This window comes from Jaculus jaculus, chromosome 7 (genome assembly GCF_020740685.1).
Source record: "Jaculus jaculus isolate mJacJac1 chromosome 7, mJacJac1.mat.Y.cur, whole genome shotgun sequence".
Taxonomy (NCBI): domain Eukaryota; kingdom Metazoa; phylum Chordata; class Mammalia; order Rodentia; family Dipodidae; genus Jaculus; species Jaculus jaculus.
The window spans coordinates 114,981,905-115,053,993 of NC_059108.1; the positions used below are offsets into that span (position 1 = coordinate 114,981,905).

General features: G+C 40.1%; 1 protein-coding gene and 1 non-coding gene across 2 annotated transcripts; one reads left to right on the forward strand and one right to left on the reverse strand.

Moving 5' to 3' along the window:
- Positions 1-8,676: 8,676 nt before the first annotated feature.
- On the reverse strand, positions 8,677-8,766 carry LOC123462657. The gene has a single exon (XR_006638440.1).
- A 7,256-nt stretch (positions 8,767-16,022) lies between these two features.
- Ppm1a (protein phosphatase, Mg2+/Mn2+ dependent 1A) lies at positions 16,023-57,341 on the forward strand. The gene is made up of 6 exons (XM_004649237.3): positions 16,023-16,039; positions 44,405-45,258; positions 49,199-49,316; positions 53,600-53,708; positions 55,266-55,323; positions 56,445-57,341. Exons 2-6 carry the CDS (start codon positions 44,425-44,427, stop codon positions 56,472-56,474), a joined length of 1,149 nt encoding a protein of 382 aa, XP_004649294.1. The 5' UTR covers positions 16,023-16,039; positions 44,405-44,424; the 3' UTR covers positions 56,475-57,341.
- Positions 57,342-72,089: the final 14,748 nt, after the last annotated feature.

A 72,089-nucleotide genomic window follows, 5' to 3' on the forward strand; every position in this document is an offset into this window, starting at 1 on the left:
CTGCGAAGCCAAAGAACCCAGGTTCAATTCCCCAGGACCCACGTAAACCAGATGTAAAAGGTGGTGCATGCATCTGGAGTTCGAGTATGTTTACAGTGGCTGAAGGCCCTGGCGCACCCATTCTCTCGCTCTTTCTCTCTCTCTCTCTGAAATAAATAAAATATTAAAAATAAATACATAAAATATTTTTTAAAAGCTGAACCAGACTGCAGTAGTTTCTAGCCTGAAATTGTCATTTATTTCTGTGCCATACCCTTCTGCTCACAGCAGTCCATTTCTTTCTTTTTTAATTTTATCTATTTATTTGCAAGAAGAGAGACAGACAGACAGACAGACACACACACACACACACACAGACAGAACAAATCAGGATTTCTTGCCACTGCAAAGAAACTCCAGATGCATGCATCACTTTGTGCATCTGGCTTTACTTGGGTACTGAGAAATCAAACTCAGGTCGTTAGGCTTTGCAAGTAAGTGCCCTTAACCACTGAGCAATCTTTTCAGCCTGTAGTCCAGTTCTTCTTAACTCAACCTTTCTGAACCAAGAACCAAGTTTTCAGGACACAGGCAGAATGCAGCGAGCCTGTCACACAAACTGCCTCTAGCCCAGGGTTCACTAAAGGAACAGAACTATTAGAATGAATTAGTATTAAAAGTACATTCAATGGATTAATTTACAGCAGTCCAACAATAGCTATCTGCAGGCTTGAGGACCAAGGAACCCAGTAGCTGTTTAGCAGTCCCAATCTGGCACCGAAAGCTTGGAGGACTCCTGGAGAACCACTGGTTTTCAGTCCACAGTGGGAGGCTGATGACTTGATTTCAATGCCAACAAAGGATCGTCAAACAAGGAAGATGCACATACACATGACTAGCAGGGGAGACCAGGTAAAAAAGCACACACCAGTGAGCAGTGCAGGCAGTCAGGCAAAAAGGACCATATTCTTTCAGAGCTTCCTTATGTACAGCCCACCCACCAGGAGGGCCGCCCACTCTAGAGGAAGGACTCACTCTGGAAGAAGGACTTCCCTTCAGTTAATCCTTGCTGGAAGCAACCTCAGAGACCCATTCAAGAGGAGTATCTATGGATTCCTGATCTGATCAAGTTGACAACAGAATTTAACCATTACCCGAGGGATCAACTCAATGAATTATTTTGTATTTGTATCCCCCTTAGCTTGAGATGGTTTGCTAATTGATTAACTATCCCAAAGATCATGGAATCAGTTGCTAAACCTAACTACTATGCAATATTGGCCATGGGTTTGCTGGGCTTCTCACTGGGCTATTACATAGCTCTTTACTACCAAGCTCTTTTGAATGTCTGACATCTTGGCCCGGCTGATCTTTCTCCCTGGGAAGGTTTCCCTTTGCTCTTCACAAAACTAACTTCTTACCCTTCCACTTCAATGCCTCTTAGAGAAATCTGCCCTGAACTCTGGTTTCAAATCATCTCCCCTACTGCGCTATCTATCACTTTTGTGGCACTTTCCTATTTATTTACGTCTCTTTCAGTGTCCCTCATTATTAGGCTGGTTCCTTGGGGCAGGGAACCTGGACCATTGATGTCATTATCCTCTGCATCTAACGAAGTGCCTGGTGTACAATATCTACTGAAAGCATATATCTGTTAAGACCCAATGGCGTAAGGCCATGGCTTTATGCGGTTATCATGATGTGCAAGTCTATCCTAAAGGCTACCCAAGCTTGTGATGCTCACACATTTCTCTCAGGGACCAGAAGGAGACACAGAGGCACCACAAGACAAATGGCTCCCTTCTGCCCCGCCCTTGGAGAGCTGCCCAGTGATGTCACACAGGACAGGATTCTCTAATACTGTCCATTCTAAAGCCAACCTGTAGACAGCTTTTTTTTTCTATCATGGTATATAGTAAGGGGGGAGTGGGAGGGAGGGGATGGGGTAGGATTAGTTTAGGGATGTTATCTGCTCCTTTGTTTAACTTTAGGAGGAAATGGGTAAGAGAAACAACATTTTGGCTAAAGCTAATGAATAGAAAGAAGAGAAACATGAAGGTAAGGAAGATAAAGGAGAAAAAAAAAGAACATAAGGAAAGGAGAACAGCGAAAAGAAGAGCACAGATGAGAGGAAGAGACAAGATATGGCTGTGGGAGAGAACACACCAACCAGGTAGTAAATGGTGCAGAGGAAGGAAGAGTTGGATCTAAGGCTCGCTTGGCTTTGTCACTTTTGGGGAGTGATGGCTCAGGCCTTCTCAGGTGTCCTCTAGAAGGGCCACCTAAATTCCCCAGAAAGACTCTGAGAGGCCCAGATAAGGTCATCTCAAGAGTGACTCTCCAGAATGCATTCACAATAATAATTTGGCCATGAGAAATATAAGCCTTTAAGTCAGGGTCTTGGAAGAAAGAGAGAGCAAGTATTCAGTAACTGAGCTTTAGATGCTGCCCCCCTCCCTCACCCTGGTCCTCACCCAGATCTTCCAATTACTAGGTTACCAGAGCATAGGAAATCCAAGACTTTAGCTGACATACAGATTTCGAAAGCAGAATATGATAGTTTTGTAATAGATCTGTAAAGTACACATGGACAATTTTATTTCTGGTGATGTTTCACAAAAACTTGCTGTGAATATTCCAAATACATATTGGAACTCAAGCAAAGTCTTATAGCTCAAAGAAGAAGAAAATATTTAACCCTCTTTAAAAAATATTTTAATATTCATTTATTTATTTAAGAGAGAAGTGGGGGGAGAGAGAGAGAGAGAAATGGGCACACCAGGGCTTCCAACTGCTACAAACAAACTCCAGATGCATGCACCACCTGTACATCTGGCTTATGTAGGCCCTGGGGAATTGAACCTGATCTTTGGGCTTTGTAGGCAAGTGCCTTAACTGCTAAGCCATCTTTCCAGCCACTCTTTTTATAATGTCCCCTCCCCCTAAGTAGAAAATGAGAAGTGAATTCTATAAGCATACTTAACCAGACAATATTAAGATATTGTTGCAGTCAAGTTCACATTGCTGGTGGAAATCACCTGACCAAGAGCAGCTTGTAGGGAAAAAAAAGAGGTTTATTTTGGCTTATAGGTTCAAGGGGGAAGCTCCATGATTTCAAGAAAACAACGACATGTGCAGAGGGTGGACATCACGCCCTGGCCAACATAAGGTAGACCATAGCAACAGGAGAGTGTGCCAAACACTGGCAAGGGGAAACTGGCTATAACATCCATAAGCCCACCCCAACAATACACTCCTCCAGGAGGCATTAATTTCCAATTGCCATCAGCTGGGGAACCTAACCTCCAGAACACCTAAGTTTATGGGGGACACCTGAATCAAGCCACCACAGACATTTTTATCCATTTTTGGCTGGTATATATGTATGTGGTGTGCATGTGAGTATATATTCATGTTCGTATGTGCGGTGGTGCATGTGTGTGTGGAGGCCAGAGGTCAATGTCAGGTGTCTTCCTCGGTCATGCTCCACCTTATGGTTTGAGAAAGGGCTTAGCACTGAACCTAGTGCTGATAGACTCACCTAGATGAGGTAGCCAACAAACCCTAGGGATCTGCCTGTTTCTGCCTCCTGAGAAGTGGGATTATAGGTGTGCATTTTATCTGGGCACCGGGGATCCAAACTCAGGTCTTCATACTTATGAGGGAATCCCTTTTCCTGCTAAGACATATCCCCAGCCCTATTCCCCCCCTTTTTTTTCCCCCCAGGTATGGGTTTTTCGAGGTAGAGTTTCATTCTAGCTCAGACTGACCTGGAATTCACTATGTGGTCTCAGGGTGCCCTCGAACTCATCTCCTCTGCCTGTGTGCTGGAATTAAAGGCATGCACTACCACGCTTTGGAACTTTGAACTCACAGTTGATCCTCCTACCTCAGCTGCCCCTGTGCTCAGACTAAAGGTTTATGTACCACACCCACTATCCCTGTTTCAACTTTTAAATTTTTTTTAATTTATTTATTTGAGAGCGACAGACACAGAGAGAAAGACAGATAGAGGGAGAGAGAGAATGGGCGCGCCATGGCTTCCAGCCTCTGCAAACGAACTCCAGATGCGTGCGCCCCCTTGTGCATCTGGCTAACGTGGGACCTGGGGAATCGAGCCTCGAACTGGGGTCCTTAGGCTTCACAGGCAAGCGCTTAACCACTATGCCATCTCTCCAGCCCTGTTTCAACTTTTAAAATGTTAATTTTACAGCCCCCAGTTTCCCAATTCACACCAAACTATCCCTACAAACTGTATTCAAAGATAAGAGGAAGTAGGAAAAACGCAGCTAAGGCAATCTGTATCACTGGGCAGACTCTGATAATCTCATACGGGGAGCTGGAAGATAGGCCAGACCTTCCAGTTTTCAATAGTCCACTACTAGTGACCAGTTTCTGCCTTTGAATAAGAAACCTTGTTAAGAACACTCTAGTTGGGAGTGGTAGAGCATGATGCCTATATTCCCAGTATTTTGGAGAAACAGACAGGAGGATCTTTAGTTCAGGGCTATCCTCCACAGCATAGTCAATTGGAGGCCAGTCTGGGCTACATGGCACGTTGTCACAAAAAAATAGATACAAAAAAATAAAAGAATTAAGAAAGAGTATTAAGGATTCCCAATAAGAGTTTCAAAGATCTTTCATCTAATTTTCCTTTTTGCTATGTGTGTATACAATCAGAAACGTCTCTTCAAATGATACTGGAACCAAACACATAGTATATTTTTATTTTTACTTTGTGTAACCTGGAAATGATCCATCTTCGTCTTGAAGAAAGTCTAACCACCCAAGATATAGGGTAGAGTGATTTGGGGGTGCCTTGAAAATTTGGTCTGCTAGTGAGTGACAGGAGCCCGCTTGATCCTGTTACTACGTTTCTTGTTGAAAAGTGAGGGGAACGGAGTCTTCCCTCAAAAGTCATGCTGAAAAAATTAGAACTGTTTTTTTTACAACTTTGAAAGCAACTAAGTAGTTTGCTGAAAGACACAGACAGAAAAAGCAGCCTGTTTTTGATCTTAGAGTTAGAGCAACAAAGTAGGAGATGCAGTGTTAACAGGATGCAAATGGCTACAAGCAAACTCCAGACATAACATGGAGAGGCCTTACTGGCCAGAACTCATTTTGGACAATCTTTTTAAGGTGCTATTCTTAAAGCAGTAGCTTTTCAATGAAGTATTTGGGTTTTCTTTTGTATTATGGCAGAATATCTTAAAACTTCTGTTCTGTTCCTGTGAAGATGGCGTAAGGGTTAATCCTCTGACCAGAGAAGATGGGAAGGCACCCCAGCCAATGAGAACCCATACTGGTGATGTACTGCTTACCACTTCGGTTTCATTGGCTGCTCAGGGTTTGTCATTCTATCCCCGGCGTCTGCAAGCAGCGTGGGTCGGGCTTTCTGTGGTCTAGCTAGCTAAACTGGATTCTGGCCGCCTGCACGTGCAGTTTCAATTAACTTTTAGCTCATCACTGGCTCTTCTTAGAAGCGGCTGAAACAAACCCTCGGTTGCATTCACCTCTCTGGAGGTCGTTGGAGGTGGCCCGTGAAGACCGATCCGTGCGACTGTCCTAACATGTGCAAATCAATACATGAGGACTCCCGCGAGCAGCTGGGGGACAGCCTGCCAGAAGCTCAGAGCACGTGCCCTGCGCGCCCATGGGTGGCACTGGCTTGTGGGTGGTAGGCAGGGTGCGTGCATTTCTGCTCTGGAAAGGTGTGTGGCGTGGCAACGCGCGCGGCTCACTCCCGCGGCGTGGGTCTTAGGCGACCGATTAATTGCAGGTCCGAGGGGCAGAGGTCTGAAAGCGGTCGCCAGCCCCGGGAGGTCCGCAGGGAGAGGGGCGGCTTTGCAGGTGGCAGGGCCCTGGGGCGGGGTAGGGGGGAGATGCGGAGTATGTGCCACAGTGGAGCCTATCTGTCCAGCTGCAACCCCCCCCCCCCACACACACACACCCCTCAAATAGCGCACTCTGAAGCGTTGGAGAGGGCTCCGATCCTGGCTCCGGGCCGGGATTCGAACCTTCCTTTCGGGCCCGCCCAGCCACAGCCGCTTCAGGAGCTGGGCCTGGCAGTGACGTCACCCGCCCACCCCCCCCCCCCACCCCCGGTGCCCGCCGCAGTTCCTGGCCTCCGACATCCGGGTCTCTCCAGCTGCCGGGCCTCGCCGCAGCTGTAGGGGCGGAGGAGCCGGCGGGGCTGGGCGGGGCCGGCGGGAGGGCGAGGCGTGGGGGAGGGGGCGGCGCTGGGGACGCCGTGAGCGCGCGTGCGCGGGGCCGCGCTAGAAGCGGCGGCGGCGGCGGCGGCGGCGCTGGGGACGGGAGCGCGCGCCGGAGCGAAGAAGAGCCGTGGGTCTGGGCGCGGGGCCGGTGCTCCGCAGCTTGCGAGTGTGCGCGTGCGCGCCGGCGCGCGTGCGCGCGCGCTTGTGTGTGTGTGTGTGTGTGAGAGTGTGTGTATGTGTGTGTGTGAGTGAGTGTGAGTGTGTGGCCGCGGCGGCGGGGGGAAAGAGCAGCTCCCGCGGCCGCGAGCTCCCGAACGGCGGGGTGGCCGGGGAGGGGGGGAGGGGGGACGCCAGGCAGGTGGGCCGCGCAAGCGATGAGTCCTCGGCTCTTCCTCCTCCTCCTCCGGGACCCGCTCTCGACCTCCCGCTCCTACGCCCGGATGATCTGAGCCACCAGGGCGCCGAGAGCCGGGGAGCCCCGGACGCAGCCCGCCCCCTCCCCGGCCCGCCGCCGCCGCCGCCGTGGTGACCCCCCACCCACCGCCACCACCATCCCACCCCCCACCTTAGAGTCCCCCCAGGCCGCTGTCGCCACCCGCCGCCTCGGCCGACCGAGGAGACCTGCCCGCCCGCCCGCCCGCGGCTGCTCCGGGTAAGCGCGGCGCTCGGGGCCGAGGGACGGGCGGCGGGCGGGCGGACGGGGCCTGCGCGGCGGCGGCGGGGACGGCGGGGACGGGCAGGCCTAGGGCCTGTAAACAAGCCGGGCGTCTGCCCGGGCGCTCCCGGGAGGAGACGCGACAACTCCACCCCCTGGGCCGGCCTCCTCCCCGAGCCGGCGGCGGGCGGCGGGCGAGGGGTTAACGCTCGGCGAGGGCGGCGGGAGGCAGGCGGGGGCGGAGTGTGCGCGGCGCGGCGCGGCGCGGGGCGAGGAGGGGGCGCGACCCTCCGGCGGGCGGGCGGGCGGGCGCGGGCCGGGCTGCCGGGGCCCGCGGGCCTGCTGGGCCTCGGAGCCGACGCGCAACTTTTGCAGCGCCGGGCCGGGGGCGTCGCGGTCGCCGCTCGCCACCTGGCTTCAGCCGCCCCGGCAAGGAAGGGAGGCCGCGCGTCAGCTGCCTTTGATCCCATCTTGGTCCCCAAAGCACCACTTTATTTATTTTTATTCATTTATTTATTATTTATCTTTGCGAATTTGCCTCAGGTTTTACCAGGCTCTCTCAGAACTCGTTAGCGATGCCTCCACTTCATTCATTATTCGGGCATCGAACGGATCCGTCGAAGTAAAACTACGGATTTCCCATCATCGTTTTGGGCCGTGGAAATTGGGGCGCCGGGGGTTTGGGGGGGAGTTCTTCCTGTTTAGAGTTTAGTTGAGGTGTGGTGGTTTGTGTTTCTTCTGCCCGTAGATTTCATTTTTTTAGTAAACTTGGATCTTTGACTCGAAGGACAAGCTGCCTGTTGGAGAGCTTTCTATCAACTGCAGCTTTAGATAACGTTTTGGGTTTTGGCTTTTTTTTTTTAATTTCATCACCTCCTTCCTCCACCCCGCCCCCCGTGGTAGTTTGCTCTCTCAAGCACCGCATGGTACTTAGAACTATCTGCAGAGGTCATGGTAGAAGAAATCTTATTACCCACCTCCGCCCCTAAGTTTTCTGCTAGTTGGAATCATGAGCTTAAATGTATTTTAAAATATGATTAAAAGGCATTGTTTACGTAGGACACATGATTTGGAACTGGAAATTTTAAGCAATTATTGTGGGGGGGGAGTGTTTTCAAACGTGCTGTTGAGATTTTAAACATGACCATTTTATCTGTATCGAGCTCTCTGAAGGGCCACAGAATTTATTTAAACAAATTCTTAGAGGTCCAGAGCTCTCCTGACTTCTGTAGGGCTTGGGTTCCCCCTCCCTTAAAAGAAAAAAAAATTTTACACTTTTTGTCTTCCTGCTATTTGTCCTTTTCCAAGGATTATTTTCCTTATTTTGCCGATGAAGAAATTTAAGATTAAGGATATAGTGAGCCACTTTGCCCCGTTTTTAAGTATTAGATATTCTTTATTGACTTACTGTTTGCCATTTAATACCTTGAGGTACAGAATAACGTCTTCCCAGTTTTACATTGGGTTGGAACCCAGGATTTCACATATTAGGCACTCCCCATCCCAAGTTCTGCTCATTTGTATGGCTAGTGTATATCTGATAAAACATTCACTTATGTTAGGATGATTACTTTTATCTGGAAGTTTCCAGCAATACACATTGAAATTATAGTGAACTATGTGGAAGTTAGGATATTTTTTATATTAAACATTTTCACATCACTGAAGTAATTATATTATGGGAGGGTATAATATATGATTGATAACATTTGAAGTTAATCACCTTAACATGTATTTGAGAAATAATAGGTTAACTACCAGAGGCATCAGGTTGCTTTTTTTTTAAAAAACAGGGCTTGTATCTTTTCATATTTTTTTAAAGTAAAGAATGTATGGAGCCATCGCACATAAAGTCTAATAACTATACAGACCCTGAGGGCAGGAACCATCTGTTTTTTCATATATGATTTGGATCACGTTATATTTTAGTATGAAAGGCTGGAGTGATGACATTACAGTACAGCCTGTTGAAAGGAACACTGCAAGGGTTACTTAGTAAAGGCTGTGCTCCAGAATGTCTGTGTCCGTGGGCAAGTCCTTTAACCTTTTCAGTTTCAGCTTCCAAATCATTAAAGCCAGGCGGTAGATTATATTATCGCACGTCCTGTCCAGTAGGTTTTTTTTAAATTTTCTTACCAACATTATGTGGCTGTTCAACATATTTCTAACAAATAAATGCCCGGTATGTGGCAGGTACTTAGACATTTCAGTATTCTAAAGCTGATTTTTCTTTGTGGGCTCTGTGTTATTTAAAAGAATTTGAAGTTGGTGCTTGTTCTTTAGCAAAGCTATTTCTGTAGAAGCCTTTACTGATTTTTCTGAAAGTTCTTGGGAAAGTAGGGAGGAACTTCCATGGGAAACGAATTGTACTTGAGTCTGCAGGTTTGAACAAGACCCTCTGTTGCTGGATGTGAAAAGCGTTAAAAGTATACGTCATGAAAGGGTTTGGTTTCTTGACAGTTCAAGCTGGGTCTTGATAGGTTTTTCTTACTAAACTTTTGTTTGGAAATTGTTCCCTAATACCTCATCCCCCCCCCCCAACATTTGCAGCCTCATTTTTTTCTGAGACCTATTATTGAGTGCTTGCTTATTCAGATTATACCTAGACTTTATCATATGGCTGCTAGAATGTGTAGCTGATTCTGTGGTTATGTGATTGCTTATTTATTTTCCAATTTTAAATTAAAGACTGGCATGTTCTAAAAGTCTTCATCTTGTGCTGATAGAAAAGTAATTATAGAATGATACTTTGATGCTTCCTCCAAATGATTGTTGTCTGGGACACATGACTGTGAATGGTACTCTTGAATACTTTGCATCTTTAATCAAATCAGGAGACAGGCGTATAAGAAAATCAGCTCAAGTAGAGGTTTGAGTTTTGTAAGAATTATACAAGATAGAACAAGGCCCTGTAGCATGGTCCTTGGAAAAGGGAAGAACGTAATGTGGGGCAGCTTCAAGATGTCTTTTTTTTTTTTTTTTTCTCTCAAGGTGGGGTCTTGCTATAGCCCAGGCTGACCTGGAATTCACTGTGTAGTCTCAGGCTGGCCTCAAATTCAACAGCCACCACCCTTGGCCAAGATATCTTTTTATATGTTGCTCACCATATGTTCTGCCTTCTCAAATAGCAAAAATATTGCAAATTCTTTTTTTTTTTTTTTTTTTGAGGTAGAGTTTCACTGTAGTCCAGGCTGACCTGGAATTCACTATATTGTCTCAGGGTGGTCTCATACTCATGGTGATCCTCCTATCTCTGCTTCCTGAGTGCTGGTATTAAAGGTATGCACCACCATGCCTTGCTCGCAAGTTCAACTTCTTCCGTATTTTGGTATTATTAGCAAGGATGTATAACTTCTGACCTGTGATTATTAGTCATCCTCATGTAAGAAGCTTGATTAATCTATCAAACTAGAAAGGTTGTGGTTTTTATTCCTTCACTGTTTTTAATGTTAAGTATGGTTCATATTCTTTTTTTTTAAACTGTTTTATTTTTATCTATTTATTTGGCAGAGAAGGAGAGAGAGAATGGGCACACCAGCCACTGCAAACAAACTCTAGACACACACACCCCCTTGTGCATCTGGCTAACGTGTGTCCTGGGAATCGAGCCTTGAACTGGGGTCCTTAAGCTTCACAGGCAAGCGCCTAACCGCTGAGCCATCTCTTCATCCCTGCTTCATATTCTTTAAGTAACAATTTTATACTTCATTATCAGTTTTCAGCAGATATTTGATATTTTTTATTTTTATTTACTTATTAGAGAAAGGAGAGAGAGAGAGAGAATAGGTGCACCAGGGCCTCTGGCCACTACAGACGAACTCCAGATGCATGTGCCATAATGTGCATCAGGCTTACATGGGATCTGGAGAATTGAACCTGGATCCTTAGGCTTCACAGGCAAATGCCTTAACCACTAAGCCATCCCTCCAGCCCCCAGATATTTGATATTTTTGTGGTGGTTTTTCAATATTCTTTTTTGAGTTAGTCTCATTGTAGTGCAGGCTGGCTTAGAACTCACAGTGATCCTTCCATTTTAGCCTTTTTAGCACTGAGATTATAGGCATGAGCCACCATTCCAGCTTCTTTGATGATTTTAACCTTTACATTTCCTGTCTCTGTACCACATAGATAATCTCTGTGCTTAGCTTTTCTTTTGTGGAGGCAGATAGAAGGAGCTTGAAAGTAAACCATTGAGACAGGTGTGATACATATACCTTTACCAAAGTGTAATGGGCTTTACAATGTCTGCAAGAAACTGAAAAATAAAAATTAATGAACATCAATGAATTAGACTGAAATCCTATGTTTTAAAAAATATTTTTACTTGAGAGAGGGGGCAGATAGAGAATGGGCGTGCCAGGGCCTCTAGCCACTGCAAAGGAACTCCAGATGCACTCGCCACCTAGCGCATCTGCCTTTATATGGTGCTGGGGAATCGAACCTGGGTACTTGGGCTTTGCAGGTAAGTGCTTTAACCACTAAGCCATCTCTCCAGCCCTCTATGTTTTTCATAGAGATGTTTTAAATGTTCTTTGAATAAATGAGTGATAAAAGAGGGAACTTGGAGTTTTTGTAATTCTTAATGTGTTTATCTGGAATCCATTGTCTCTTTTGAATGTAGTATACATGTTTAGGATCAGAATTGAAATTGGTTAGTTTTTAATGTTAGACATGTTTTGAAAATCTTGACAATGAAACAATTCTATAGAAAAAAATAACAAAACATATAGTTTATTGACTTTGTATTTGTGTCAGGCTTTAAGTATTCTCCACAACCCTCAAATATATGTTATCTCCATTTGTCAAATAAACAGTCTTCCACATGTGTGGCTTTTGTGAGGCAAACATGATCACTACACATACGGAGTACTCTTCTCAGTGTGTTCTGAATCCATGCATTTTAGCAATCTTGAATCAAAAATACAGTTTTAATTGTATCTGTGCTCAAAGTATACAGACTTTCTTGTCATTAGTCCTTAAACAGTATAGTAATTTCTATAGCATTTCCATTGTGTTCTGGGTTCCAGGTAATCTAGAGATGATTTAAAGTACACAGGAGGATAGGTATAGGTTACATACAAATGCTGTGTCATGTTAAATGAGCTACTTGAGGACCATAGATTTTGATGTCTGTGGGGTGTCCTAGAATGCCAAGGGATGGCTATAGGTGCAGAGAACTTAAGTGGCATGTCAGGATCAGATCTGTAGATATAAAGGTTTTTAAAAAAATGTTCCTTAAAAATTTAAAAAAGAAAGAAAAGGGCTGGAGATGTGACTGTGGTTAAGACACTTGCCTGCAAAGCATAACAACCTGGGTTGGAGTCCCCAATACCCACATAAAGCCAGATACATAAAGTTGCACATGCATCTGGAGTTTTTTGCAGGGACTAGACCCTGGCACGTCCATATATTATTATTATATATATTATGTATATATATTATTATACATTCATTCATTTTCTCTGTCTCTGCATGTGCTTATAAACATAAATACAAATAAGAAATATTCTTGAGTGGGTTTTTCCCAATTATGGGGCCTTCTTACCTCTGGGAACCAAAACTTCTGAAAGTTGACGTTTCTTCATCATAGGTTTCAACAGTTCAGATGAGTACTTTAAGAGTACATAGTTGTTTTCCTGTTCAAGAATACCTTCTAAGACACTCAGAAGATGTGCCACATTGTTTATTTTTTTTTTTAATTTCAGAAGTTAACAACCACCACTATTCAGACTGAGGGATGGAGTTAATATTAATTTTCATGCTGCTGGTTTCCTTAGTGAAGGAAGTGAGGAACTGTTTTTGGGTAGATAATCAATACAACTTCATTGAGGACTCCAGCAAGTAGTGTCAGAAAAGTTAGCCCTCCAAAGCCAGAGCCAAGTCCCTGCTCTCTTGCTGCTTAGTGGATGTTCTTGACTAAGCTACTTACTTCTGTTTTCTTTTATCTGTAAAATGTGAATGTCTTTCTCATATAAGGGTGTATTAAAGATTTAGTAAAATAATTATGTAAAGGCTTGACATATGTCCAACTATGATAGTTGCTACTAAGTGTTTGAAACCTTGAGGTATGTGAAGGAACATTGGCTGGATAAGGGAGGTTGTCTTTGCAGTGAGCTGTGAAACCAAACTGGAAGAAATTGAGTGGAGCAAGTTGTAAAGACTATAGACACATAAATGGGTAGACCATATATGCACATATATAGTTTTGCATGTGGGTAGACTAAGTTAACAGGTAATATAAAGAAAGTTGAATATAAGAAGATTTACTTGACTGAACTTGGAAAGAAGTCAGGGGTTTGTAGTAAAATGGTCAAGTTTGAGTAGATGGCTAAATTAGAGATAAAGAATAAGTAATAGAGCTGGAGAGATGGCTTAGCGGTTAAGCGCTTGCCTGTGAAGCCTAAGGACCCTGGTTCGAGGCTCGGTTCCCCAGGTCCCACGTTAGCCAGATGCACACGGGGTGCATGTGTCTGGAGTTCGTTTGCAGTGGCTGGAAGCCCTGGCGCACCCATTCTCTCTCCCCCCCCCCCCGTCACTCTCAAATAAATAAAAATGAACCAAAAATATATTTTTTTAAAAAGAGTAAGTAATAAAGTGAATGATCTGTAAGTAGGGAAGAATGAGAATTGGTATTTTGAAGAGGAGTATGTTTCATGATTGGAAAGGTGCAAGAAGGATCTATAAGGATCCTATAAGCAGTGTAAGAAACCAAATTATTATGGGCTTGATTTGTTGTTTTTAAATGAGCCTTTGTAAAAGGTAAGGCTTTGCATGTCTATTATAGGTGGTTTTAAGATTGAAAAATTGTCTTGGAGCAGTTTTAAGTCTTCTTATCTCAAACCCAAATCAAGATAGCAGCACTCCAACTGGTTTCTTTCCCACTAACCATCCTTTACTTTCACTATCCCCCTCTGTAAACCATCACAAAACTTTTCCAGAAACAATATTGTTTTTCATATTGTTTATCTCTGGATAACAACTTCAATGATTCCCTTTTTTTAATTTTATTTATTTATTTATTTGAGAGTGACGAGAGAAAGGGGGGGTGGAGAGAGAATGAGAATGGGCGCGCCAGGGCTTCCAGCCTCTGCAAACGAACTCCAGACGCATGCGCCCCCTTGTGCATCTGGCTAACGTGGGTCCTGGGGAGTTGAGCCTCAAACCAGGGTCCTTAGGCTTCATAGGCAAGCGCTTAACCACTAAGCTATCTCTCCAGCCCAATGATTCCCTTTTGACTCTGGAGTAAAGTTAAGATTTCTTGGCTTTGCCTTTGACACTTTCTATGACTACATCTCAAGCATGATCTATTTCAACAAAACTGGTTCTTTGCCTTGCTGGAGTACACACTTTAACTTTCTTTCCAGGATATTTACTCATGCTAATTTGCAGCCTGGAATTCTTTTCCTCCTTTAGCTTTTTTTTTCCCCCTCGAGATAGGGTTTCACTGTGTAGTTTCTGGGTGTCCTTGAACTCAAGGCAATCCTCCTACCTCTGCCTTTCAAGTGCTGGGATTAAAGGTGTGTACCACTATGCCTGGCTAGCTTTTTTTTTTTTTTAATCCAAGCTCATTTCTAATATTCCTGCTCCCCAAAGTTTTTCCTGACCACTAGGGCATTTTAGCTGTCTTCCCTATAGTTTTGCAGCAATGTCTGTATTATTTTAAGGCTTTAAACCACATATTTTACTTCCAGGTATTTGTGTCTTAACTATAACTGTTAACTAACTTTGAAAGAGAAAATACAGTAATTTATTTCCGTGGGCTGCCATAGTACTTTGTGGATAGTAGACATTCAGATATTTGGTGAATAAACAAAATCCACTGGCTGTGGGAATTAATTGTTGTAAGAGCAGGTGGTGAAAGTAGTTATAAGCTTTCTGCTAGCAGATACGTCATACCTTAATACGTTACTTTGGCTGAATGTAGATTTTTTTAATGTGAAGAGTATGTAATTCTGAAGTATGACAGAATTCTTGTGTTGGTATTAATTAAGTTGGCTGATTCTGAACCTCAAGTTTCTCTTTTAACTTCCAGTGCTTTGGCTAGGAGGGTTAATAAGGCATTACGCATCTTTTTAAGGATGTTTGACATTAACAAGTATTGTATAGTGATCCTTTTGTCCAGAGGAATATGAGATCACAGGAATGAGACAATGATTTGATTAAAGAAGGGAGGTAATTATTAACTGATTAACTGATTTTATTCAAACCAAACAGATTAGTAACATGTAAATAAGCGATGTTTACATAAACCTCTAAGCTAAACTTTAAAGTCTTACCAAAATGTGAAATCTAGTATTTAGGAAATATATGGTCAAGTGTGGTGGCACACATGTAATCCCAGAACTTGAGGGATAGATGCAAGAAGATGAGAAGTTCATGATCATCCTCATCTATGTAGTCAGTTTGAGGTTAGCTTGGGGTACATGATAATGTACCTCAAGAAAAAAAAAAACACAAGTTATTGGAATATGGTGCTGATGACATCAGAATCATGAATTTGATTTGTATGCCTCTTTTTTCTTCCTTTGACATTAACTAATATCAGTAAGCATTTACTTACCCTATGAGATATTCCTAACATTCGCTTGTATCTTAACAGTAGGAGGAGAGTGAGTCAAAGTGGTTATATATCTGACAGCTAGTAACAGAAACAGTGCATGTCTTGGGATGTTTGGAAGTAACTATGTGGATTATTTATGTCTTATTTTTTAAATATTTTTTGTTCATTGTTATTTATTTATTTGAGAGTGAGAGAGAGAGAGGGGGGGGCAGATAGAGAATGGGCACGCCAGGGCTTCCAGCCACTGCAAATGAACTCCAGATGCGTGTGCCCCCTTGTGCATCTGGCTAACGTGGGTCCTGGGGAATCGAGCCTCGAACTGGGGTCCTTAGGCTTCACAGGCAAGCGCCTAACCGCTAAGCCATCTCTCCAGCCCTATTTATGTCTTATTGTTGCTGTTGAAAGTCTTTGGGCAGCAATGCATCAGAAAATTTGTATGTACTAAGGCTGTGACAGATCTGTTCTACCCAAAAGGTGTATCTTGTGGTGGACTTGAAATCTGAGGTGGTATTGTATACTATGTTTTATTCCAGTGAAATTTTTAGTGAGTTTTAAAACATAGTCATTTTTGTCTTCTTTCTCCTCCTTCCCCCCTTGGTCCTGGAGGTTGAGCCCAGAGTCTCATACATGGTAAGCATACACTGTTTCACTGAACTAATCTTCGTAATTGGGTTTATATTACAGATTATACTGTATATGGGAATTTGAGTATTCAATTATTGGAAATAAAGTCCTTGAAAACAAGGTCATTTTTCACTCATATGAAATAGGGTCTCAATATATATATGATGGCCTAATCTTTTCAGTGTCTTCTGGTTTTCTGATGAATACATGACAGAAAACATTGAAAGTGAGTCAGAAATATATCATAGTATGAGAAAGCATAAATTATGTATAGTTCAGTTTAAGGCTGGTGCTTTATGTTCATGTGTGGTATGTTTTGAGCAGGGACATAGAGAAACATTTTTATTCATGTTTATGTAGCTTTATTATTTTAGTAAACAACTTACTAAAGAACTGTCTTTTCTCTGTCAAAGAATAACATAATTGCTATCAGTTTTCAGTGCCTTGGGCTCTTAGCACAGCTTCTTATTCTTTAGTATGGGTGCTAAAACATTGAATTAAATTTGGTATTGCATTCTGTGCTAATGAAATTAAGAAATTGTTGGTGATAAGTGATACATAATGCATAGCTGTATATTTTGTTTTGTAAGCACAATCTCAAAACTTGTCAGGCTTTGGAAAAGTGTCTTTGTGGCAAGCTATTATTTCTCAAGATGGTCAGCGAAGTGCTCATGTCTTGTAAAGCACTAGAATATTTTTATTATTATTACTTATTTTTATTGACAGCTTCCATAATTATAGGCAATAAACCATAATTTCCTCCCCCTATCACTTTTTCCTTGCAACTCCACTGTCCATCATATCCCTTCATTCTCTCAGTAAGTCTCTTTTATTTTGATGTCATCATCTTTCCTCCTATTATGAGGGTCTTGTCTAGGTAGTGCCAGGCACTGCAAGGTCATGGATATCCAGACCATTGTGTGTCTGGAAGAGTGCATTGTAAGTAGTCCTAACCTTCCTTTGGCTTTTAACATTCTTTTCGCCACCTCTTCCACAATGGATCCTGAGCCTTGGAGGGTGTGATAGAGATGTTTTAAGTGCTGAGCACTCTTCTGTCACTTCTTGTTAGCACTATGGTGTCTTTTGAGTCATCCCAGAGGTCACCACCATCTGAAAAGAGAAGCTTCTCTAACCAAAAATAGGAGTAGTGTTAATACATGTGTCTGAACATTAAGAGAAGTGTTTACCAGGCAGTTTGGTAAGCATAATATATGCATTTAGCCAGACACCAGCAGGTGTTACAAACCTAGGGCTCATGACTTCCCCCATTATAGGTTTTCAGTATCAGGCATGTATTCCCTCCCCATGGAGCTGGCCTCCAGTCCAATTAGAGAGCAGTTAGTTCCCCCATAACAGACACACCACTGTTGCACTCATTTGTTTCATTTGGCCTGGTTTGCCCAACTTAAGGTTTGTAGTATCTACTGTTGTTTATCTCTACCTACGACTTCTGTCTGTCTTTTTTATGGAGCTGCATGTGGCATAGCTTTTCCTGTCTTTCTGTCAGCTGGTCTGCAGGGAGAAGGTTTTTGGCTCAGTTCCAGCAAGATTGCTCAGTTACCTTGCAGCCCAAGCATGTGGAGTCTTCAGCAATAGGGTCTTACATCTATTCCTGGTGGGAGACCAAGAGTCTGGGCAGTGTTCTATAATGTTTTGGAGGCATCAGGGACCTCCCTGGCCAAGATTATTCACTGGAAGGTATCCTATCCCTGAAATTGAAAATTTTGTAGTAACCAGTCTATGGCTTCTGGGTGCACCATTGTCCAACAAGGTAGGTTTCCATATGATTTATTCATATTGTCTTAGATTTTGATTAACCTTCCCCCACCCTTTTACTCACTCTCTTCCTCTGACCTCACTTAGGCCTTTCCCATCCCCAGTAATCTGTTCTTGTACTTAAATATATACAATACCATCCCTTTAAGTTGTCCTTTGTCCTCCCCTCCTTTATAGCCCCTTTGTAGCTTACTGGCCTCAAGCAGTAGAATATTCTTGCCCAGGCGGTTTGGTTGTCATAGGGCCTATCTTAGAAGTGACAGTTGCTTCTGTTCTGTGGTCAATCCACAGCTACCCTTTGTTAGGCCACCTCTCATCTGGCTGTAAAGTTGCTTCCTGATAATGTAAGTCGTACAACTCAACATTCACAAAGACTGATCATGTGCAGGTCAGTAGAATAAAGTGCTCCCCAAATACAAATAGAATTGTTTTATATAGTACAACTCTATTTTTTAAATATATTTTATTATTTGATAGAGAGAGAATGGGCATGCCAGGGCCTCCAGCCACTGCAAACAAACTCCAGACACATGTGCCTCCTTGTGCATCTGGCTTGTGTGGGTCCTGGGGAATCAAACAGGGTCCTTTGGCTTTGCAGGCAAACACCTTAACTGCTAAACTGTCTTCTCCAGGCCAGAAATGTTTTTAAGAGATATTTTTGTTCACATTGATTGAAAATAAATTACCTTGTACTCTGCTTTTAATGTAGAAAGACTTAAAAAATTAACTCATCCATAAATATCTAGTGAATAAGTAGATAAATAGCTTAGGGAAAAAATATGTGGCCTCTAACTGGTAGTCATAACTATATCTTTGTGTTTTTATCCACTCCATTATATTTCCTTTAGCATATTTCATTAATGAAAGTTTGTATCTCATGATGCTCAGGAACTTTTTTAAAAGTTATTGATCAATAGTTGTAAAGCCAAGGATCTTTTTTTCCCCTCTCAATGCTGAGGGTCAACCCAGGTGTGTGCTTGGCAAGGACTGTACCTCTGAGCTATGTCATCCTTGAGTTGAAAATCAAGTGTGTGATAAATGAGCAACAGATTTGTTTCCGGAGTCCATTTTAAATTTATTTTTATTTTGTACTAGAGACTGAACCCAGAGCTTTTCACTAGGTAAGCAAATGCTCAGCCACTGAGCTAAATCCTCAAACCCCTTGTTTGTTGTTTTGTTTTGTTCTTAATATTTTCATTTATTTATTTTGAGAGAGAGAGAGAGAGAGAGAGAGAGAGAGAGAGAGAGAGCGAGCGCAAAGCAGGTAGAGAATGGGTGCGCCAGGGCCTTCAGCCACTAAAAACAAACTCTAGACACATGCACTACCTTGTGCTTACGTGGGTCCTAGGGAATTGAACCTAGGTCCTTTGGTTTTGCAGGCAAATGCCTTAATCTCTAAGTCATCTCTCCAGCTCTGTTTGTTTTTTTAATACTGGAGAAAGAATGAAAGAGAAAGGGCACACCAAGGTGTCCTGCCCTTGACAATGTGCCCAGTACATATGTGCTGCTTTGTGTATCTGGCTTTATGTGGGTACTTGTCAGGCTTTGCCTTTTAGCTGCCATCTCTCCAGCCTCCTTGTTTTGCTTTTAAAAGATGGAATCCGACTATGTTGACTGGCCTGGAACTACTGAACTCAAGAGAGAATTTCCTCATCCTCACTGGGACTGTAGGTGCACTACTGTGTCTGGCCTGATATTTTCATATTCATAACCTAGTATACATATTTCCTTAGGATGAAGCAAAAATAAGCTATGCATTTTATAGAACAACAAGATGGAAATGGTACAATACAGTTTGTTGGCAGGTCATCCTCTTGAGAATGTCTTCCTATGTAGAGAAGACTCACCACTGAAAATGGAAAAGCCACCATGATGGCTGCCATTCATTTGTCCCACATATTTATCACCTATTAAGTGTCATTATGTGCTAAATATTACCGTGTGCACATAAGACACGATTTCTTCCCTTGTGAATTGTAAATCTAAAGGGAGAGAGAACCCATGAGATGCTATGATAAGAGAACTACAGGCTTCCTTGGGCTTATGACCATTGGCAGATCAATTTTGATGTAGGGATTTTGAGAAATTCATTTGGGGTCATGTTGTAATTGTGTGTGTACTTGTGTGTACTTGTGTGGGTGTGCATGTGGAAGCCAGAGGTTGACGACAGATGCCTGCCTTGCTCACTCTCCTCCTCATTTTATTGAGGCAAGTTCTCTCATTTGAGCCTAGGGCTAGCTATACAGCTTGCCCTGTGTATGTCTTGCATGTTGGGATTACAAGTGGCTGCCATGCCCACCTAGTATTTATGTGAATGCTGGGGATCCGAACTCTCTCTGTAGCCCCCTGGATAGAGTTTTGTATGCTGTTAAGTAAAGAAAAAAAGGGGAGGAGGAGAAAACCTTATTCTCAAGTTTTTGTTTTTCCTTCTTACTACCCAGCATCCATATTCCTCCACAAAGTATTGTTATAATTTGTGGACTCAGTAAATGATTGTCTCTTTCTGTCTTGCTGTGATTCAGCAATAGAAATCTGTCCAGTACTATTGGTTACCTTTCTAGTGGGGATATTTCATGTGTGTTAAATATTTAGAATCCCCATGTATGTGTGTGAATGACTGTTTCTCATCTTAAATATTTAGTAAGTTGTATTTTTTCTTCTTTCAACTTAAATATGCAAGGTTACAGCAAATGCTTATAGGTATTCTATAAAAATGTTTAAGAAAAAGAAAGAATGGGGCTTAAAAGATAGCTCAGCAGTTAAAGGCACTTGCTTGCAAAACTTGCCTGCCTAGGTTCCTTTCCCCAGTACCCAAGTAAAGCCAGATGTACAAAGTGGTGTGTGCATATGGAGTTCATTTGCAGTGGCAAGAGGCCCTGGCATGCACTTCCCACCCTACTTTGTTCACAAATAAATAGAATACTAAAAAGAATGAATTGCTGTCAGAATTCAACTAGTAAGAAATTTATACAATTTATAATAAATTAAATTAATAAATTAAATAGAGAATGGGCACGCCAGGGCCTCTAGCCACTGCCAACAAACTCCAGACACATGTGCCACTTTGTGCATCTGGCTTTAAGTGGGTACTGGTGAACCAAACTCAGATACCTAGTCTTTGCAGGTAAGTGCCTTAACCAGAGCCATCTCTCCAGTCCAAGAAATGTTTTTTTAAAAAAGAAAAGATGGCTTTACTCAGGAAGTGAGCTTTTTGTTTCGTGGGTCAGTCTGAATCCTCAAGTACACAAGGATTAAAAGCTAGCAAACTAGGAATTAAAGTCATTCTTGACTTTGTAATATTTATCCAAATATTATCCAAATCTGACAATTTATCCAAAATCGATAAATTTAATTATTTAGCAGATTAGGACAATTGAGATTTAAAAGCCAAAACATTCTTGGAAAACATGAAATAGCTGTATGCTATTTAAATCTTTAAACTAGTTTGTACCTGAGTTTTGAATGAAAATCGTCTACTCGCTAATTTTTATTTTCACTAGAGCCCTCCAACTAAGTTCAGCTCATATTTTTCAGGCAATATAGCCAGTATAGTTGTAAAATTTACTTAAGAACCATATAGACATTCCTTTGTGTAAAAAAAAAAAAAGACAGCTACTTTATCCAGTAATTCAGATCAAACTATATGTGTGGAAAATGTTGATATTTTTTTTATGTCATCAAATATGAAGTAACACTAGAATAGCAAAGCTCTGTGTAACACTATAAAATTGAAACTTGCCATTATCTGTCCAAATTGACTACAATTTGAATACTCATAAATTTTTACCTAATTAGGCAAAGACCAATTATTATTTTAATAATAATCCTCCTGCCTCCCCTTCCCAAATGCTGGGATTACTGACCTGAATTGGGTACCCCTAGGCACAGGGGCTCATGCATGTAGGCAGGTGCTCTGTCAGTTGAGCTCCATCTGGCCTAGAAGAACGGCCTGTAACATACACCTTTGTCTTTGGATGTTCAATTCATTGATTTTAATTTGCTTTTTGAAATGTGTTTTTAAGATTTTATTTTGGGCCAGTTTAACTCATCTATTCATTTACATTAGAATTAGTTGAATTTTTTTAAAAGATTTTATTTTTATTTGAGATGGGGTTGGGGGGAGAAGGTGAGAATGGGCACACCAGGGTCTCTAGCCACTGCAAATGAACTCCAGACGCATGTGCCACCATGTGCATCTGGCTTACGTGGGACTTGGAGAATCGAACCTGGGTCCTTTGGCTTCACAGGCATGTGCTTTAACCACTAAGCCATCTCTCCAGCCCTACTTGAATTTTTGTTGAGGGAAAGGATTTAATTGAAGAAGAGGCTGTAAGATGAACTATTTAGCAGTTGAGAAATTTTTGAATAATTTCCTTTACCTTTAGAAAAATGAGTATATGTTCTGGAGAAATGGCTCAATGGTTAAAGGTATTTGCTTGCAAAGCCTGATGGCCCAGGTTTGATTCCCTAAAAGCCAGATGCAAAAAGTGATTCATCCATCTGTGGTTTGTTCACAGTAGGAGGAGGCCCTTGTTCACCCATGTCCTCTCTCTCTCTCTGTCTCCTCTGTGTCAAATAAATATTTTTAAAAAGAAAAAAATGAATATAAATACTTTCCATATTTAGTATATATTCCATAGCCATTTCCTTTTGACCTGATTATGTAGACTAAAATGTAGAGAAAACCATAGCACTATTCTTAACTTTCTAGGCCACACATTATAATATTCACCTGTATGAAATTTATAGTTCAGAAGCAGGGCGTAGTGGCACACAGCTTTAATCCCAACATTCAGGAGGCTGAAGTAGGAGGATTGCTGTGAGTTTGAGGCTGAGACTCCAGATTGAATTGTAGGTCAGCTGGGCTAGATCAAGACCCTACATCGAAAAACAAAACAAACAAGCAAACAAAAACATACACACACATACACACACACACACACACACACACACACGCTTATACATATATTTCAGTAGTTTTAGTATATTCACAAGAGTTTTGCAACCATTACTACAGTTGATATTTGCTTGGTTTTTTAAAAATATTTTTATTTATTTGAGAGAGAGAAAGGAAGAAAGAAAATGGGCACACCAGGACATCCAGCTGGTGCATATAAACTCCAGACAATGCATCACCTTGTGTGTCTATCTGATTTACGTGGGCCCCGGGGAATTGAACCTGGGTCCTTTGGCTTTGCAGGCAAGTGCTATAATTGCTAAGTCATCTCTCCAGCCTTGGTTTTTGAGACACGTCCTACTGTGTTGCCCAAGGCTGCCTGCCTCACTCAGCCTCCTGAGTAATTGGGATTGCAGGTGTGCGCCACTATGCGTAGCTTTCCCACAGTTGAGTTTGAGGCTGTTTTATAATCCCCATTAGAAACCTTCACTCACTAGCAGGCATTCCCCATTCTTTTCTGTTCTGTCCTTATCAGTCTCCTATTTTCTGTTTATAGATTGCCTATTTTTAATATTTTGTATAAATGAACAGGTAACTTTTGGTGCATGATTTTATCCCTGTGTACATCATGTATGCTTGTGAGAGATAAAATTATAAATGAATTAGCTTTTTTTTTACAGCTTAATGATTGTTACCACCTTTTGTCTAACTAGGAAAAATACTGAATAATTTGGAGATTATATCCAACTTTAACTCAAGAAGAAATAGTATAGCTCAGATCATTTTGTGCCATTCATCCCTTCATTCCCTCTGAGCTGTCATATGGCTTGCTGGGTAGCTTCTCAACCTTTCCCAAAATGCCACTGTAGTGACCCATCCGAAAGTGAAACTCAGTTCACAGAAATGTTTCCCTTTGCAGCTCGCAGCCCTGGGTTCTGTATCTAACTTTCCTAAATTCAAGAAGGAAGAATTAATAGAGGGGAAAATCGAAACTATTGTTTGGGCTAGAGAGGAGTAAAGTGTTAAGAATAGGGTTAGAATGGGGTATTCATATTTCAAAGATGAGGAATTTGTGGACAGTAGAATAAAATTTGGAAGCTGTTTGAAAAACTAATATCTAAGGTATCTAAAGGAAAGAAACAAAAGATTAAGATGAAATGTGATTGAAGATAAAAAGTAGGTTTTTTTTTTGAAATTTTGGCACTGCATTTTGAACGTTAGCCGTTCCTCAGTGAAAGAATGAATCCCCTTTCTGATGAGATTTAGTAACCTTCAGATCTTTTTATTTTCTTTTTTTGGTTTTTTTTTTTTTTTTTTTTTTTTTTTGAGGTAGGTCTCACTCTGGCCCAGGCTGACCTGGAATTCACTATGTAGTCTCAGGGTGGCCTCAAACTCATGGCGATCCTCCTACCTCTGCCTCCCGAATGCTGGGATTAAAGGCATGCACCATCATGCCTGGATTAACCTTCAGATCTTCTGTTTCCACAACATTGTGTAGAATTTTGAAGCTGAGCTATAATTATTTCTCATTTTCTAAGATCCTGAGGTTGGAGCCAGTGCAGAGTAGGAAACCCATATAATCTTGGGGTTTTTATGGAGAAATCTATCAGAGGTCTAAACAGCAAGGTCTCCCTGGGCTTCCAAGTCAAAGGGAAGAGCATCCTGTTCGAGGTGCACTATCCAGTGGGCTGTCTAGTATGTCTGTCATTAGCCAGAAAAATGGAGCTCATTTTAAAAAATTGCTTAGCTTGCTGGGTATGGTGGCACACACCTTTAATCCCAGCATTCAGGAGGCATATAGGAGGATCATCATGAGTTTGAGTCCATCCTGAGACTACATAGTGAATTCCAGGTCAGCCTGGAATATAGTGTGACCCTACCTTGAAAAACTTAAAAACAAAATTGCTCAACTTGATACAAGATCATGGGCTTTCTAGTTTGACCAGAATAATAGATTTTTAAAGGCAGTTTGGAAATGTGCTCCCAACAGATTAGAAATCCACATATCCAAAGTCAGTAGAGTTCTGTAGTAATCCAGAAATCTTGAAAGAGGATGTGAACTATGGGAACTTTTAGTATATGTATTTACCCACTTGATTGTTACACTTTAAACCTTATATTCAATTCCTTACTCTAGAAATATTGCATAGGATATTTTAAAGAAGGTGATAAAAATAGGCTATATTTTCTGTTTTTCTCTTTGACTTACATTTTTTTAAATCTAACTCTTTTTTTAAAATTTACATTTATTTGAGAAAGAGGCAGAGAGAAGGTGAGAGAGGGGGGAGTAACAGAGAGAATGGGTATACCAGGGCATCCAGACACTGCAAACAGATGTGTGCGCCACCTTGTAAATCTGACTTACATGGGTCCTGAGGAATAGAACCTAGGTCCTTTGGCTTTACAGGCAAACGCCTTAACTGCTAACCCTTACCTTGTCTTTTTAATTCTTGCATATTTCTCATAAATTGATTTCTAATTCCACCCATTATCCTACAAATGTTACATTTTATTATTTTTTAATATTTTATTTTTCTTTATTTGTTTGAGAAAAAGAAATAGGCATAGAGAGGGGGAGAGAATGGGTATGCCAGGGCCTCTAGCCACTGCATGTGAACTCCAGGTGCATGTACCTACCCCCTTGTGTATCTGGCTAATGTGGGTTCTGGGGAATCAAACCTGGGCCCTTTGGCTTTGCAGGCAAATGCTTTAACTGCTAAGCCATCTCCCTAGCCTTACCTTGTCTTTTTAGTTCTTGCTTATTTCTCATAAATTGATTTCTAATTCCATCCATTTTCCTGCAAATGTTATATTTTATATTTTATTTTATTTATTTATTTGAGAGAGAGAGAGAATAGGCATGCCAGGGCCTCTAGCTATTGCAAACGAACTCCAGACACGTGTGCCACCTTGTGCATCTGGCTAACATGGGTCCTGAGGAATTGAACCTGAGTCCTTTGGTTTTGCAGGTAAACACCTTAACCACTAAGCCATCCCTCCATCCCAAATGTTGTATTTTAAACCTTACATTCAGGTTTTTTTTTTTTTTTTTCTTTTTCCTTTTTGGTTTTTTGAGGTAATGTCTCACTCTAGCCCAGGCTGACCTGGAATTCACTCTGTAGTCTCAGGCTGCTCTTGAACTCATGGTGATCTTTCTTCTACCTCTGCCTCTTGAGTGCTAGGATGAAAGGTATGTGCTACCACGCCCGGCCCCACGTTGTTTTTTATATCAGAAAAATTACCTTCAATATTTTATGTATAATTTTTAAACAGAATGTGAGAAAGTAGGTTGTATTTTGTTTGGAGCATTGAGATTCATTATTTCATAGATAACATTTATCATTAATTTAAATAGAATGGAAAATAAGTTTATAACATGTATATAATTTCTTTTAGTAACAATGGTTCTTTTATAAAAGATTTCCTATTATAAATCTAAATAAATTTTATAGATGACCTGTCTATAGGAGGAATTTAAGAGTATTTGATGATTTTAACTAGTTAACCTACAAGATTAAGGTATGTGTTTTGCTTTTTTTTTTTTTTAAGAATGTTGAGTTAGAAATCTGGGGAAATTAACGGCTCACCTTAAAGTACTGATTTTCTCTTTTCTGTTTTTGGTTTTCTGAGACAGGATCTCGAACTTGGGATTTTCCTACTTTAGCCTCTCAACTACTTGGAAAATGGTTATGGGCCATCATATTTATTACTGTTATTTCAGAAAGAGAGAGAGAGAGAGGCAGACAGACAGAGTGAATCAGCACACCAGGGTCGCAGCCACTACAATGGAACTCCAGATGGTTGCGCCACATAGTGGGCATGTGCGACCTTGCGCTTACCTCACCTTTGTGCATCTGGCTAATGTGGGATCTGGAGAGTCAAACATGGGTCCTTAGGCTTTGCAGACAAGCGCCTTAATCGCTAAGCAATCTCTCCAGACCTATTATTTATTTTTATGAGAGAGCAAATTGGCACACCAGGGCCTTAGCATATGATAATGGTTGTATAATTTTTTTCCTTTGAACTTTAAGAGATCACATATTAATAAATTATTGTTAGCTCATAGTTTCAAAATGAATTTTGTGATTTATATTATTTTACTCAGGATTATTTGTTTCTGTTAATGAGCATGTTTGCAGTATAATATAGAATTGTTGAAATATACTTCTTTACCTACAGCATTTGTAGGTATTACTTCATTATTGCCTATTACTGGTATTACAAAGAAATCTGAAACCAGCCTAATTTGTATCTTTGGAGGGAAAATAGTTTGACTTGTTACATCTTGAAATTCATTATTTTTACCAAATTATGTTTTGATGTTCATCAATTTCAACTAAATTTATTTTATATTTAATGAGAATGCTAGAATTTACAGGTCTAAAATTTAAATCATCAAGTGTGTGTGTGTGTGTGTGTGTGTGTGTGTGTGTGTGTATCATTCTTAATAATTTAGTTCCTCTTCTATCCTGAGATTTTTTTTGTGTGATATCTACCTATCCTGTTGGATTGGTACTGTGTGTATTGTTTTCTCATAGGTGCGTTTGTCTATATGCTGTTTGCCCTTCTTCTCCATTAATCCCCATCTTACTTTGAAGTCTTTGGATTTTAGGTTTTTTTTTCTTTTTTAATCCATTCAGTTAAATTTAGGATTGCCTACATGGTCGTGGGTGGGAGGTTGTTTATTATTGAATGGGCAACTTCCATTGGCTTATACCACTGATGAACATGACTCCAGCAACCATCAGCTACTCCAGGAGGTGTGGGATCTTATGAACCTTTCTCACATCCATGGTGTAATATTGACAGGCTCAACATTGCATAGGAAACCCTAGCTACTGTGAGTTTATGAGCACTGCAGTCGTGTTATATCCAGAAGACAGCATTCCACAGCCCTCCTTCTCATTATGCTTTTAACATTCTTTCCATCCCCTCTTCTGCAAGGATCCTTTAGCTTTAGAGAAGGTGGTTTAGATGTTCTCTTTAGTGGTGAGCAAACAATAGTCACTTAGCAATTTTGCAAGCTATACAATCCGTCATTTACCTCTGCCCATTATTGTGAAAAACTGTGACTGTGGCCTTGGGCAGTACTAATCTATGGGAACAAATACATATATTTAGAAGGCTGTTTGGCATGTTGCCCTGTTAGCATAACCACAGTAGTAGGAATTTTGGCCCAGTTTACCAGGGAGAAATTTCACTCCTGTGAAGTGGGCCTTAAATCCAATTAGAAAGGAATTGGTTATTCCCATAACACTCATGCCACTGTTGTACCTGTGGAGTTCATAGAGTCCACAGCTGGGTAATACTATTGATAGCTTTTGCAGTATGGTTCGCATTGCTGGTAGAAATCACCCAACCAAGAGCAGCTTCTGGGAAAAAGAGATTTATTTTGGCTTACAGGCTTGAGGGGAAACTCCATGATGGCAGGGGAAAACGATGGCATGAGCAGAGGGTGGACATCACTCCCTGGCCAACATAAGGTGGACAACAGCAACAGGAGGGTGTGCCGAACACTGGCATGGGGAAACTGGCTATAACACCCATAAGCCCGCCCCCAACAATACACTCCCTCCAGGAGGCATTAATTCCCAAATATCCATCAGCTGGGAACCTAGCATTCAGAACACCTAAGTTTATGGGGGACACCTGAATCAAACCACCACATTCCGCCCCTGGCCCCCATAAACTGATATCCATACATGATGTAAAATATGATGCATTCAGTCTGACTTTAAAAGTCCCCATAGTTTTTTTTATCAATCCCAATGATGTTCATACATCCCCATAGTTCAAGATCTTTTAACTGAGCCATAATACCAAAACATAACCTCAAAAAACCCATAATGGCACATAATAAATATTCATGCTGCAAAAATGGGCTGGAGAGATGGCTTAGCGGTTAAGCGCTTGCCTGTGAAGCCTAAGGACCCCGGTTCGAGGCTTGGTTCCCCAGGTCCCATGTTAGCCAGATGCACAGGGGGGCGCATGCATCTGGAGTTCGTTTGCAGAGGCTGGAAGCCCTGGCGTGCCCATTTTCCCTCTCTCCCTCTGTCTGTCTTTCTGTGTCTGTCGCTCTCAAATAAATAAATAAAAATAAAAATTAAATTAAAAAAAATATTCACGCTGCAAAAGATGGCATTGGGCATAGCAAAGGAACATTCAACCAATACAAGATTTAAAACAACGAGGGCAAACGTCAAACTCTGTAGCTTCAAGTCCAGCAACTCTAGCCAGTGACAAATCTTCAAGTCCGATAATTCTAACCAGCAACAAGTCTCTGGCATTCCAATTCCGCCCCTCCACCTAGGCTACTCACAGTCCTAGGAAACTTCATCGGGGTCGGCAGCTCCTTGGCAGCCATCTCATGGTCCCGGCATCTCCACTGGGTCTCCACTGCAAGCCACGGTTCATCCTCATGGCCCCATGGGGTCTCTATGCAGGCAACCAGCAAACCTGCTTCACACTGCCCATGGCCATTTCCAAAACACAAGACCGTGTTGCAAACTCAATGACCCTCTTTCCAGCATTTCTTATACTCCACGATACCAGGTAGGGTGCCAATTTGTTAATCCAGGGGTGTATAAAACAGACTTTGAAGAACAGGACACTCCTTGAGCACTCAAAGAGTCTACATTCTTCTTGTTGCCCCAGCGCAGGTCAGCTAGCCCAGTCTCAAAGGTTGTAATCTCTCAGTTGCAGCTGAACAGGCAACGGTTCACCCAAAGATTTTTCTTTCTGTGCCATATTCCTCTGCTCACATCGGTTCATTTCTACGCAAAGCAACCCTGCACAACTTCTCAGGACATGGGCACAAGAGCAAGCTTCTCACACAAACTGCTAGCCCAGTCCAAGCACAGCTCTTTCTCACCCTCATAAGCCAAAAATCACAGTCCATAGTTCTTACTGCATTCAGGTCTTGCAGCTCAGACCAGAATAGTCCATCAAGCTGTACTTACAGCTCTGCAAGGCATCTCTTAGGCCAAGGTTTCAACTCCTTCCACATTCGTCTTGAAAATCAGCTCCAAAAGGCCGAAGCCACATAGGTGCCTAGCAGCAATCCCACTCCTCGGTACCACTTTACTATTGCAGTCCGGTTCGCATTGCTGGTAGAAATCACCCAACCAAGAGCAGCTTCTGGGAAAAAGAGATTTATTTTGGCTTACAGGCTTGAGGGGAAGCTCCACGATGGCAGGGGAAAACGATAGCATGAGCAGAGGGTGGACATCACTCCCTGGCCAACATAAGGTGGACTATAGCAACAGGAGGGTGTGCCAAACACTGGCATGGGGAAACTGGCTTTAATACCCATAAGCCCACCCCCAACAATACACTCCCTCCAGGAGGCATTAATTCCCAAATATCCATCAGCTGGGAACCTAGCATTCAGAACACCTAAGTTTATGGGGGACACCTGAATCAAACCACCACAATAGCTTTTCTCCCTCTACAGTTTGTGTAATACTTTCTGGTACAAAGAGCTAGCTGGCTGGGAGAAAGCTATATCAGTTCCATCTTGGTTTCTCTATGTGCTGCTATAACTGAAATGTGATGCCTTCAGCAGTAGGTTTTTACCATTTAATATGATGAACCAAGAGCACTGATATTATTGTTTTAGAGTCTTGGTCGCCTCCCTGACCAATGACTCGTTGGGTGGTATCTCATCTATGTCACTGGTATTTACACTTAATCTATGGCTTCTGGGAGCAACTTTATCCACCCATGCTGGGGACCTCTCTCTATCAAACACTTTAAAAGAAAATCTTAAAATCTTGTAAATTGGCTTATTAGGTTTTCATGTGGATTCTTGGTATGTTCTTCGTTTGGGATCATCTTCCCGTTACCCTTTTCTTGCTATCATCTCCCCAGCCATGTCTCTGCTTTAATCTTTCCTTTATTAACCCCTGTGCTTTCATGCCATATGTGTTTACTTTCCTCCCCACATGGCCTCTATCTAGCTTTCTGGCCCTCTACAGGCACTAACTCCTACTTAAGTCCAGTAATCTTAAAAATTTAAAACTACAATCTATATAGGAGAGAAAATGCAGCATTTGTATTTCCAAGCTGGGTTACCCCAGTATGGTCTTTTTTAAAGTCAAAGTCATTTTCCAGCAAATTTTACAATTTCAGTTTTCTTACACTGAATAAAACTCCATTATGTTATATATACCTTCAGTTTGTGAGCATATGGGCAGATTATACTTCTTAGCTATTGTAAATAGAATAACAATAAACATGGCTGAGCAAATATCTCTGAAGTAAAATATAAAGTCTTCAGGTATATGTTATAACTGGGTCATAAAGTAATTCTATTTTTAGCTTTTTAAAATCATTTCTATTTGTTTTTTAACTTTTTTAAAATATTTATTTATTTATTTATTTGAGAGCGACAGACACAGAGAGAAAGACAGATAGAGGGAGAGAGAGAGAATGGGTGCGCCAGGGCTTCCAGCCTCTGCAAACGAACTCCAGAAGCGTGGCGCCCCCCCCCCCCCCCCCGTGCATCTGGCTAACGTGGGACCTGGGGAACCGAGCCTCGAACCGGGGTCCTTAGGCTTCACAGGCAAGCACTTAACCGCTAAGCCATCTCTACCAGCCCGTGTTTTTTAACTTTTTATTGACAACTTTCATAATTATAGACAATAAATCATGATAATACCCTCCTCCCTCACTTTGCCCATTACAAATCCTCTCCCCCCTCAATTAGTCTCTCTTTGATTTTGATAACATCTTTTCCTTCTATTATGAGGGTCTTGTGTAAGCAGTAGGAGGCATTGAGAGGTCATGGATCCAGGCCATTTTGTTTCTGGAATTTGCATTGTAAGCAGCTCTACCCTTCTTTTGGCTCTAACATTCTTTGTGCCACCTCTTCCACCATGGAAGCCTTGCAAGGTATGATAAAGATGTCGCAGTGCTGAACACTCCACTGTCCACTTCTTCTCAGCTGTGTGGTACCTTTTGAGTCATCCCAGTGGTCACCATCTGAAAAGAGCTTTTCTATCCAAAAGTGAGAGTAGCATTAATATATATGGGTATGAATATTAAGAAAAGTGCTTACAGGGCAGTTTAGTGAGCATAATATATGCATTTAAGCCAGACAACAGGTGTTATTCCTTTAGGACTGATAACCTCCCTGGCCATTGGGTTTTGACTAGGTTTTCAATGGCAGGCATGTATTCCCTCCCATGGAGTGGGCCTCCAGTCCAATTAGAGAGTGGTTGTTTCCCCCCATAACAGATATGGCACCATTGCACCCATTGGCTCATTTGGCCCGGCTGGCCAAACTTAAGGTTTGCGTGTCCACTGTTGTTTATCTCCATTGGTAATCTCTCCCCAGAGCTGCATACAGCATAGCTTTTCACAGTTTTCTGTTAGCTGGTCCATGAGGAGGTTTTCCATTCAGCTTCAGCTTCATTTCTCAGTGACCTTGCAGCCCAAGTATGTGGCCTTTCCAGCAATAGCATTTTACCATCTATTTCTGGTGGTAAACTATGAGCCTTGGCAATGACCTGTAATGTTTTGGGGGCATCAGGGACCTCCCTGGCCCACAACTCACTGGAAGATATCCCATCCCTGACACAAATATTTCTAGTAATAATCTATGGCTTCCGGGCACACCATTACTCAAAAAAGTACATTTCCATATGGCTTATTCATATCATCTTTAATTTTGACTAAGCCTTCTCCCATACTTCCTTTACTCAATCCCTTCCCCTGACCTAATTTAGGCCATTGCACCCTCAGTAATCTGGTCATCTACTTAAATATATACAATACCCTCTCATTAAGTCTACCCCTTTCCCTCTCTCCCTTATAGCCCCTTTCTATCTTACTGGCCATAGTTACTGATTTTTGTTCCAACTCACAAGTCTAAACATTTGTAGCTAGGATCCACATGTGAGAGAGAACATGTGGCATTTGGCTTTCTGGGCCTGGATTACCTCATTTAGTATAATCCTTTCTAGATCCATCCATTTCCCTGCAAATTTCACAATTTCAGGTTTTGGTTTTTTTTTTTTAACCACTGAATAGAACTCTATTGTATAAATGTACCACATCTTCACAATCCATCGTGGAGGGACATCTCAGCTGGTTCTCTTTCCTAGTTATTCTGAATAGAGTGGCAGTAAACATGGATGAGCAAATATCTGTAAGGTAGTAAGAAAAAACCTTAGGATATATGTCTAGGAGTGGTATAGCTGGGTCACTTGTTAAGTCTGTTTTTTAGTTGTCTCAGGAATTTCCACACTGCTTTCAACCTTGCTGTACCTTACATTTCTTTATTTATTTGAGGAGGAAGAGAGTATGGACATGACAGGGCCTTATGCTGGTGCACGCAAACAACAGATGAATGGGCCACTTGGTGCACCTGGCTTTATGTGGGTGTCAATTGAGGAATTGGAATTGCACCAACAGGCTTTGCAAGCAAGCACCTTTTTTAAAACTATTACTGTAGGGTCTCACTCCACCTACCTCTGCCTCCCGAGGGCTGGCATTAAAGGTGTGCGCCACCACACCCGGCTTTTAAAACTATTATTATTATTTATTATTATTTTTTCTTTTTCGAGGTAGGGACTCACTGTAGCCCAGGCTGACCTGGAATTCACTATGTAGTCTTAGGGTGGCCTCAAACTCACAGTGATCCTCCTACGTCCTACCTCCCAAGTGCTGGGATTAAACACATGCTCCACCACACCCAGCAGCAAGCCTTTAACTACTGAGATCTCTCCCTAGCTCTCTCTTTTTTTTTTTTAATTTATTTAAGAATGACAGAGAAAAAGGCAGAAAGAGAGAGAATGGGCATACCAGTGCCTCCAACCACTACTACAAATGAACTCCAGATGTGTGCACCCCCTTGTGCATCTGGCTAATGTGGGTCCTGGGGAATTGAACCTTGAACCGGGGTCCTTAGACTTAACAGGCAAGCACTTAATTAACTACTAAGCCATCTCTCCAGCCCTATTTTTATTTATTTTTTAAATTGAAGACAGAGGAGGGGATGATAAGAGAGAATGGGCATGTCAGGGCCTCTAGCCACTGCAAACAAACTCCAGACGCATACAGCCTGTGCACCTGCCTTACCTGTGTTCTAGAGAGTTGAATGTAGGTCCTTAGACTTCACAGGCGAGCATCTTAACTGCTAAGCCATTTCTTCTGCCCCCAGCCCTATTTTTAGCTTTTTGCAAAACCTCCACAATGATTTCCATAATGGCTGCACCAGTTTGTACTCCCACTGATGGTGAATTCCTGTTTTCCCCACAGCCTCACTAGCATTTGTTACCTTTTTGTTTAGTTTGCCTTTCCCTGGTGGCTAAGGATGATGAGTTATTTTTAAATATATTTATCAGACATTTGTATGTCATTTGAGGGCTCTTATTCATTTTCATACTCCATGTTTTAAATAGGTTTTTTTTTTTTTTTTTTTTTTTGAGGTAGGGTTTTACTCTATCTAGCCCACGCTGACATAGAATTCCCTATATGGTCTCAGGGTGGCCTTGGACTCACACCGATCCTCCTACCTCTGCCTCTCAAGTGCAGGGATTAAAGGCGTGCACCACCACACCCGGCTTAAATAGTTTTTTGGGGGCGGGGTCAGTATTTAGTTTTTTGAGTTTTTTTTATAGTCTGGATATTAATTCTCTTGGTAGATGTATTTAGTTGACAAAGGTTTTCTTCGATTTTTTAGGCTCTCTTAAATGGATTGACCATTTTTTTTGTGCCATACAAAAGCTTTTTTTCATTTCATACTATTCCATTTGTCAGATGTTGACTTTATTTCCTGAGTGATTGGAATCCTCAGAAAATGTGTATGCCTTTATTTTATAGTGTGCTTCCTACTTTGTTCTTTAGCAGTTTCAGAGTTTTAGGTCTTAAATTGAGATCTTTGATGCATTTGAACCTGATTTTTATACATGGTGAGAGGCAAGGCTCTAGCTCCATTCTTCTACATGTAGATAACCAGTTTTTCCAGCACCATTTGTTGAAGATAACTGTTTTCCGGTGTATATTTTTGTCAAAAATCAGGAGGCTGTAGTTGGATTGAGTACTTATTCTATTCTGTTGATCCTTATATCTGTTTTTCTGCCATTACCATAATGTTTTTATTATAACTCTAGCATAACTTGAAATCAGATATGATACTTCCTGCAGGAATCTTTATTTGTTTGCAAGCAGAGATAAAGAGAAGAGAGAATGGGTGTGCCATGGTCTTCATCTCTACAAATGAACCCCAGATGCATGTACCGTTGCATCTGGTTTTATGTGGATACTGAAGACTATAACCTGGATTGTTAGGCTTTTCAGGCAAACACCTTAACCGCTGAGCCATCACTGCAGGCTCTCCCCCCCCCCCCCACGCCGTTAGGAATATTTTAAACAGTAAAAGGTTTGGGGGGGGTTGGTTTTTTTTTTTTTTTTTTTTTTCAAGGTAGGGTCTCACTCTATCTAGCCCAGGCTGACCTGGATTTCATTAAGTAGTCTCTGGGTGGCCTTGAACTCATGACGATCCTCCTACCTCTGCCTCCCGAGTGCTGGGATTAAAAGTGGATGCCACCACGCCCAGCTCAGTAAAAGGTTTTAAGTGAGAGTTCAACGTGATTTAAACTAAAAATTAGTGGTGTTTGCCTAAGTATTCCTAGAACTTGAGTCATTTCCCTTGATCCTTAACATTTTTTAGAGTAAGCTATCTGGAAAGCAAATAAAATTTCTTAATTTGCCAGTGAAGAAAACTAAATTTTAATTTTAGTCTTTTTATTTTGTTATTTTTATTTACTCTTTTTATTTTAGAGAGAAATGGTGTGCCAGGGTCTCAGCCACTGCAGTCTAACGCCTGACGCTTACGCCACCTAGTGGGCATGTGCGACATTGTGCTTGCATCACCTTTTGTGTGTCTGGCTTACCTGGGACCTGGAGAGTCGATCATGGGTCCTTAGGCTTCACAGGCAAACATCTTAATCACTAAGCCATCTCTCCAGCCCTTAACTTTAATCTTAAACTGAAAAAGTATGTTCATTTTTCTGATGTTTCGATTGTGTTTTACTTTTGATATTCTGAATTCTAAAGAGACAGAAAGAGTATTTCCCTAGTATTAAATTACTGAGTTGGATGGTTGTCTTAACTTCTTTTCATGACTTTATTTTTTTAGATGTGTTAAAAATTAGGATTATTTCTAACTCCTCCTTTCTTCCTCCCCCCTCCCCTTCCTCCTTCCCTCCCACCCTCCCTCCCTCTCTTTCTCCCTCTCTCCTTCACACCCAGCAGACTAGCCTTTTTTTTTTTTTTTTTGGTTTTTCGAGGTAGGGTCTCACTCTAGCCCAGGCTGACTGGGAATTCACTATTTAGTCTATGGGTGGCCTTGAACTCATGGCGATCTTCCTACCTCTGCCTCCCCAGTGCTGGGATTAAAGGCGTGTGCTACCACGCCCAGCCTTTTTTTTTTTTTTTTTTTTTTGTGAGTGAGTGTGAGAGGATTGGTGCATCAGGGCCTCCAGCCACTGTAATCAAATTCCAGATGTATGTGCTACCTTGTGTCCATGAGTGACCTGTGCGTCTGACTTACATGGGTTCTAGGGAGTTGAACCTGGGTCCTTAAACTTCACAGGCAAGTGCCTTAACTGCTAAGCTATCTTTCTAGACCCTAATTTATTTCTTTTTTGCTCTTTTTTTTTTTTTTTTTTAAATCAAGGTAGGGTCTCATTCTAGCTCAGGCTGACCTGGAATTCACTCTGTAGTCTCAGGGTGGCCTTGAACTCACAGTGATCCTCCTACCTCTGCTTCCCGAGTGCTGGCATTAAAGACATGCACCACCACGCCTGGCTTTTTTTTTTTTAACTTTTTATTGACAACCTCCATACATACATAAAATATACCATGATTATAATCCCCTGCCACAACCCTCTCTTTTTTTCCCTCTCTATGTCCCCTTCACTGAGTCCCTTGTTCTTTCCAGCAATGAACTTAGATTTAAAACATAATGAAAGAGGACTGGAGAGAGGGTTCTGTGGTTAAGGCACTTGCCTACAAAGCCTAACAACCCAGGTTCAACTCCCCAGTGCCCACATAAAGCCAGATGCACAAAGAAGGGCTTGTATATGGAGTTCATTTGCAGTGGCTAGAGTCCTTGGCATGCCCATATTCATTCGTTCATCTCCCCCTCCTCTTCACTTGCAAATAAATTTTAAAAATATTAAAACATGTTACATCTTTTCTTAGCTGGAATTTTTAAAGTGGAGATGAGTATCTTCAAGTGGCCTATACATATACAAATAATAGCTTAGGTGAGTATATAATTTTAGGTTTATGAACTTTCTCTGTCATCTTTTAGAATTCATTTTTGCAGTTGAAATGGCTAATGGCAATTTAATAATCTTCCTTGAGGATTATTCATAGTATATGTCAAAAATTTTGCCGGGTGTGGTGGCGCACGCCTTTAATCCCAGCACTCGGGAGGCAGAGGTAGGAGGATCGCCATGAGTTCAAGGCCACCCTGAGACTACAGAGTTAATTCCAGGGTAGCCTGGACCAGAGTGAGACCCTACCTCGAAAAACCAAAAAAAAAAAAAAAAAAAAAAAAAAATTTACATGGTGGTATTTTTATTTGTTGCTTTTGAATTTCTGTAGTTGTGAACAACTAGCAGAGAGTTTTAGTGATAGTCCAGTGAGCTTTTTAAGTTTGAAGTATGTCAGCAGAGGGAAGTTTTGGTTTTTCTAACTAGAGTCTCACTCTGGCTCATGCTGACCTGGAATGTAGTCCCAGGGTGGCCTTGAATTCCTGGTGATCCTCCTATTTCTGCCTCCCAAGTGCTGGGAATAAAGGCATGCACCACAACACCCAGCTTTTGGAAAAATAAAAATTGTTTCTTTGAGTATACCTTCTGTTTTTCCTTCAAAGTCCCTACTTTTTAATGTGTATATTTATGCTTTCATGATTTCCCTTACAGTTCATGTAATCTTTCCTGATAGTCTATAGTACCTTTGATGTAGGGAGTTCAAAGGAGTCTCTCCTAGAGCAGTGATGGCTGGAGTTGACTTGAAGAATGTGTAGAATCGGGGCTGGAGAGATGGCTTAGCGGCTAAGTGCTTGCCTGTGAAGCCTGAGGGCCTCGGTTCGAGGCTTGATTCTCCGGGACCCACGTTAGCCAGATGCACAAGGGGGGTGCACATGTCTGGAGTTCGTTTGCAGTGGCTGAAGGCCCTGGCATGCCCACCCTCTCTCTCTCTGTGCCTCTTTCTCTGTCTGTCACTTTCTAATAAATAATAAACATTTAAAAAAAAAGAATGTGTAGAATCACCAGTCATCAGTAGTTTACACACTTGGATTAAGCATAATAAGTACCAGATGGTATAAGGAAGCCCCTATCACTGAAGTAGAGAATGGGATGGTAGCTAGCCTGAGGCTACAGAGTAAAATTTAGGTCAACCTGGGCTAGAGTGAGACTCTTTTATCTCAAAAAATATATATATATATATTAAGTAAAAAATTAAGTAACTAGGAAGAACGGGGTCAGTTGGTTACAGCATTTTGGAGTATCAACACTTTTTTTTACAAATTTTCAGTTTACTAGAAGGGAGTGCGTCACATGAAAACTTACGTTTTAGTGGGTGACAATGGGTATCACTTGAAGTAACTTTAAAAGTCATAGTATAGGATTCCTAGAAAGTCATCTAAGATTTTTTTTTTTTTTTTTTTTGAGAAAAATTCTCTTCTTTGAGACAGAGAAAGAAAAAGTCAGACAGAATGAGTAATGGGCATGCCAGGGCCTTCTACCACTACAGACGCATTCCAGACACATGTACCACTTTTTGCATCCAGCTTTATGTGGGTACTGGGGAATTGAACCTGGGCTGTCAGGCTTTGCAAGCAAGTGCTTTCAACAGCTGAGTTCTCTCTCCAGCCTCCTAAGACTCATGTTAAGTATAGACTTAAAGGAATTTATAGACAGTCTTCAATTAGTATAGAAATGTGAGGATAGAATGAGTTCTGAAGAAAATCCCTTGACATAATTTTGAGCTGCTCATTTGTTTTCTGTGGTATCCACTCTCGTTGTCTCTTTTACAATTTTCACTTTTCAGTAATTGATTTTCATTTTAAGTATCTTGTTTATTCAATTGACTGCCTGCAATTGCTTGATTCATTCATTGTCATCTCATCTTGGTGGGTAGTTTCTAGTGTGAAGCTAATGAAAGCTGTCTACTTCCAGTTTCTGAAGGGGTGAGTGTGTGTGTGTGTCCATCTGTCTGTCCTTACATCCTTTTATCAAAAGTTTAAATTTCCTTTCATTTTGCTTTCCTCCTCATATTTGGAAGCTTGGGGATCCCCTTGTAGGCAAGGGAAGGTATTGGTATGGAAGGAAGTTTTACTTTTTTCTGTGACTGTTGTGAATACTTAAGTTGTTTTATGATTTTCATTACTTCATTTGTATGGATACAAGGTAGTGTATGTAGGAGATTTGGAATGCAAGTCCTGTTCTTAACCTTACTGGTGAACTACAAAATTTCACACTCCACATGGGAGGAAAAATATCCAAAGAGTAATCTTCCCCCCACCCCCTAATTTGCTATAGTTCATATACTTTCTCATTACCTTGGATAACCTTGAGGTGACTGCCATGGGTTACAAAATTTAATTTATTAATCATGGTTTGGAAAATGAAAAGTGCTTTCTGTAAGCTAACTTACCCTTCATGGAAATGTGACTGCAAGAGGTTTATGTTGTTTTACTCACCCCCAGCTGTGCCATATACTGCCTAATGTTACATTACATTGCTCAATAAATATACATTCTAAAGGTTGGCTGACCCTCTGAGGACAAAGTTTATATGTATATATATATGAAAGCATTGATGAACAGTGAAGATTGGGAAGATTTGATGGCACTGGTCAACTTTTTTTTAATGAGAGAGAGGAGATTTAGTGTGCCAGGGCCTCTAGCCACTGTAATTGAACTCCAGAGGTTTGTATGTGCATGCCACCTTGTGAGTATGTGCAACCTTGCACATGCATCATTCACCTTGTGCCTCTGGCTTACATGGGATCTAGGTTGTCAAACATGTGTCCTTAGGCTTTGCAGGCAAGTGTCTTCACTGCTAAGCAATCTCTCTAGCCCTCAACTTTTATTTCATATCTCTTTCCAAATAATTTGAATATTGTCCACCCTACCCTTCCCTCACTTTTCATGGGAAGCTTTTAGTCTATTGTGTTGTAATTACCTTCACATTGCTGGACAAACACCCAACCAAAAGCAGCTTGTAGGAGGAAAATGTTTATTTCAGGGTTACAGAGTCCAGGGAAATACCATCAATGGCAGAAGAAACTTGGTCACTTCCACAGATGCATAGCAGAGAAACACTATCAAATAGCCAGCAAGTACTCCAGCTGCTCTGCACATACCTCATGGCTGAACTTAAGATCCACCCTTAGTGATAAACCTCCTCCCCAGTAGGTCTGTGCCTACCTGAGTCTGTGGGGCCATATATTTGAAGTACTCCATTCCTCCCCTGCCCGCCCCCCTTAGACTGATGACCATCTAATAATGCAAATTTCATTTAATCCAATTTCAGTATTGTTCAAAAGTCCCAAGTTTCATCTGAGATTCAAGATTGTGAGTCCTGTATCATCAAAAGAAGTTACATACTTTCAATACATAATGGCACAGAGTAAACATTCCCATTGCCGTATGGCATAACAAAGAGAGACTAGACCAATACAAAATCAAAAACCATCAGGTAAATATCAAACATCTGCAGTTTAAGTTCAACGTCCATAATCAGTGTTGACAGTCCTTGAATTTTCTAATTCTGCTCCTCCAGCTGGGCTGAGAAACTTTCATTCTGAGCCAACAACACTCAATGATAGCTGTTTCACATTCCTGGTATATCCAAAACATCTTTAGGTCCCCACTGCCAACCATAGTCCATCTTCACAGCTCCACACAGTGGCCTTTTGGCCTCTAGTACAGGGACCTTACCCCGCTTCACAGTGCTGCATTTCTGCAGTCAGCTCCTGGAACTGGATCTCTTCATACAACAGTCTTATGTGTGCACACTTGTGTACACAGGCACACAAAGTAAATAACAATTTTAAATCTTTGTTTTTTAGAAGGTACACAGACAATACTACTGTACAGCCATGAGTTAAGACTGATGGATGGTGGTTAACATCAGACTGAATTAGTGCTGATTCCTTTAAACTGGCTGTTTGGGTGACACTAGCTAAGTTCATTAATCTTGCCTAAGGTTTATCATCTAAAAATTGGTATAAAAATAGCATTCACCTTAGAGGTTGTTCAGGTGAAATGAGGTAATACTTAGAAAACACTTAACAATGATTTGAAATTCTTAAACATCTGGTAGTAAGATGTTTTCCTTACATTAACCCTTTTCCAATCAAAACACTAGCCTTGAAACTAAGGAAAATTGGCAAAACAAGCAAGGGTGCTGTTTTCCTGATGAACGGGATACCAGCACAAGGGGAAAGGAGACCAACACAGAGAAAAATCAACGCCTACCAAATCAGAGAGCCAGAGCCCCAGAGGCCCCCAATACCTCATCACTGAAGCAGACCAAAAATGAACCCAACATGGCTCAGGGAAATTTTGCGGAAGAAGGGGCTCATGATATACAGAGACATTTATCTTACCAATAACTGTGGGCTAACTCCATAATGCGCGACCCATATACCTCAACAAGAGGGGCCAATGGGGAAGGGGTAGGTCACAGATAAGAAAAAAAAAACACTAGCCTTTGCATGAATATATGTCACTTGGTGTCAGAAAAGTAATCTAATGAAAACTTTTATGAAGGATGACGGTTACTTGCCTATCATAGTGAAATCATCACGTGGGCAGGGGGAATAGCAAGTTGTCTTGCCACAGTAGTCACTGGTCTCTCTGCCCTGTGCATCAGTGAGGCAGCAGAAGGAAAAGAGGAAACTGATGAGAGATCACTTTTTAAGGGTTGTTTTGAGTTTAGCATCACTAGCATCATTAATCCCTTAGACTCAGAACTATATACTGATTGACCCTGGATCCTTTCCACATTCCTCCTCTAGTACACATCTCTTTACCTCCATTCTTTCTTCTATCTACTTTCATTGTGATTGCCTTTAGTATAATTGTGATTCATTGATTACTTGGCCCCAAATCTCTACATTTCTAAGCTGTTGCTCCAATATAAGTCCTGGCTAACTGTACCTTGTGTGGGTCCACCCCAGACCAGAAAACTGTACTGGGAAGAGATTATATGAGCTGTTTTCAGGCTTTTCAGCAAGGCTGTAACTAGACCTTACGATTTCTTTTAAAAGTTCAACCTCATAGTCAAAGCATAATAATGATACATGTTATTAAAATTAGCTTAGTAGGTTATTAATAAATTTTATTATATTGTATAACAACATTTGTTATAAAAATGTATTGAGGCTGGAACATTTAATAATTACTGAATTTGTCAGAGACTAAAAAACTTATGGAAGGGATAGAATTTGAACTCGACTTTCAAAATAGGTGTTTCTCTCTTTCTCTTTCTCTCTCTCTCTCTCTCTGTGTGTGTGTGTGTGTGTGTGTGTGTGTGTGTGTTCTATAAGTAAAAAAAGGAGAGGAAAGGGTTCCAGCTAACGAGACTGACATGAGCCAGGGTTTAAAGGAAAGAACATGAAAAGTCTGTAAACAACTTTTTGTTCTTTTTTCTCTCAATTTTTGTTCACATTTTCCGTGATTATAAAAAGTATCCCATGGTAATACCCTCCCCCCACACATTCCCCTTTGAAATTCCATTCTCCATCATATCCCCTCCCCATCTCAATCAGTCTCTTTTGTTTTGATGTCATGGTCTTTTCCTCCTCTTATGATGGTCTTGTGTAGGTAGTATCAGGCACTATGAGGTCATGGATATCCAGGCATTTTATGTCTGGAGGGAGCACATTGTAAGGAGTCCTACCCTTCCTTTGGCTCTTACATTATTTCTGCCACCTCTTCTGCATTAAACCCTAAGCCTTGGAAGGTGTGATTGTGATGTTACTTAGTACTCCAGTCACTTCTTTCCAGCACTGTGATACCTTCTGAGTCATCCCAAAGTCACTGCCATCTGCAAAGAGAAGATTCTCTAACAAAAGTGAGAGTAGCATTAATATAAGGGTATAAATATTAAGAGAAGTGCTTACTGGGCAGTTTGATAAGCATACTATATACATTTTTCCAGACATCATCAGATGTCACACCCCTAGGGCTCATGACTACCCCTGTTTTAAGTTTTCAGTATCAGGAATGTATTCCCTCCCATGGAGCGGGCCTCCAGTCCAATTAGAGGGCAGTTGTTTCCACCATGACAGACACACCAGTATTGCACCATTTGGCTCATTTGCACTGATTGGCCAAATATAAAGCTTGCAGTGTCCACTGTTGAGTATCTTCACTGGTGTTTTCTTTCTCCCATTGAACTGCATGCAGAATGGCTTCTTTCAGCTTTCTGTCAGCTTGTCTACATGGAGGAGGTTATCAGCTCAGTTCCAGCAGGGTTTTTCAGTGGCCTTGCAGCCCAAGTATGTGGAGTCTTCAGCAATAGGGTCTTACATCGATTCCTGGTGGGAAACCAAGGGCCTCGGCAATGGCCTATAATGGCCTATAATGTTTTGGGGGCATCAGGGACCTCCCTGGCCAACAACTTAGTGTAGGTATCCCATCCCTGGCACTGAAAATTTTCTAACAACAATCTATGGCTCCTGAGTGTTCCATTGTCTGAAACCGGAGGATTCCATATGATTTATTTGCATCCTCTTAGATTTTGATTAGCCCTCCCTCCACCTCTCCTTACTCAATCTTTTCCCCTGAACTCACTTTTTGTTCTAAATTCTTTTTTTTTTTTTGGTTTCTAGAGTGTTCTTATTTGTAGTAGGAGTGAAAGTAAATAAATTGGAATCAAACTTTCAAAATTTCCAGAACGTTCAGCTAAGATGTTTGAAAAAGTAGGCATTGTAGGTCGTGTGAATTCATTTAGTGTGTTTTGATTGATACACAACTTACTTCCAAGATAGCACATATTTAATGTATCCTTAAATCCTGGCCTGGCTCATGTAAGTTGGTGACTACTTCAGGTCTCCTTTGTACTTAAAATGATTGTGCCTTGGAGGGGCAGATCAGCTCTCCTTTATATTGATTACTGTTGCAGTCTGGGTTCTTATTGCTGGTAGAAAGCACCCAACAAAGAGCAGCTTCTGGGAAAAAGAGATTTATTTTGGCTTAAAGGCTCGAGGGGAAGCTCCACGATGGCAGGGGAAAATGATGGCATGAGCAGAGGGTGGACATCACCCCCTGACCAACATAAGGTGGGACACGGCAACAGGAGGGTGTGCCAAACACTGGCATGGAGAACCTGGCTATAAAGCTTGTAAGCCCACCCCCAACAATACACTCCCTCCAGGAGGCATTAATTCCCAAATATCCATCAGCTGGGAACCTAGCATTCGGAACACCTAAGTTTATGGGGGGCACCTGAATCAAACCACCACAATTACCTTTCCACCAGTTCTTGAATACCTGTAAATATTACCTGTATATTCTCAGTAACACATGAGTGTCTACTTATCCCAAGAGTTGTAAGTTTTATTTGAAGCTTCTTTGTATCTTGTTGCTTTTAAAAAGATGGTTGGATATGTATTTTGGTTATAAGACAGTTCATTGACTTTCCTGTTTCTCTTTTCCTTTTCAGACCTAGAGGATCAAGACATAATGGGAGCATTTTTAGACAAGCCAAAGATGGAAAAGCATAATGCCCAGGGGCAGGGTAATGGGTTGCGATATGGGCTCAGCAGCATGCAAGGTTGGCGAGTTGAAATGGAGGATGCACATACGGCTGTGATTGGTTTGCCAAGTGGACTTGAAACATGGTCGTTCTTTGCTGTTTATGATGGGCATGCTGGTTCTCAGGTTGCCAAATACTGCTGTGAGCATTTGTTAGATCACATCACCAATAACCAGGATTTTAAAGGGTCTGCAGGAGCACCTTCTGTGGAGAACGTAAAGAATGGAATCAGAACAGGCTTTCTGGAGATTGATGAACACATGAGAGTCATGTCCGAGAAGAAGCATGGTGCAGATAGGAGTGGGTCGACAGCTGTGGGTGTCTTAATTTCTCCCCAACATACTTATTTCATTAACTGTGGAGACTCAAGAGGCTTACTTTGTAGGAACAGGAAAGTTCACTTCTTCACACAAGATCACAAACCAAGTAATCCACTGGAGAAAGAACGAATTCAGAATGCAGGTGGCTCTGTAATGATTCAGCGTGTGAATGGCTCTCTGGCAGTGTCAAGGGCCCTTGGGGATTTTGATTACAAATGTGTCCATGGAAAAGGTCCTACAGAGCAGCTTGTCTCCCCAGAGCCTGAAGTCCATGATATTGAAAGATCTGAAGAAGATGATCAATTCATTATTCTTGCATGTGATGGTATCTGGGATGTTATGGGAAATGAAGAGCTCTGTGATTTTGTAAGATCCAGACTTGAAGTCACTGATGATCTTGAGAAAGTTTGCAATGAAGTAGTCGACACCTGTTTGTATAAGGTAGCTAGACTTTTAAAAAATACTATGTTTATTAATTACTATCATTTAATCATTTAGAGCTTATGGATCTCAAATAAGTTTTGGTGCAATTGCAATTCTTTACCAATTGTGAAAATATAGAAAAACTTTTTAGAAGAAAGTTACCAAGAGTTGTAATCTATGTGCTTAATCTTTAGCCATTAGTACTTAAGATTTTTTTTTAATGGTGTGGAAGATTATCAAAGGTAAAAGTAACAACAACAAAAAAAAAGGATTTATCAAAATGTAAGGTTTAAATGAAGGGATGGGAAAGATTTGGTCTCAAGTGAAAAACATTTTAGTATTTTTACCATGTAACACATCTAAGTACATTTGTGGAAGTGCTTTTTTGATTCTGGTTAATGACTGTAGTACCAGCAGAGGGAACTTAGTGATGGTTTGGTGGATTTAATATAAATACCTTGGACATGGAATCAGAAGGACTTGTTATGAGGCTGTGACTTCAGGTAAGCTATTTAAACTCTGTGGGAACCCTGATTTTTCTTGAATTATTAAAAAACGACAGCTATTACCCTATCTCCTGGGGCTTGGGGGAGGATCAGACAGGATCATGTACATAGATAAGGTAGCTGAGCCCCTTTCTTTTACAGATGAGGAAGCTAGAGCCAGAGAAAGTTCTGTGTACTTGAGTCAAACAGACCTGGAACCAAAGCTTAACTTTAACTTTTTTTTAATTAATATTTTTATTTATTTATTTCTTTGACAGACAGAGAGAATGGGCATGCCAGAGCCTCCAGCCACTGCAAACAAACTCCAGATGTGTGCACCCCTTGTGCATCAGGCTAACATGGGCCCTGGGGAATTGAACCTGGGTCCCTTGGGTTCACGTGCAAATGCCGTAACCACTAAGCAATCCCTCCAGCCCTTTACTTTTATTTTTAATATTTTACTTATTTGTTTATGTATTTAAGAGAAAGAGGCAGAGTCAGAGAGAATGGGCACCCCAGGACCTCTAGCCATGGCAAATGAACTCCAGATGCTTGCACCACTTTGTGCATCTGGCTTATGTGGGTATTGGGGAATCAAACTTGGGTCCTTAGGTTTTACAGGCAAGTGCCTTAACTGCTAAGCCGTATCTCCAGCCTGAATCTTTACTTTTGTACTTTGCAGTCTTAAATTGTTCAACCTTTCAGCTATAAGATGAAGACAACATAGGACTGGTATAGATTAACATCAATGAGTTAATTGTCTAGTCTGGTATATAATATGTACTCAATACATATTGCTCCTTTTCCTAGAGAGAAAGAACTATTCTCTACAGGGCTACAGCTTGAGTAGTGGCATTCAGAAGAGAAAATCTAGGTCCCTGAGTTAGGCTCAGCATTCTTCCTACCACACACTTCTGTTTTGTCAGTAATTCCCATTGACTTACTTTTTTAATGTTTAAAAACACCCTCAAGGACTGGAGAAATGACTCAGTGGTTAAAGCACTTGCCTGCAAAGCCAAAGGACCTGGGTTCAATTCCCTAATACCCATGTAAGCCAGATAGTCAAAGTGGCGCATGTATCTGGACTTCATTTGCAGCTGCTAGACGCCCTGATACACCCATACTCATTCTCACACCCACTTCCCCCCCACCCTTGTATCTCTCTGCTTGTAAATAAGTAAAGTACTTTTATCTTATTATTTTAGAGTAGAAGCACCAGGGCCTGTAAACCACTACAAACAAATTCCAGAAAAGTACGCCATCTTGTGCATCCTGGGGAATCAAATTTGAGTCCTTTGGCTTTGCAGGCAAGCACCTTAACTACTAAGCCATCTCTCCAGGCCAAATTAAAATATTTATTTTTATTTTTTTGCAATAAAAATATTTTTATTTATTTATTTATTTTTTTGAGGTAGAGTCTCAGTCTGGTCCAGGCTGACCTGAAATTCACTATGTAGTCTCAGGTTGGCCTTGAACTCACGGCTACCTCTGCTTCCCGAGTGCAGGGATTGAAGGTGTTTGCCACCATGGCCAGCTTTCAAATAAAATATTTTTTAGAATTAAGGCTAGAGAGATATCTTAATGGTTAAGGTGCTTGCCTGCAAAGCTGAAGACCCAGGTTCATTTCCCTAGGACCCACATAAGCCAGATGTGCGAGGTGGTGCATGAGTCTGGAATTTGATTGCAATAGCTGAAGGCCCTGGCATGCCCATTTTTTCTCTCTCTCCCTTCCCCCAAATAAATAAATAAAATTTAATAATATAAAAAACACCCATAAGTGGGTATTTGATTTTTCTTTTAACATGCAGAAATAAAAAAGAAAGAAGATACTTATTACCCTATATCTGCATAGCAAGCTCAGTGTAAAATCTTAACTAAAATCTGATCATACTTGGAACTCAGGTTTATACCACATCCAACACATGTGTTTTCCAAAGGCAGCAGGGGCCTGGAGGGCTGACTTAGCGGTTAAGGTGTTTGCCTGCAAAGCCAGAGGACCCAGTTTCAATTCCCCAGGATCCACGTTAGCCAGATATACAAGGGGGCGCATGTGTCTGGAGTTCGTTTGCAGCGGCTGGAGGCCCTGGTGTGCCCATTCTCTCTCTCTACCTCTCTCTCTCCCTGTTTCTCTGTAAAATAATAATAAAATATTTTTTTTAAGGCAGCAGGAGTGTGGTGGTGCACATCTTTAATCCCAGCACTTCAGAGGCAGAGGTAGGAGGATCACTGTGAGTTTGAGGCTACCTTGAGACTGCAGAGATTTTCCAGGTCGGCCTGGGCTAACTCTAAGCCTTACCAAAAACAATAGAGAAAAGAAGAAAAGGAAGGAAAGAAAAAGCAAAAGGCAGCAGGGTAAACAGCTTGAAAGAGTGCATGCTGTCAGTTTTTAAACTTTGGAAGAGCTAAACAGTAAGGTGCACAAGTTCATCTTGTTTAGTGTATGTGAAAGTAGTATCCATTTGTGGGCTTTATATTATTATTTTGATTTTTTGAGGTAGGGTCTCAGATGCTTTAGCCCAGAGTAACCTGGTATTCACTATGTAATTGCAGGGTTACCACAAACTCACAGCGATCCTCCTACCTCTGCCTCATGAGTGCTGGCATTAAAGAAGGCATGTACCACCAAACCCAGCCCTGTTTGGTTTATATTATAGTGCTTGATATTAAGTGCTCATTAACAAATAACTGAATTGTCAGCTTCAGATTTTACTAAATTTATGAACAGATTCTACTTTTTTTCTATATTCTCTCTTTTAAAAGTATTCAATAATATTTGTTTTAGTTGTCTTTTATAATATTAAAGTCAGTTTTTCCATATAGCTGAAAATGTGTGTAAGTTAGCTCCAGTTACTAATAGGAAAGATGTGTGAGAGCCCATCAGTTTAGATGTTTTAATTATAACAGAATATTTAGGTGTCTTTTAAAATGAATGTGCTTCTCAGTTAAGTCAGTATTTTTATTAGAAAAGCCTAAAGATGGTTTATAAACTTCATGTAGTTTTGCTTCTAATTTCTACTTATGAAATAAATGCATTAGTCTTAAGATTTTTAAGTATGAATTTTTAAAGTATACAAAAAGCTACAGAACTAATTATAAAATAATACCACAAATATTGTTATATGGAATACACACACACACACATACATATGGAGAAGGGGCATACTATATCTTCAAGTTAAGTAGGCCACCAGTAAATACTTAATAAATTTAGTTTTATAAACTCTTTAACAATGATTAGTTGTATGTGATTTAATCTATAATGTTTCTCCTTGTTTTCTAGAGTTTTGATTATACTGTATATTTGATACATTATGTCGGAGCAGCTGTCCCCACACACCCATAATTTTTTTTCTCCTTAAGAGCACAGCGTTCACCAGAAGTAGTATAATTATAATTGTCATAGCTATAAAGATTTCAGGGCCCTAAAAAACAGAAAAGAAACCAAAATATTTTCTCGTACTTTTTCTTTCCAGGGAAGTCGAGACAACATGAGTGTGATTTTGATCTGTTTTCCAAATGCTCCCAAAGTGTCGCCAGAAGCCGTGAAGAAGGAGGCAGAGTTGGACAAGTACCTGGAATGCCGAGTAGAAGGTGGATCATTTAACACAAAATAAGTAGCTTTCTTAAAGAGATCCCTTCACCACAATCACACTTTTAACACCTTAGGAGTTGAGGTCTTTACATTGCCTTTAACATCTAACATTTAGTGGATAAAAGTAGGAAAGGACATTCTGTGGTAGCTGTTGAGATGTGTATATATGCAGTTGTCCTATCAGTCATGTTAGGAATAGCAGCTAGTGTGGCCTTGTACACTGTGTTCAGGATACTTCTGTTTTGAATGGCTGAAGTGTTGTGGAATCTAAAATGCTCTGAACTCACTGGCATGAGTAATTCTATGCCGGGAATATCTGAATTGTTATTTGTTTAGTTATACCATTTTCCTATGAAAAGCTGTGTAAATTTAAAATCTCTGAAGTATTTTTTTGTTTGTTTATTTTGGATAATTTGAAGATAACAACCTGGTTATTAACAACTTTCATACACCACAGCTTTTAAAATTATGTTTTCAACTGTTTCATGACTTCTTGCTCACACCATAATCTATCACACCTACACAAGATCACAAGGTAGACCTGAAGAGAAGATGTAATCATTCTTTAGCTAGCAGAAATGTAACTATTACATAATATGAAGAAATAAGTTTGGAACTCCAGTAATATTCCACTTACACTTTTTTTAAAAAATTATTTATTTATTTATTTGAGTGACAGAGAAAGAGGCAGAGAGAAAGAGAGAAAATGGGCATGCCAGGGGTAACATGGGTCCTGGGGAATCGAGTCTCGAACCAGGGTCCTTAGGCTTCACAGGCAAGCGCTTAATCGCTAAGCCATCTCTCTAGCCCTCCACTTACACTTTTGCAAAGTACTTTAAAGCAAAGTTGTTTGTGCCTCTCAAGTGCAACAACTTTAAGTATTTGAAAAAGTTTAGATGATCTTTTATTGGTGGTAGGTTTGTTGTTCATGTTTTTAGTAGTAGGCCTCATAGCAAGTGCTGCCACTGAGCCACATCCCCAGTCTTAAATGATTTTTATTCCAACAAGTACTATTGGGTATAAGCATTGTCTCCTCAGAGATTTTCAATTTATTGTGCACACGCACGCTCACACACACACACACTCTCTCTTTCACTCACTCACTGTAAGCATGTAAATTATGCAGTTCCTTTCAGCAGAAAAACTTGACATGACTTTAATACATTAAAAAAATGCAGTTAGGTCTCCTAATAATATGAATTTGCATGTTAAAAACTTAGGGCATGTAAGCGTTGACCAATCACATTATTACATTTCATTATGTCTACATTATGAAAATAAGTGTGTACCATAACTTTAATTTCTCCCTTATTGTTTGGTATCAGTCATAATTGGTCTGTTAGAGTCATGGTTAGATTTGATTTTAAGTACCGTCTAGAGTACTGAAATGGTTCTGTTTCTGTTACCCTAGCTTACTTGATAGTGATATGTTCAGCATGTGTTTATACTGTTTAGGACTTCATTCATTGGCTGTACTACTCAGTGTATTTTTGCTCACTCTTTTCAAGGGTGTTGCAGTTTTTCATTTTAAGTTATCTCAGTGTTATTTGTAGATAATACTAAAGTTTAAAAATTAGTGTGCTATAGTCATTGGTTTATATTGCTAATCAGTAGAAAAATATGAAACCACAAGAATAATATGTATAAGGGTAAGTCAATATTTACTCTCTTGGCACTTTAACTTTTGTCATATGTATTTTTATTAAGGAAATAAGTACTTTAGTATTTTTTACTATGAAATGGGATCCAGTTTTAGAAATGAATTGCTATTTTTCTCTTCAGTGTCCATTCTTTTAAAGTAAGTTTTTGGTACAATTATAAAATATTCACTATATACAATTTTGTTAAATATTAAGTTTTATATTTCTCATTATTAAGCAAGAGTTGCTACCTGGGCAGAGTCTACATTAATATTCAATATTTTTGATATGTTAAAGTATTGCATTTGTACCATTCAGTTGGAGATTATGTATCCTAAATATAGTATTCTTAGATTTGATGAGATTGCAACTAGAGAGTGATTAATACATTACTTAAAACTGCTGCTATTTAAAGGCATAGAATGTAACTGTCTTGCACTGTAAAAGATGTTGTATGTCTTAAAGAAAAATTGACGTTTCCAAAACAGGAACCCTTTTTTCTTTTGCTTTCTTTAAATACATGCCTTGACTAAATTGCTGTGACCTACTAAGCCTCATTTTGTTTGCTTTCAACACTTGTGGCTTCTCTGTCCATAACCCTGAAAAAGACAAAGTTCTTCAGGCTCTGTTCTTTCTCCTGTTGTCTCTGCCCTTCATTGGGGGTGAACAACCTGGGATAACCAGACTGTTATTACCATTGTGGTCCTCCTAAACCAGTTTAAGATTATACTCATGTGGGTATTTTCTAATTTTTACTACTGTCCTGACTCTTGAACTTTAAAGCTGTTTTCAAGCAAGAGGTTGATAGAGTTCATCAACCTTCATGGAAGAGGGTACAGAGATATAATATAAGAAGGGTTTGTGTATGTGAAACATAGATAATTCTATACACATATATTCTTTGTGAGAGCACTCAGTCTTAACATTCTATAAAGTGCATAGTTTAAGGGAAATTAAAAGAATATTCTCTTTAAAAGCAGAAAGAAGTAAGGCTAGTATAATTGCTCAGGTAGTTTAATAGATAATCCACATGAGATAAGAGATAATTCTGTTTCTAAAGCCTTTATTGATTTAAGAATCTATTTTCTTGTATTCTTGACAGTTAAAATATCCTAACGTATATTTTAACAAAGATGTAAGATGCATCAAATATAGTAATGGGTTTTTTTTAAGAACTGAAACCATCATTGGTTGAATTATCAGTGTTCATTTCTCCTGTACGTAGGAATCTATATCCAAATCATTGTATTGGCTTAGTTGAGACTGTATGTTAAGTGTATCAGAGTTTTAGATTGTGAAATTGTGTAGTTTAGGTAAACATCAAATTCCTTTATTTTTGTGTAGTAGATTTCCAGCACTAGAACCATGTAGAAAATAAGTATGCTAGATGTTAAAGATTACACAATAAAGGAACTTGGCAAACCAAATCTGAGATCCTTGCTTTTTGTTCAGATACAAGACTGGTTGAAAAAAAGAAAAGAAGGCAAAAATAATAATAGATGGAAAATTTGACCTTTATTCCAGAATGACAATTTGAGCCATTTAAAGAAAATTTAGGGGTAGCAATGTCTCTTTTTAATTTGTGCCTTCAGTGATTAGTTAATGTTTTGAGGCTTGATCAAAGGATGAAATAAGTAATTTGCATTGTTATTTCCAGCGGTATTTACAAATTGAGATTTAGAATAATTTCTTGCCCCGATGATGACAAAGAAATAGCACTTCCTATTATAAATATTAAAACAAAAGAATGGAATAAACTTAAAACATATAACTTACAAGTGCCTTTGGCTTGAATTTGCATGTAGAGTGAGTGTGTTGACAGTTCTTTGTAAGGCTCTTTGTTTGCAGTGTGTAACATCCTCTGATAGAGTGACAGCATGTGTCTGCATGATATTACTGCAGATCCTGTCAGAGTGTCCATTTATTCATTGGGTGTTCTTAAACTAATTATTTTAAATGCATTTGTGTAGTTTATCAAATCTTGGTTTTGTTTTTTTTTTGTCATGAAATTTGGACCTTTTCCATTTAAAGCATTGCATAAGTAATTCATGAAGGTAATGTTATGTATTTATATAACAGAAAAATCGATGTAAGGAATATTCAAATGAAGAATCTGTATGATTATGAAGTATCATTTTGTAGTTATGTATGTGAAAATGATTTCATTTACTATACATTCAGTAAGCATGTATACTTACAGGTTGTTTTTCAAATATTAGTTTTTTTTTTTTTTTACTTATTTTTTTTTCATCTGTGCAATGTATTTTACAGGGCTGAGTTCAGGAAACGTGTCCAGTCTTAAAGAGAGGAGTTGATCTCCTCAGAAGGAACTATTTGGCATCTTAAGAAAGGATATCTTCATTTGTGTACATAAGTCACTATGTTAACACATCAATTTAATATGAAACATTTTTCTGGTATTTTTATCTTGTCTTAGTTCTTTGAAGTTATACTCTCAAGTCTTTTTCTGCATCCCTTGGTCATAAATTTTCAGTGGACAGTCTGATGATTTTTATTGAAGCCAGTTTAGAACAATCTCAGTTGTTGTAAATACTGCCTTTAAAAGCCTAAGTAATCTGTGTTTCAGTTTTTAAAAATTAAATTTGGATAACACTTACAAAAAAAGTACTTCTGATTCCCAGAAATCATAAAGAAGCAGGGGGAAGGCGTCCCCGACTTAGTCCATGTGATGCGCACGTTAGCAAGTGAGAACATCCCCAGCCTCCCACCAGGGGGTGAATTAGCAAGCAAGTAAGTTATGTTTTGTATACTTTATGTCTATAAATGAATATGTCAAGTATCCAGTGATACAATGTGTGTATTTAATATGTAATAATCAATGTTTTTAGTATTAGTATATATGGCAATTGTTTTGAACAGATAGCACAGTGTCTTTGTAACTATACTGAGAATTGGCTATAGGTGGAAACTTAGGTCACTCTGATTTCCTCACAGACAATCAGTATTATATAGCATGCGCGCGCACACACACACACACACACACACACACACACACATATGCACACAGAGAATTTGTGACATGACAGAAGCCTGAAGTGTTAATATTATTTTATTTTTAATACCAAACACTCCAAAGGTTCTCTTGCTCCATCTGGGCAATGTTTCTGCATCTCTGATTTTCCCATTGTTTGCGGTTTTTCTTCGCTGTTTAGTTGGGTTTTGGGTATCAAGGAAGATAGGAAAATGTTTTTTTTTCTTCCTGCCTTTCTCTTTCATAGAATTGAACCATTTTGTGGTTGTTACTAAACTTAAATCTGTACTTCATCATATAAATTGGAGAAATCAAGAAGTTTTCTAGTTCAGTGCTTTAAAACATTTTTATGCCAGTTATTCCAATAACTGGCTTACAGAAATTTTGGCTGTTGCAGATGTAGCTGTAGTCTTTGTGATGGTTTCACTAGATGGTGATTGTAAAAATGCCTGTTTGAAACTTTTTATGTTTTGGATATGGGGAAGCTATAACTTAAAGACAATTAAATTATACAAATGTATGTATATAGGTAGATGTTTTTATTTTGTATACTGAGGATCAAACTCAGGGCCTCATGCTTCTAGACAAGCATTCTACCAAGGAGAATGAAAGGTTTCTCTGTATCTCAGACTGGTCCCTCACTCAGAACCCTCCTGCCTTAGCCTCTCCAGTGCTGGTATTATAGACATGTACTACCACATCTAGCCAGAATTTTAAGTGAGATAGTAAAAAGCCAATTCCTAGGTGTGTCATGGATATATTATATAAAGAATGTGTGAGTTATTTTACCATAACAGATGATGCACTGGATTCTATTTCAAAAACTGATACAGTTTCTACCTAGTGTGCCTTAAGACATTGCATTTACTAAATCATAGCCATTTAAGTTAGTTCAAATGGAGGTTGACCTCATGTACTGATTTTTGTTGTTTTACTTTTAAACAATGACTTTGGGTTTTATATTAACTAGATTATTGAATTGTGACATTTTAGAATGTATTTGCAACTACTTTAACATTAGGATACAAATATCTTAAAACAGTCTCAGTATTGACAATAGGAAGTTGAACGAATAAATGAGTGCTAAGTATAATTTTGAAGGGTTTTTTGTTTGTTGTTTGTTTATTTTTTTAGGTAAGGCCTCTCTGTAGTCTCAGGGTGGCTTCAAACCCAACGGTGATCTTCCTACCTCAGCCTCCCAAGTGCTGGGATTAAAGGCATGTGCCACCACACCTGCCAGATTTGAAGTTTTAATGAAGTTATTAAGCAATATAGTTTCTGAAGAATTAATTTTCTGCATTTTTTTTAAAATTTAGGCGGAATGTAATTGAAGCCGTTTACAATAGACTGAATCCTTACAAAAATGATGACACTGTAAGTAGTATTTTAGCTCCCTCTGGCTTCCCTTTCCTCCACACGAAATGCATAATCTTCCTTCCTATTGTTGCAGTTGTTCATGTACCCATTCTGTTACACACACACCTAACTGATGACTCTGATCTCTGCTTGCACCACAGTTCTGTTGACAAGAGGATATAATCATGGCAAGTGACCACTTTCTCAAAAAAGAAGAAAGTCCCTTTGAACTATTCTGGAGGTTTTTTTTTTTTTTTCAGCCTCTATAGTCACCTTCAAAAAGCCTGTCTCTGCCATGCTTTTAAAATTAGGAATATTGCTATACCAAATATTGAATTATGCTGTTTTGTAGAGTATTACAGCAGAGTTCAGAAAGCTTATATCCACTAAACAGTTTCGTGGTTGAAGTGCCTTTGTCAAGAATTCTAAAGTATGTACTTCCTTTGAGTATATGGAGAACTTTCTTTCTGTAACATTAGAATGTTCTATTCTCTAGTTAACTTTACTCCAACAATTCTTTTGACCTGAAATCATTTCAGTACAGCTCTGAGTATTTTACATACTGAATTTTGAAGATTGCCAAAATTTTATATGGCTTGATGTCTAAATCTCTTACAATGCAATAAAAGTTTATAAAAAGTGGTGTTTTAAAAGTTCTTTTTAGTAGTTTTTGTTGATTTAGTTTACTCAGCCTCACAGCAAAATCACTCCAAATATTTTTTCAAAAAGAAAACATAGGGTTAACTCTTTGAACAGGACAGATTAAGTATTGAATTTTTTTGTTTTGCTTTTTTTTTGTTTGTTTGTTTATTTTGTTTTGTTTTTTTTTTTTTTTTTGAGGTAGGATCTCACTCTAGCCCAGGCTGACCTGGAATTCACTATGTAGTCTCAGGGTGGCCTTGAACTCACGGCAATATCCTACCTCTGCCTCCTGCCTGAGTGCTGGGATAAAAGGTGTGTGCCACCTTGCCCGGCACACATTGATATTTTATATACATACTTACGTACTTTAGAAGCTAGTTAGATTCCACAAACCATCTTAATACAGCTTTGTCTTTCTGCATTACCCAGAAAGTAGCCTATGTTGGCACTAAAGCTTTCATCTAATTCTTGGTTTTATTTGCTTTTTTTTGCAAAAGGACTCGGCATCAACTGATGATATGTGGTAAAACTGTTCATCTGGCCATGGAGTTTATCTTCACCTCCAAAGGGGAGTACAGCGCAACTTGGTTGAACCTTTTAACATCCATCCTCAACTGTAAGGAAAAGGGGATATGACATGGGTGAGAGTGATTACACCAGAGAACTTCGGCAGTAAAACAGCTAGCCCAGAACTGATTTTTTTTTTTTTTTTGTAAATTTGAGACTTATGTAAACGTGATTTCAGACCATAATTCATGTTGTAAATCAGACTCCAGCAATTTTTGTTGTATGATTTTGTTTCTTGTAAAGTGTAATTGTCCTTGTACAAAACGCTTATATTTAATTATGAACTGCTTTAAAATCACTATCAATGATAAAGGAAACGTTTGGCTTGTTGTGTGATGCAACAGATATATAGCCCTTTCAAGTCATGTTGTGTTTGGACTTGGGGTTGGGACAGGGAGAGCAGCAGCCACATAGCTAGATGCTCAAATGTGCACATGATTATGGAGAATAATTTTAAAATCTTACAAAGCCGTATATCCAAGGAGTCATGGAAAACTATCTTAATGTTCTGGCAGGGGATTGGCATTGTTGATAAAGCCATTCCCTTCATCTAACTGTCTTTTAGGATGTTCTCTCTTATGGCCATGAATATTGCAAGTAATACAGTATATTCATAAGAATATCAATCTTGGGGCTGAAATGCCTTGATTCTTTGCACCTCTTTTACAAGTCCTTCCATGTAATTACTAATTGGTAAGCAGCAGCTTCCTGCATAGGGTAGGAGACTGCCACAGATTTGCTATCACGATTGGCTGGGCCTGCTGCTGTTCCTAGTAAGAAATTCTGATTCCATTTTATCAATAAAGCTTGATTTAACAAACAACAGATTTAATTATGTATGTGTAATTCCTCTTTCACCCCCGGCCTTTCAGAACACCATGCCTGTCACTAAGGTTTCTCTTAGGGAAAGATGTTAGTCTCTTAATTGGACAGAACTGTTACTCAAGGCACAGATAGAAAACTGTTTCCTTTCCATTTAAAAGACTAAAAGATTTAAGTCTCTGTTGTTTCTTAAGCTGTTTTTCAAATAGGTTTCTTTCAGGCTGCTTACTTTTCATTAAGATGTGCATCAGCTTGAATATACCTACTGTTTAAATAAAATAATTGTCAAAGTTTGACAATCTAACACTATGATAGGTGTGTGTGTGTGTTGTATGTGTTTGCCGTGACTTTAATTGACCCATGTCTTTAGAATCTAAGTGGTTAAGATGTATTTGTGATTTGAAATATAGCATGTTGATAATATATAGCTGTTGGCCTTTAAAAATACATTTCAAAGCTTAAGGAATTGTAGATATAAAATACCTAATTTAATTTAGGCTTAAATTCCTATGACTAAGCATGTAAAAGTAAGTTTTACAGTCTGTCGCATCAAAAAGACTACTGTTCTGTGCCCTTCTGTATTTTTTGTCTTCTTAGGTTCAATATTGTATTTCTCACCATGTAATTGAACAGGCAGTTTCCCCACTAGAGAACTATTAAAATGTAAGATTAAATACAAAGTCAAAACTTTGTGTATAAAAGCTAGTATAATACATTTTGTTATATTTGTCTTTTCCCTAACTTGGAAATATACATATTTGTATATAGCCTTAAAACTAACGTAAAGTTAGGGGAGTAGTAGGAAAAGTAATGTGAAATGTCTCAGACTTATGTAGTTACATACCAGCAAACTCTTCATTATCCCTCATGTGAGGTGGTTAAATGTAACTTCATTGTATTTAATTTATATCTTAATCCAGCATGAATGATGAAAAACTGAAGTACTCTTTATATTTAGAGAGTCATAGCAGTTGAAATTACAGAACCAGTCCCAAACTTAACTTCCAATAAATGCTTACTGTCTTAATCTGTGGTAGAGTTCAAAGTATGATAATGTTCTAAGCTGTGGCTTTGCAAACATCTGAATGTGCATTTACTGAAACTAGTGCTTCTAGCATAGATTGATCACTAGGCATACTGGTACTGAACGCTAAATCCCTTTAACAAGCCAGTTGCTTAATTTTCTAAAAATAACCTGAAATCTTTAGTTTCAGAAATTTCAAAACCTTGAGCTGGGTTGTGGTAGCTTTTGAGATACAAAACTTAAGTCATAAGTAAAGTGCGTGTCAGAAAGCTCTTATTTCAGGCCGTGACTGATACAGAGCCTTTTAGAGAGTCTCAGCAGAATAGAAGGGACAAAAACATTCTTCTGTGAATGCTAAAGTCAGGCTGAAGGTGAGATGCAACCAATACAAGAAGACTGACTCTTCGCCATGTGAGTCAGCACGCCAAAGCAGATCCATCTTCCGTAGTACATTTACAGGAACGACTGTACAGCAGAAAAGCAGACTGTGTGCCTGGCTTCCTGGTACAGTAGTCGTGGTGGGAAAGCACCTCTGCTGTGCACTTCACTTTTTTTATGCCTCTTAAATTTGTGACTCCACCCTCTTCCTGAATGCTAATTGGCATTTCAGGGGAAATGCCTCAAAAGTTTTGATGTAATTCTTTTGTTTTTTTGAGGATAGAAGTTCTTATGATGGTGATAGAGTATTCTTTACTACTTGAATATTAAAATGCTTCACATATCTCTTACTGCTTTAATAAGCTATGATGTCCTAATTTCATTTTCTTGGGAAATATACTTTACAGATAACAGAAGCAATTCATAACATAAACTTTAAAAATTGAAGTGGTACTTTTCTTATTTGTTTAGAACTTTCCTTACATAGTTTTGGCTATAGCACATTGATTTGCCTCTAGAACTATGCAGTTGTACAACTTCTTGAATATTTTTTTTTATGCTAACTTCTTAACATTAAGAAATTTAGTGGAAAATCCAGGCAAAGTGGTGCCACAGCCACGACCCCCTCGCTTGCCGCTCAGCATTTGAGAGGATCATGAGTTCCAGACCAGTCTGGGCTGTATAATGAGACCCTGTCTCTTAAAAACTTTTCAGTTTTAAAAATAAATGGAGTTATTTTAAATAGTCTGAATTATAGTAGGGCCATTAATGATCATCCGTTTTGCCATATATTAACCCAGCTAGTAGTTGAGCTTTTCCACAAGTGTTTTAAGTTTTTTCCTACAGAACACTGTCTAGGTTAAGTACCTCAAGACTGTAAAGATATGAAATAGGTCCTTGTTCTCAGGGAGTTTGGGCTGAATTGATAATCTAGTGTGGTGTTAGCGCTGTAACTGAACTATTCATCAAAAATGCACTGCCCACCTCCTCTCTACCAGGTACTTTCTTGAGCAAGGCAGGCCCCTGCCCTGAAGAGCTTATTGGTACTTCCTTTATTCACCTGAAAATTCTTGTGTTGGTTTTCTTTCCTCCAATGTTAAAAATTTCATTCAAAAGAAAATATGCTCAGCATAAAAGCAAAATGACCGATGAGGTGAAGCTCAAAGTCTATTCAGAATCCTCTTATCTTTTCCTACTGATGGCAAGTCAGACACATTAGGGATGGATTTTTGAGAATTCTCTAACCCTTGGATTATAGATGGTATCTGAGTATTGGATATTTGAAATATATCTTATTTAAGTAAAACTCTGTGGTCTACTTTATGACAGCACCAGTGTTAATACAAAAACTTTGCCAAATAATTGCCAGTGTGTTTGAATACTTCAGAGTGACTTCACTGCCATCTACTAGACACCACCATCTAGGAACTCAACATGCGAGTCCAGATAGCTGATGAAATTGGGCATTATTTTTCTGTTTTTAATTTTCAATTTCATGGTATACTTTTAGCACAAGCTTTGCTATTTTTACAGTATTGTATTGGGATTTGGTATTAGAAAAGATGTAAATATTTTAGCATGTAAATGTTTCTCATTTTTGAGGCTTTTCTTTGAAGAGACCTTCAAGAATTTCATATACTTTAGCCTACAAGTTCTGCTAGTGAGATGACCATTTTCTAATTGAGTGACTAGTCTTCTAATTATTTTTTTCAGACATTAGAAATCCTTTTGTTTAAAATTTTAGAAACCTAATTTTACTTTATATTCCTTCTATAGAGTTCTGTATGTTTTTGTTCGTTTTAAATTATATGTTCTTTCAGAATATGCTTGATATATTTAAAACATGTTTTCTAAATGTATAATTACTGTATTGTTTTGTTGGTCAAAATATTATCTCAGTTAAATGTTATTACTGATAGAATGCTCTACAGCAATGATTACAGGCATTGGCTCCACTATGTGGTCAAATGACTGTTTCCTGCATACGTTCACCTCAACACAGATTCTGTCCCTATTTTCCATATTAAGTGGCCTCTGCTTTCCTCATTTTCCTATTGATATTAGCAAAAGGAAGTGTCGGTTAGAAAAACTGAGATGGTGTTGAAATCGCAGTTGCTTTTGTGAGAAGAAAGGTTGTTAAGCAGCAGTGGCATGCTCTCTGCCTTAACCCACATGAAACATCACCCAAATTTCCTCTTCTCATATCGAAATAAGGAATTCCAGTCTCTTGAACAATAAAACGACGTATTACTTCATCAAGGCCAGTTTGTTTAACTGGGCTGAAAATCAGGAAGCTTGGGCTATGACGTGGTAGGGAGATGGCACTGATGAGAGCAGCAGAGGGTTACTTTTCTTCTAGAGCTATAGAAATGGCTAGGGACCTGACTATAAATTTTAAAGAGCTTTGGAGTTATGCTAAGTCAGCAAGAATTGGCTGTTTAAATAATTTGATTTTTGAAGGAGTATAATAATAATTACTGATTATTCAACATGAAGCAACTGAGTAAAGCAAATAACAGCACATAATTGAACCCTTTGGTTTTTCTCTTCTTCCAAAACCCAGTTTTATATGAGTTGTTTTCTCATTAAACTGCTGAGAAAAAAAAAATAAACAATTACTACATTTCATATAGTCCTACTGGCTGAGTGAAAGATGTTAGTGATACTTGGCATTTGTACGGTCCTGCCTGAAGTAAACTAGATTTGTACCCAAGAGCTTGGTTAATTGTAGGACAAAATCAATGTTCTGATTTCGTACAGCAAGTAGCACATTTATTATAAAGGTGGTTAATAACCTTTTAGGGGTCACACCCTTGAGACTGAATCCTGGAGACTGCTCAGAAAAATGCATATATTACACATAACTCCCTAAAAGGGCCCCCTGGTTAAGTGCCCATATTACAGCATACTAGGACATCATCCTTTCTCCAGCACAGCACATAAAAATATTCCCAAAGCATAAAAATGAACTTATTTTAAGGAATTGTTTTACTTTTAAAAGAAAAAGGATGTGGGTAGATACCTGTTTAGAATCTGATATTAATACATCTTTTTTTAAGGTTATATTTTAGGAGGAAAGAACATTTATAAAGGTTAGTGTTTAGTTTTGGGGGATGATGTCTCTAAGATTTGCCACTCAAGATTCATAAGAAAAGAGGTGAAATGAAATTGAATGTGTCTGCAGCGTTGTACACTCCATAGTGCAGTAGAATGTAAATCTATTTAAACAACACACTAGCTGTCTGATCTCACTCAGGTTTTACGATTTTGAGAAAATTTAAATTCATTTCAGATTCTGAGGAATTGAGTACTTAATACCAAACGCTACAATAGGATCTAACATAGCCACCAGTGTACAAGATTAATGAAACTTCTACAAAAAGTTATTACAGGAAAAAAATATTAAGTTGTTAACATTTGTCGCCAAAATTCCATGTTCAGCTTAATTTCTTAATGTTCTCATTTTCTCACCTGATTAGCCCTTGACTGACTAAACAGCACGTTTGCAGGAAAACACTGTTGGTGACAGCAGCCTGTACTGTCTGGTTGGTTTGAGAACTGTAACTATTTCACTTCATTTGTATAAGTGTTTCAAGTGGGGAGACATGTACATGTTTAAAAGCATGTTACAGTATATATAGATTCAGTTCTTTAAATCTGTCAATGTATGACTAATACAACTACAGAAATATTTTTCTTAAACACAATGTGTAACAAAATTCTCCACAGTAACTCATTCACTTTACCATTTATGTGACCCACACTTTTAAAGAAATTCCATAAATGTATATTTTGTATTATGTACCGTTCCTGGTCCGAAGGAAATATGTGAATTCAGTTCTAATTTTAAGAATGTACTTTTTTTTCCAAATCCTTTGGAAAACTGCATTCAGCCTGTGAATGGTTACAGATTGTATGTGAGATGAAAAGTAGAAATTTCTAGTTTGCAAAACTGGTGCCACTAAATAAAACAGGCAATTGCATAATGTGTGTGTATTTATGATTGCTTGATATTACAAGGAGTGTGGTTTTTGTACTGAGAAATCTAGTAATTTGGACGTTAGTTATTGGGGGAGTCTTAAAAAATTTTCTAACAGAACTTAATAAATTTACCAATCAGATCTCAAAATCACAATCTGAAGTAGACTCCCCATAATTTTAGGAAGATGCTGGTAGTCAAAAAGTGTGGGTTGATGGCTATTGTCATGAAAAGACTCCAGAAAATTATCCAGAAATTGTTCCTCTAGGGCAAGTACATACCCATGTCTGTCTGCTGGTAATGTTAACAGATTTGTATTCTTTTGAATAGTTGAGACTGGGAGTTGGGAGTGAGTCAGGGAAGGACTTCCTCCCCTAAGAGAAGAGCCTTGGGGTGGTGCTTGCTTTGCAATAGCAATAAAATGCGTGTGTTTGTGTGTGCGCGTGCGCGCTCGTTAGGGCACAGAAGGAAGGTGCTTGCTGCCTCTGCTACTTGTGAAAACTGGTTATAGCTTCTCTGTCCTGTGTTCACCAGAGGTCTTAGCTTTCACAATTAAGAGGTTTGAGAAGTGAACGGGTGGTTAGAGTGAAATTATTGGCGCTGTAAATTATTTTTTTCTTCAATCCATTGCTAAGAAACTTGTATTGAAGTGGTCTTCTCATTGTTACCTTTAACAGCCCAGATTCAACTTCCTATCAAATCAAGTTTGATTCTAGTTGAGAAGCATGCTCTTTGCTGAACCCTGGCTTATGGTTGCAGTAGAACTTTGTTTGCCACTTCACCAGATCTTGGGAGGCGCCTGCATCATTGGTGGTGGTGGTCAGAATGAGACTCGTGTTTGTGTCGCTATCCTGTATAAGGTTTCAGAGTATCCTTCAGGGTACTTAAATTGTGTTTCATAATAATCATATTGCTGCCTAATAGTGCATTAGCTAAACAAACCTCAAGAGTGTCGCTCCCTGCTACAGATCTGGTTAGGCCTGGGGATTCCAGACCTAAGCACTCCACTCACCACTGTGTTTCAGCTGCACACAAAGTTGTTTCCAGCTATTAATTTGAGCCAACAAAATTTTCAATACTTGATTGTAAATGATGTACAAAAGGGGCCGTTTTAAGTACTTCAATTTGATATTTCTGAAATCTGTTGTTCATTGACCACTCAGAATAAAAGGCAGAATCTGGTGCTTCTTGCTGTATTTTAAATGTGTCTTAATGGGGTGACTTAACATATGAAGAATACATGCATGCATACATATATGTATGTGTGTATGTGTACAAATGTTCAAGTATAAAGTTTACTAGTATGCAATACCAATTTTATATAGTCATATAGTATTATTAGGACAGCATACTGCTTAGAAAAATGGTACTGTGGCATTGATAAAGAAAGGAAATAACTAAATTTAAATGTTCGAAACATGATTTCATAATAAAAACTGTAAAGATAAGATGGGAATATAATACTCAGAACTTATTTGAAACTACATAATTGAGGTGAGCAGACAGTTCTTTTTAATATTTAATGGGGACTACTGATTTTTTGGATCCAACTCTATGATGAAAACTGTTATTTAGATGTAGTTTTCTTATAGATGTGAAACTGGTTTAGATTGCTCTTTTTTCTATTTTACTATCTGTGCTTGTCATGGTAACAATTAACTGAAATTGTATAGAACTTAAAAATCTAAGGGTTTGCCTGACAGTGGTTATTCTATGTCAGAGCACTGTGTTCTTTTATTAGACCATCCAGGGTGACTTCTTTTTCTAATTCTCAGTATAACAATCTTGAATGTGGACTTGATGATGTGTAAGTGAAGAAAATACATTTGCCAATATTAATGATTATTTTAGCCATTGGATTTTTAACCATTTAGAATGGTGAAATTTTTTTAACTAAAAGTTTCCAGAACATTTATAAAAAAAAAACGAAACTCTTTGAGTAATTATACTAAAAGCACATAGGAAGTTTTTTTTTTAATTTGTCATTAAGCAAAGCAAGTAAATATTCACTTAATTGATACAAATTCACCTTTTTTTTTTTTTTTTTTTTTTTTTTTTTTTTAGAGGTAGGATCTCACTCTAGCCCAGACTGACCTGGAATTCACTAGGTAGTCTCAGAGTGGCCTTGAACTCATGGCAATCCTCCTACCTCTGCCTTGAGTGCTGGGATTAAAGGTGTGTGCATCCATGCCCAGGTCTGCAAATTCAGCTTTTATAGCTGACTTTCTTCAGGCACTTGCTGCAGTGATGTTCACTGAAATGCTGTGTGCTCAGATCACAGGGAGGAAGCAGAGTTCCTGCTCCTTTCCCAGAGCACCTTTACCTTAGGGGTTGCTGCTGCTGTCAGCACTTTAGAGAAGCTTGAAATCAGTCTGCAGCCATGTCTAGCCATCAGGGGGTTCTTTGTCATGTGTTCTCTCCTAATTTTTTTTACAACATATGATATAGGCTGGACTATTAAGTGATGGTGTGCTTTTAAGAATATGTGTATACACACACACACACACACACACACACACACACGTGTGTATGTATATGTAAATGTCTGTGTTCAAAATCAGTTCCACAGTGAGTCTCACTGTGTTACTGGTTCATCTTCAGAGGCTTGCCCACTTCATGACCAGATCGATTTGGCACCTGACAGAACCACATGTTGGTAAAAGCTTCGGCCCAAGAGGAACAGGGTTCCAAGAAGGAAACTTTCTGGAGAGCAAGTCTGTAAATTGAGATAAAGAAGAAGGAAGTAGCAGTTTTTGAAGAGCATGTAGTTGGTTCTATAAATCTGTTGGAACTGTCTTAATATTTTAATTTTCTGGACTGCGTGTCAAACATTTTTGTCAAAAATCACTTCTTCCACTTACAAAAATTGGGAATTTCTCATGGAAAAAAATGTACTTTTTAAAGTGATAATCTGAAATTTTCTTTAACTTGAGGTCTTTGGAATTGACTCTATTTGGCAATAAAAGGAATGTAAAGAAGGAAGAAAACAATAAATCCTAAAGGCTAGAAAAGGGTTGTTTTAAAGTTAAAAGTGGGGGCTGGGAAATGGCTCAGTTATGAAAGGTGCTCACTTGCAAAGCCTGCCAGCCCAGACGCAATTCCCCAGCGCCCACATAAAGCTGGATGCACAAAGTGGTGGTGCATGTGTCTGGAGTTTTGTTTACAGTGGCAAGAGGCCCTGGTACAACTTTGTGTGTTATCTCTCTCATGCATAATAAATAAATACCAAGCTTAATAAGCACTGTATCGTTGCCTGACACATCACTCATGTCTCTTTTCCTCCCTTCATTGTGATTCTACGAGCCTATCCAAAGGGACTGAGTTACCTCCTGCTCCCTGATGCAGTGGCACGTGGCCCACAAAGCAAGATCGAATAACTGGAAAACATTGAAAGTCCTTCTGCAGTGAATGTTCGGAATTCTTCATCCTTCCTTATTTCTCCTTGGATCACATCATTCCTCTGCTCAAACCCCTATATTGAGCCTGATGGTGTTGCTCAGTGGGTAGAGTGTCTAGAAGCCCTGGATTCGAGTCCCAGCATCCTGTAAAAGTAAACCAGGCACAGTAGCACATGCTACTCCCAACACTTGGAGATAGATCAGAATCTCAAGGCCAGCCTAGGATGCATGAGACCCTCTTCCTGCCCCTCCCCCCCTCCAAAATCAAAACCTTTGTATTGCCTCACAGAATGTTCATTATCTGGTTACTGTAGTCTGGGTGCACCTCCCTCCCTTTGCTTTAACCACACTGGTCTCCAGAAGTGCCTGTTGCAAACCCGAGTCAGAAATACTTGTTCTTGATGTGACCCCCTTCCTGAATTGTTTGCCAAAGCAAGTCACACGCACGATCAAGGCTCACGGGAACCTGAAAGAAGAACCCTAATCATTCCCAAGGGATCCTGTATATACTGGGTGACTGAATGAGTAAGGCTGCATTTGTGTGTACCTGTAGAAAATGAGATTGGCACCGCACCAGGAGCCATGTCTGGTGGAACTGTGCCATAATGAGAAAATTGTTGGAGGCAGGCAAGCTTGAGACCACATGAAGTGGCCTCACCTTGTAAATGACCCGGAAGGAAGGAGTGGCCGTGCTGTGTGTCCATAGGAAAGGCATGGCTGCCACTCCTGCACTGTGATTGAACTTGGAAGCTATACGTGGGCAGAGGAGGGAAGAGCGGGGCAGAGACCCTTGGTCTTGCTAGGTCCTTCACCTCAGACCTAAGGGGACTGAGATCTAGTATAAAGACCAAGCTAACTTTATGCCTTTTTTCCCCCCCTTTAATTTGCATGGGCCTGCCAGGGCCTCTTGCTGCAAAGAACACAAGATACTTGAGCCACTCTTTGTGTCTGGCTTATGTAGGTGGCTTGGGAATTGAATTCAGGCCAGCAGTCTTTGTAAGCATGTTTGACCACTGAGCCATCTCCCAGCCCCATGTCCTTTGTGTCTTGAAGAGAAAGTTCACTGAAGACACTTCATGAATAGACATTGTTTATCACAAATTGGCCTTACTTTCAGATCAGATGAGGTGATGTTGTAACAAAAGGGGTCAGTCTGCACTCCTCTCACCTGCCCTATCATTGTAATGAGGCTGACTGTCCAGTCAAGAGCATGCACCTGTTACACCCTCCACCTGAACAGAATGTTCGAGAGCCCCTGGAAGAGATAGCCTGTAGAGACAGCAGTGGTACTGCGTGGCTGAGCCATTGGGCCTGTGATGGAGAGTGTGCCTCATAACCAGGGCCACTTTCTTCACCTGGCTCCCAGCTGGCTGGCACATGCCAACAGTCTTGGTCTAGTTTGAACCGTGCACTTGGAGTCAAGCCCAAGGAAGCAGCGAGCCCAGACCATATGAAATGCCGTCAGGGTTTCCTGTGTGCTCCGGGGGCTGCTGCAGCTGATGTCAGCCCCCCTCCACGCTGAGGACAGATGGAGCAAAGCTCAGAGCATTCACTGATGGCTTGCCATACACAACATGTTTTACAGTTGTAAAAATGCATAAATTCACCTCTAATTCATTAGCAATTGACCTGTGGTGTGACTGTGAGTGAGGTGTATTGTTGGGACGTAGTTATAAGCTGCTTCTAAAGCTAGTATATTCCTGAGGAGGATGAGAATCTGGGTAAAATGTGGCCGAGACTCAAACCAGTGGTGGTTAAGACGCAGGTGAAATACTGGTTTTGATGTATGCAATTCTTTAAAAATTCTCTGACTATAAAAACTCACCAGTCAAGGCTGGGAAGATAGCTCATTAAGGAGCTTGCTGGGCAAGCATGGGAACCTGAGTATAAATCCTCAGTACCCACCTAAAAGCTGGGTGTGATGGTGACCACCTGTAATTCCAGCACTGGGGAGGCAGAGACAGGTGCTTCCTGGCCAGCTAGTGTAGCCATGGAGGTGAGCTCCAGGTTTAGTGAGAGAGTGGGAGCATCAGGGCTTCTAGCCACTGTAAACAAACTCCAGATGCATGCACCACTATGTGCATCTGGCTTACGTGGGACCTGGAGAATCGAACTGGGGTCCTTAGGCTTCACAGGCATGCACCTTAATCACTAAGCCATATCTCCAGCCCGTAAATTAATTTCTTAAGGAAGCTCTCACAGACTTCATCATCTTTGGCATTTTTTTTTTATTGTGGCAAAATTTACCACTTTGGCTATTTTTAGTTGTACACTTAAGCGGAATTAAACACATTAAGGATGCTGTATAATCTGTTAATAAATGTTTTTGTCATCTCAAACAGAAACTTTTCAACTCCCCATTTACTCTCAGGACTCAGTAGCCTCTGTTCCGTTTCTTGTCTAGAGATAGCCCACATATGCAGAGTCACATACCCGTGGTCCTCTTGTGTCTGGCTTGTTTCGCTCACTACTTCCAGGATTAGGTGTTTCCAAAGTTTCAATTATGATAGTTTGTACCAGAATCCCCTTTTATGACAGAATAATTTTCCATACCCTCTGTGTGCACCACAAATTGTGTATCCATTCAAACTCATGAGTTTTTTCCACCTTTTGGCCACTGGGAACAGTTGCTGTGGGCATCCCTGTGGAATTTCACTGTGAATTCATGGTCAGCATATGAAGACTTCCAAATTTTCCCACACTGGCTGCACAATTTTCTGTTCCTACCCAGCAAGATGTGGAGGTTCCAGTTTTTCTCCATCTTTGCCAATACTTTAATAATAGACATCCTAGAGGGTGTGCTGTGGTACCTCATTATGAGGTTGATTCACATTTTCCTAATGATTAATGGCATTGGACATCTTTTCATGTGCTCATTAGCTATTTGAATATCTTTACAGAAATATCTAAGTTAATAGGCAATTTTTAATAGACTTGAGTTTTACATGTTACAGATGTATGGTTTGCAAATATTTTCTTTTATTCTGTGGGTTGCTTTTTTACTTTATTGATGGTTTCCTTTTATGAACAAAGTTTTAAATTTGGTAAAGTCCTTTTTTTGTTTGTTTTATTGCTTTTTTTTTGGTTTTTCAAGATAGGGTGTTACTCTGAACGTGTGACACAGTCCTTATGTAGTGCTTGTGATTCTTAGATACTTTCTACTGGTCATTACTCAGATGAAGTACAGAAACCTTGCATGTCTATAGCACTTTCCCCTTCAGCTCTCAGGGACCCTGTGTCTGGGCTGTCTGATGAACAAGCTTGTGGGCTCCTCCCAGTTCCAAGTACTTGCCATCACCAGGAATCTCTCCCTGTATAGAAGGCAGGTTGAAATCTGGCCCCTGATGCTCATATTTGGAGCCAGTGGGCTCTGTTGATTTGATGCCACCACATCTTTCAGACCTAACATGTGGGACTAACAGATATTACTGAAGGCTACTGTTTGGGAAACACCACTTTGTGATCAGGAACTTCTAGAAACCTCTTTACCTTCCAGAAACATTTATATAAAAATATCCCATATTGGGCTGCAGGGATGGCTTAGCAGTTAAGGCTTTTGCCTGCAAAGCCAACGGACCCAAATTCGGTTCCCTAGGACCCACATAAGCCAGATGCACAAAGGGGTGCACAGGTCTGGAGTTTGTTTGCAGTGGCTAGAGGCTCTGGCATGCCCATTCTTTCTCTGTCAAATAAATAAATAAGATATTTTAAAATATATCCTATATTGGATTCAATCTGATAGAAAGGAGAAAGTTGCCATAAATTCAAACATTTCCTTTCTTCTAATTATACTCAAGATGAATTTCCTTAAATCTTCAATAATTTGGAAAAGGAAAAGTATAGACTGGTCATGTTATTAGCTGAACTTTTTGAGGTGATCTATAGCCCAAGATCAAGGATGACCTTGAACTCCTGATCCTCTAGCTCTGTCTCTGCATGTTGGGGTTACAGGTGTGTGTCACCACCCCCAACTAGTCATTAGTATTGATTTCCATGTAAACATGATTGTATCGTGTTTTGGGGGGGGGTGTTGTGTGTAGGCATATGTGTATGTCCAGGTGTGCATGCCTGTATTTCTTCATGCATGAGGAGGCCAGAGGTCGAAGTCAGGGTCTTCTTCAGTCCCTCTCCACCTAATTCTTTGAGCCAGGGTCTCTTCACCAATTCAGCTAGTCCATCTAGCCAATTTGCCCTAGAGGATCTGCCTATCTCTACCTGCCCAGGCACTGGGATTACAGGTGTGTATACCAGGCATTTGTGTAGGTGCTGAGGATCCTAACTCTGCTCTTCATACTTGGTCAGCAAGCACTTCGCCACCTGAGACAGTCCCCCACCCCCACGTTTGTGTCTTTTGCAGATAGGCATAAAGTGGATTCATTGGGTTAGCTCAACTACTCATTGAGAACACTTCAACCATAATGATAAAAGATGACAACGCATTTGGGGGAAATTAAACTTAGAAAGAAGTGATGGAAAGCAGCTATATACTGGGACATTTTGCCAGCAGAGCACATGCTGTTTAACACAATCTGGGGATGCTCCATGTGGTGGTAGGAATCAGATGGCCTCCATAAACTGCCGTGTTTTGAATGCTTGGCCCTCGGCAGTTTGGGAGGTGAAGCATTGCTGGAAGAGATGTTTCTGGATGCCGGCTTTGGGGTCTTACAGCCAGCTCCCTTTTGTCAGAATTTGGCACACCGTTCTGCTCCTGTTGTCCACCTGCTGAGGCAGAGGCGATATCCAGCCTCTATTCAAGGCATCCTTTCCCTGCCAGCATGAAGTTTCCCTCTTGAGACTGTAAGTGAAAAAGAAATACTCCTCCCATCAGCTGCTTTTGATTGGTGCTTTATTTTTTTTTGTTATATATAATTTTTATGTTGAGATAAGTTCCTTCTATTCCTAAATTCTTCATGCTTTTTTTAAAATTAGTATTAGTTATGTACACAGTGTGTATACAGCCATGTTGGTACCATCGTTAGCCTCCTCCCTGCCCCCTCCCCCTGCAGGAACCCTCCTTATTAGGGATTGTGGGTTGTGCATTATGGGGGTGGCCATCAGTTATGGGGAAGAATGTCTCTGTGCATAATGTTCCAACATGTGGCTCTAACAATCTTTCTGCCCCCTCTTCCACAAATTTCCCTGAACTATGTTGGGTTCGTTTTAAGTCTGCTTCAGTGATGGGGTCTTGGGAGCCTCTGTGTCTCTGGATGTCTGGTTTGGTGGGAATTGAGTGTTCTCTGTGTGTGTCTCCTTCACCCGTGTGCTGGTACCAGGCTCACCGAGAAAGCAGCTCTCTCGCTCATTTCCCCAGTTACTCTATGGTTTCAGCTGGGGCCCTGTAAGGTGCGATAGGCTGATTCTCTCCTCAGGATCTGTGGTCGGTGCTTTATTCCAGCAGTGAGAAGGTAGCTACAAAACTCTACTTTGTCCAGGTAGAGGTGGAGCTTATGGAAGTAACAGTTGATTTCCCAATATGGTAGAGGTCTAGCTGTAGACAGAGTTTTCCATTCCATTATCAGTGACGGGGACCAGAAAAGTAGGTGAGGAGGGAGCGTGGGGAGAAGGAAGGTTCTGGCAATGGGAATCACTTGGTCTTATCCTGAATTTCAAAACAATGGGCTCAGCTAAGAACGAGCACATAAGCTGCTTTGCACTTTGTTGTGTGTTCCCCAATTGTTGTGGAAGATTCAACATGTTTCTAAAGAGTACATGTGACTTCAGCTAGACAAAGCCTGGGGCCTATATCATTCAAACATAGAATGACCCCAGCATCTTCCATGTGGGCTTCTATTGATGTTTTCAAGACTCCACCATACTTGTCCTGCACAGTGCTACACACTTGTAATTCCCAGCACTTAGGAGGCTGAGCCAGCACATCTGAAATTGGAGGCCAACCTAGAGCGCATAGTGAGTTCCTGGGCAGCCTTGGTTGTTACATGGAGAGAACTCTCAGAATAATAATAATAATAAGGGC

Bases quoted from the DNA above. Each gene is read 5' to 3' on its own strand.
- Ppm1a (XM_004649237.3), top strand. From the start codon at position 44,425: ATGGGAGCATTTTTAGACAAGCCAAAGATGGAAAAGCATAATGCCCAG. The intron at 49,317-53,599 runs GTGGATCATTTA...TCTGATTCCCAG, and splicing joins CCTGGAATGCCGAGTAGAAG to AAATCATAAAGAAGCAGGGG. The intron at 55,324-56,444 runs GTAAGTAGTATT...TTTTTGCAAAAG, and splicing joins CTTACAAAAATGATGACACT to GACTCGGCATCAACTGATGA.